The sequence below is a fragment of the Boleophthalmus pectinirostris genome, unplaced genomic scaffold, assembly GCF_026225935.1.
Source record: "Boleophthalmus pectinirostris isolate CB_2022bp ecotype Guang Dong unplaced genomic scaffold, ASM2622593v1 HiC_scaffold_1, whole genome shotgun sequence".
In the NCBI taxonomy this organism is placed as follows: domain Eukaryota; kingdom Metazoa; phylum Chordata; class Actinopteri; order Gobiiformes; family Gobiidae; genus Boleophthalmus; species Boleophthalmus pectinirostris.
Genome location: NW_026570970.1, coordinates 20,620,057 through 20,691,535, shown reverse-complemented (window position 1 = coordinate 20,691,535; position 71,479 = coordinate 20,620,057). Strand labels below are relative to the sequence as shown.

The 71,479-nt window shown below is 39.2% G+C and overlaps 4 protein-coding genes across 8 annotated transcripts; all 4 read right to left on the bottom strand.

The window, feature by feature from the left end:
• Positions 1-50,870: 50,870 nt before the first annotated feature.
• asmtl (acetylserotonin O-methyltransferase-like) lies at positions 50,871-55,500 on the bottom strand. 3 transcript variants are annotated; one of them, XM_055153211.1, is made up of 15 exons: positions 55,456-55,500; positions 54,954-55,064; positions 54,677-54,808; positions 54,563-54,610; positions 54,414-54,478; positions 54,280-54,344; positions 54,082-54,190; positions 53,633-53,879; positions 53,319-53,531; positions 53,044-53,203; positions 52,763-52,962; positions 52,532-52,664; positions 52,311-52,457; positions 52,116-52,238; positions 50,871-51,668 (listed from the first exon to the last, which is right to left on the bottom strand). In XM_055153211.1, the coding sequence occupies exons 2-15, from the start codon at positions 55,044-55,046 to the stop codon at positions 51,463-51,465; spliced, it is 1,941 nt and encodes a 646-aa protein (XP_055009186.1). In that variant the 5' UTR covers positions 55,047-55,064; positions 55,456-55,500; the 3' UTR covers positions 50,871-51,462. The 3 variants fall into 3 exon arrangements, with proteins under 3 accessions (XP_055009186.1, XP_055009198.1, XP_055009192.1); XM_055153223.1 differs by having other exon boundaries at positions 50,871-51,162; XM_055153217.1 differs by having other exon boundaries at positions 51,469-51,958.
• Positions 55,501-55,833: 333 nt separating this feature from the next.
• p2ry8 (P2Y receptor family member 8) lies at positions 55,834-58,237 on the bottom strand. 2 transcript variants are annotated; one of them, XM_020936315.2, is made up of 3 exons: positions 58,134-58,237; positions 57,334-57,630; positions 55,834-56,642 (listed from the first exon to the last, which is right to left on the bottom strand). In XM_020936315.2, exons 2-3 carry the CDS (start codon positions 57,624-57,626, stop codon positions 55,901-55,903), a joined length of 1,035 nt encoding a protein of 344 aa, XP_020791974.1. In that variant the 5' UTR covers positions 57,627-57,630; positions 58,134-58,237; the 3' UTR covers positions 55,834-55,900. The 2 variants fall into 2 exon arrangements, with proteins under 2 accessions (XP_020791974.1, XP_055005728.1); XM_055149753.1 differs by lacking the exon at positions 58,134-58,237 and adding an exon at positions 57,806-57,970.
• Positions 58,238-59,148: 911 nt separating this feature from the next.
• Positions 59,149-63,644, bottom strand: upf3a (UPF3A regulator of nonsense mediated mRNA decay). 2 transcript variants are annotated; one of them, XM_055152729.1, is made up of 10 exons: positions 63,390-63,644; positions 62,705-63,244; positions 62,309-62,415; positions 62,124-62,230; positions 61,952-62,050; positions 61,738-61,848; positions 61,450-61,664; positions 61,230-61,366; positions 60,740-61,037; positions 59,149-59,674 (listed from the first exon to the last, which is right to left on the bottom strand). In XM_055152729.1, the coding sequence occupies exons 2-10, from the start codon at positions 62,843-62,845 to the stop codon at positions 59,492-59,494; spliced, it is 1,398 nt and encodes a 465-aa protein (XP_055008704.1). In that variant the 5' UTR covers positions 62,846-63,244; positions 63,390-63,644; the 3' UTR covers positions 59,149-59,491. The 2 variants fall into 2 exon arrangements, with proteins under 2 accessions (XP_055008704.1, XP_020792000.1); XM_020936341.2 differs by having other exon boundaries at positions 60,728-61,034.
• Positions 63,645-63,795: 151 nt separating this feature from the next.
• cdc16 (cell division cycle 16 homolog (S. cerevisiae)) lies at positions 63,796-69,257 on the bottom strand. Its single transcript, XM_020936291.2, has 18 exons — positions 69,064-69,257; positions 68,869-68,923; positions 68,606-68,703; positions 68,495-68,533; positions 68,290-68,418; positions 67,697-67,856; positions 67,514-67,608; positions 67,305-67,438; positions 67,053-67,132; positions 66,936-66,985; positions 66,789-66,862; positions 66,596-66,721; positions 66,359-66,511; positions 66,199-66,262; positions 66,055-66,116; positions 64,952-65,087; positions 64,753-64,843; positions 63,796-64,681 (listed from the first exon to the last, which is right to left on the bottom strand). The coding sequence occupies exons 1-18, from the start codon at positions 69,109-69,111 to the stop codon at positions 64,419-64,421; spliced, it is 1,857 nt and encodes a 618-aa protein (XP_020791950.1). The 5' UTR covers positions 69,112-69,257; the 3' UTR covers positions 63,796-64,418.
• Between the last annotated feature and the right edge of the window lie 2,222 nt (positions 69,258-71,479).

The following is a 71,479-nucleotide window of genomic DNA, read 5'->3' as shown; positions in this document are numbered from 1 at the left end:
ACTTCCCATTGATTCGCACACACCACAAGGTCAAAATCTCTCTGGCTGCTCATCAGCGGGAGTAGGGTCAGCACTTAGCAATTAGAATATGTATCAGAGAGGGGAAGAGGAGCTATCACGCTGTCTGCTCCTAACAATGGCATTTCAAAGCAAATGAATTTGTATGGGGGTGGAACATTTTAAAATTTAAAGAGGAAAATACTTAATTGAAAATGTTCAAGTCGCAATTATAATGAGTTCTGAACAGATTATTCTATGTATACAGCCAAATAAAGTACTTTCACCCTAGGTTAAAGAAGCAAACATGCTCTTAAAATACAAGCTTTAAAAGTTTGTCTTTGAAAAGGTCTGGTTAAAAGAACAGATTTAACACAATTCTGTACCTGCAATTCAATATTCACACAGTAACAGTAAAAGTACGAGTATTATTAATATAGCCCAGTGGGGGTGGAGCCTGATCACAAACACTAGACAACAGTGGCTATCGATTAACCCTTTCCCATGATGTCAGAATGTGTAGGAGTAATGTTGTGCAAAAGTTGCATCAGCTGCGCCATTTATCTCACACCATTTACAGTGTGGATAGCCCAAGCTGGTAACACATGGGAACTCTTCAAAACAAACTATAAAACTGAAGTGGAGCAAATGTCGGGGGGCTGGCCTGTTCCTAAGCCTGTCGTACAATCTACTCACACCAATAGATCTCACTAATGCAGGCAATTTCCTGCAGCTTTTCAACTTAAAACAGCATTGACCTTTCCAGGCAATCGTGACAGTGAAGTCATCTATTCATTACAGAGTAAAGCTGTAGTAGCAGTTTAACATGTGCATTTAGTATACACTACCAGTCAAACGTTTGGACACACGCCTGTTTTTTTTTTCTTTTCTTGTTGTTTATTACTTTCTACATTTTTTATACATATAGGAGGGATCAAATATATGAAGCAAGATATGTGGAATTATGTAATAAAAAAGTTAGGTAACCTGCATTTTTTACATATTGTTAATATGTTAAATTCAAGCAAAGGGTGGCTGTTTTTTAATTCTTAAAGAAGTTTTGAGATATTTTGATATTTTGTTTGGTAAATTCAATATGTGTCCAATCATAGTTTTGATGTTGCCAGTGAAAATCTACAATGTAAATAATCATGAAAATAAAGAAGAAAAACATATGTGTCCAAACTTTTGACTGCTTGTAAAGGAGTTGTTCTAAATGCACATGAATGCAGCAGTGCAGAGCTCAGACAGATCTTCCATCACGTGTGTTGGGGCATCTGCCGTAAACACAAGAGTGTCACAGTTTGCTCTTTGATGTGCCCTGAAACACTTTTGTTTTTAGATATTTGGGTGCAGTATTTGGAGGAGAACTTTCACTTGAAAACAGTCCAAATCACAGCTGGCATGTTGCGAGTAATCTTCTCAATTATCCACATTGTTGTTCGGATGTGTGATAAGAGCCTCACAGCCCTGTAATTATTACACTCCCAAAAACTGTATGTGCCAAACTGTTGACAAAAAGCGGTAAACAAGAAGGGGGAGACCTGAGCGAATCCCCCAGAGGCCTGGAGGGGAACCACAGCCCAAACCTCTGAGCTGCAGAACAGCGCTGCTTTAAGGTGGTGCTCAGGAGAGACTGACAGCAATTACAGCGCACTCTTTCTTCCCTTCTCTGCGCTGCTGCTCGGCAAGAGCCACTGGATGGAAACCACCAGAAAGAACTGGAACAACCCCTCCTCCGCTTCCTGTCTCACTTTGAGAGAGACATTTACCTCAGCGCTTTGTGCTTGCCTGATTGTTTACTTTGAGTGATGTGCTATTATGACAGTTCAACAGATCAATGTTACACAGGTTTGCGGCAGATGCCTGGATTTTAGAGCACTCTCATGTAAATTATTAATCATTTTAGGGGAAGTTGCACCAGCAGATCTTTACCTGACAGTTGTACTGCTGTGCCAAAACGTTTGACAGCCCGCTCTACTTTAGATTTGCTAAGGAGACATTGGGACTGAGTTGGATTCAGAAGCTGATCTAAGATTATCGCCGTGCTTTTCACACATCAACACTAATGGTTGTTTGCCAGAGAGGTGGCAATAATGCACATAGAAGCTTATAGATGGTTAATGCTCAACAGCCCCACATTTCCTGGTCTATCATATTTATAGATCCTCACATCTTGTCTGTATTTTTGTTGGTTAAAGAACATTGCAAGTCTGTGAGTGCTGATCTAAGAAACCCAACACAACATTGACCCTTATGGTCATTTAAATCTGGAATCCCTCCATAGTAACTGCTGGGGTGTACTTGCTGCTATTTTCCTCCTGTGTCCCGCCCCCTGCCTCTCCTCTTGGTGGTCATCGACAGGATCACGAGGTGAAGGCGAATCACAGTGCTACACATATTACTCTCTGTCTGCTCCACAGTGGTGTGCGGGCGCCTGACAGGACCTGTCTGGCCTAACCAGGGTGGAAAGTGACTCTAATTGTCATCTCCACAGACAAGGTTCTGCAGCCATCCTCGAGACACAAAAAATATACTTAGCTACTTTATCATATAGACAGAACCCGGGCGCGGCGAGAACCCTTATTGACGCAGACTTTTATGCAAAGATAGACTTTTGAATTGGCAGGTCATAGCGGCAGACTTAGCATGCATACGTAATGAGCTAAGGCCTTTCATGTTGGGCTGAGAAACAAGCGTCTGACAGCTAAGGTTTGGGAGTTCAAGAAGAATATACATATAAATTCTGCCTCATCTCCGTATGAAGCAATTGTGTTTGCAAGAGCACATTTTTCCAATTTATGATCTTGCAAAACCAAGGGAATGGCAATACACCTGTGCTAGTTAAAGCATGTATGGGTTTAAACATACAGTATTGCTAATTTTACTAGGAGAAATTGATTGTCCTTTGAGAGTAATTTACCATTCCAACTAAACAAAAAAAAGGTTAAGTGATAATTCTTAATTTCAATTAGATAAGATGAAATGTCAACAAAAAAAACTGGAAATGGCCTAAACATACACCAATAGTTCTTAGGTTTTTACAGGCTTGGGACTATCTCAGACCTAATGGCTCTCTGTGGCTGGATTCATTTTGTTTACATTTTACACGTGACTGAGCACATGTTGCTAGTTCCCCTATCAGCAGTTCACTTCTACATCTTTGTTTCTTTGTGTTTCATGTTTGCTCCTGGCCTCAAACTTGAACCTGTGTTGCTTTTGTACGAGACTCAGACACGCTTTGAATGCCGCCTGTAAACGCCTGTGGGCCTGTGAATGTGCAGTGAGAGGAAAAGGGAAAGTTAAGCTGTCCTATTGAATTGATTGAACATTCATGAAACTAAAGCGCGGTCCTCCCCCTCCCGGCTCACATGTGGAAATGACTTCCAGACATCTGCAGCGGCCCACATGGAGCACAGCCGTGAGGATCCCTACCTTACAGTCAGGTGCTGAGCTGTTGCCCTCAAGGCACAATTCACTTGTTAAATCTCAAGTACCTGGATTCATTTTACTGCTTACAACCTTACTTATGCATGCACTTCCCTTTATTCAAATAATTGTGCAATTATTTTACAAACTATCTTATTTTGTAATCAGCATCAGCTCAAAGCTGCATAAAAAGGATTAAACAAGCACATGTGTTTAGGTGAAAACTAATAGGGCTGAGCCTTGTTTTAAAAATGTACAAATTTCCCCTGCTCCTATCTGTGTGTAATTAAATAGCCCAAAAGTAATTTTACATCTCACAAAAATGTCAAATTAAATAAAAAATAAAATAAAAAAAGATTTCTAATCTGTAAGAAACTGTTCACTGTCCGACTCAGATATGGCTTTATTGTAAAGTAATTTCAGAGGGTGTTCTGAGCAGAACTAATCATACAGAGTGTGATATGATCAATAAAGAGATAGGACTGGAATGAGCAGGCTGGGCATGTCTTGTGTCCTCATTATGTGGTTATTTGTAAGCCTATTTGTGCCATAGCAAAGTGTGCATGTTTCTGTTAAATCGCTGTATGCACCATGTCATCAGGAGCTGTGATGAGCAGTGAGCGCCGCACAGCATGTAGTCCAGCACCAAACAGCATCATGGGCCTCCATTAAGCACAGACATGTTCCTCCAAGGTTAGCACACACAGCCCTCAGACAGGCTCAGACCTAATCATTATTTGGCAGTAGTAGTGAAACCATGTCAGGGCCAGGCCCCCAGCATCCGGCTTCCTAGTCACATTTTAATCATCTGCAATTAGTTTTGTTTTAATAACACTCACAATTAAAGGTCCCCCTCTTTGCATAATTCATGACACAGCAGCGCTGATGTCAGAAATCAAATGCAACAAATTAGAAATAACAAGTTTGAGACAGTGTGATTCAATTAAGATCCAGGGAAACATTGGGCCATGCATAATTGAGGGGCCAGCAAGGCAAGCCTCATGTCAGGCCTGTCAGACCCACTGCAGCTATTGGATTTGGCCTGTCACACACACTCAAGTCAGCCCTGTAAAAATTACAGGTTACATTGATTTCTTGTTTTTATTTGTGAGTGCTTGTGCGTATGCGTGTCCTAATGTGGGGTGTGGTATACTATGGCTGTGTCTCCTCTGCATGCATAAAGCATGTGCGATTTATGCCACTACATCTACACAACCAGTCTTTAGGTGTTTGACTTTAGATGTATTATGGGACAAATCTGTCATTAAAGAATATTGGAACATTACTTGTAGCATGTAAAAAAAAAAGAAAAAACACCAAACACATGCATGGGTAAACTTTTGGATCTAAACTGTCTGCTCAGTTTCACTTTAAGCAGCTATAATGTGTGTCTCTAAGAATCGACCTCTGTCCAGGATATGACCCTGTATATATTTACAGGGAAATGCTTCATCCTTCTCAACACCTAACAGGAATACATAAGACGTACTAAACACAACTTATTTGCATGACTTTGTAGAAATCTAATATAAATTTATAGTTTTAACCAATGAAGACAGCTAATTGCATATCTGAGGCTAGCCAAACAGCCATAAAACTCCCTTAAGTAAATATTTTTCTTTTTCATTTACACACAGCTTGTAAATTGCAATTATGATGTGTTACTTTCTCGAAATTGGCAGGTTTAAAGTCTTCAGCCTTTACCGCTTTAGAACACATGGCTTATCAGAGCTTCAACAGAACAACAGCAAACCACAGCAGATGCAGTAAGGAATTACTCAGACCACATTTGTCCTTTCTGAACAAGTTTGGAAGCAGATCGGCGGCTTGAAAAATGCTCCAAGTTATGAAACACTTATAGCATTTTAATTATTGTGCACTTAAGTAGTTTGTGTAGCCATGAGGGAATGAAATAACTTCTTTATGAGTTTGAAAACACCTCCTAATGCTTATTTCATTAAACAATCGTAACCACAACTCATAAAGTGCCCAGACTTAATAAGATTTCGCAAGCAAACACAAAAGCAACATAGACTGCTGCTTCACAAAAAGGCTAACGTCAAGATATTTGACAGGTTCAAGTAGAGCACAGAACAATTTATGCTTATATATCAATTTTATGTATTATTATTGAAAATGCTTTTCATGTACGTGTGCATTTTAAGTTATCAAGTTTGACATCAAAAAATCTAAACCTTCTTTGTGACTGAATAATTACTAATGACTAAAGACCGATAGCTCCCCAAAGTATCACCTAAATCTGTCTAATTGTATCCAGACTCTGTAACCTCCGTGTGGCCTGTGTCCGGGCCCTAACCTTTGCACAGTTTCATATTTAGCGCGGCACGTCTTCACGTCTCAACTGTTTCTCCTGTGTTTTACACAGTTCACTACAGTACTTTTCCTGCTTGTTCAGTCAGAACATGGGGTATTTTTGAGCTGGGCTGCTTATTAGACATACAATGCTTTTTTTTTTCTGGTATTAGAAAAAAAAAAAAAAAAAACTATAACGTAGATCATGATTTTACATTTTATTTATACTAAACAACTGCTATTTTGACATCTTAATAAACACTGAGAAAAATAATGAACTTCAATGTAACATGCTTAAAATACTTAATGTACTCATAAAAGTAAATTTGACATAATATGTCCCTGTGATGTTATGGGATGTTGTGATGGGTGTGACATTGGATGTTGTTGGATGTACAACACATACAATTTTGTTTATGCTAGATTAAGATGATTGATTTTAAGTCAAGTTGCCAGAATCTGATTCCACTATCAGTGGCTCAGAGTTAGTTCTTTACATCTAAATCAGAAAAAGTGCTTTAATATGAATTGGTGGAAAAGGGTTATTGGACATCCAAACAGTAGGTCAGCAACATTTTGTTCATTCTCAATGAGTCCAGATCCACACATTTTTTTTCAGTACAACAAAATTTGTAATTTGTCACCCACACCACACTCTTCTAGTATTCTATATTCCTCCTTCTAACTGTGCAATGAATCAAATCCCTTTTATAAACAGCCTGATTTGCCCTTCATTACATTTCTCAAAACAATGCCATGCTCACTTAGAGCCATAGAACTCTTGCACAGTTCATTTGAAATGTAAAAAAGGGAACAAGCAGAAGAAAAAGGGGGGAAACTTTACTTCAAGAGACAATCCTGCATTAATGCAGTTGGTTTGGGTTCAACTAAAGGGGTTAGTTGGCCTGAGGACTCAGAGCAAAGCGGGAAATTAGAGCATTTAGCCATCTCCAGACACTGCAGAGAAATGAGCCTAGTGGCTTATGTGTTATCTAATCTGGTTTGCATTCCCTTTCAGCTACATGAAAGTAAAATATAATAGGCCACTGATTGTGTTTGTTTGCTGAAATTCTCATTTAGCCTGTTGTGGCTGTTTACGGTGCCTGCTTTAAGAGATATATCCTCCTTTGTGTGCTGATGAAACCTCTTAAGGGAAGGCTGTGCGGGTGAATAAGGTCAATTTTCCACAGATAAATGGGAGTTATGTGTCCTGTATACCTGAGTTATCATGAACACACTATTGCATAAATATATCATACAATTCAGAGTTGCATTGTTTAGTTCCAAACATTAACAATTTTGCTCGGTTAGTGTATTACTATGTAAAACTCATCAATTTACTATGAATGCATGTAGTTTGACATTATTACGATACAGCTTGTCTTGTTGATAGGTGTATTGCCAAGAAGTCCATCGTGATATATTCTTGTATAGACGCTGAGTACAACCCTATTAGACAGTACCCTACAATATACCACAGATTAAAAAAAATAATAATAATAAATGAAAATACAATGTTTTACAGCACAGTGCTGTTGTACCTTTATCTACACTACAGACTTCTTCCCTTTCACTGTAAACAGCTCAAGTGTGTTTTGAGTGAGTGACGAGCAGAAGAGAAAAGGCCCAATGACAAAAGCGATGGGAAATGCAGCTGGAGTGGCATTGACATGACGAGTGCCAATGCCCTCCATTGATCAGCTCGTCTCCCTCTCCTCTCCCTCTCCTCACAGCCTCCTCTGAGCAGGGCCAGGATCACGCACACTGCTCAAGGTCATGGTGCGCTGTCACTGCACTGTCCAAACACATTAGCAACAACAGCTGCACGCCTGCTCACGTGATGGACACATGACAATCAAGTGTGCTCTTTTGTTTCACTTCAACATGCTGTTTCTGGCCTCCTTTATAGTGTGCTTTATACTGCAGGATTTCAATGGATTCTCTACCTGAAGTTTAGGCATCTTTCAAAATGCTAACCTAGAATTGGGAAATCGATTTACTGTGTGGGCAACTTTGTATTGCGCATGTGTCTTTAAGTGATATTTTGGATAGGTGCACACTCATATTTATTTACAAATAAGGTACAGAACTATGACCTTTTTACTGATATGGCATACCTATATCCAACAAGCTATAATGAACTCAGTAATTAACACTTTTACCACCTACAGGTAACAACAGGTACAAAAATTATATAATTACATTTTTCAGTGGCAATGGTAATGTTCTTTTTGAAGGGTCCATATTACTCTATTTTCTGAACTATGTTGTAATGTTGTTTCCTCATCAAAACATACCTGGGGTTTAGTTTTGTTTCATTCACATGTTTAACACACAAACCCTGCATATTTAGGCTGTGTTCTACTCTCAAACAGGAACACTTTGTTCCACCTTATGATGTCATGTGGTAATACAGGAAGTACTCCACTGTGTTTTTAAACTTCATATACCTTCACACGAATAATTTGGATAATCTCAGCCCCAGAATTATCAATCTCTAAGATAAATGGCATCTGAAATGGAACAGAAGCTTGAAAACTACCCCTAAATGACATCACAAAGTAGAACAAAGCATTTTGAGCTGTAGATGTAGACAAACTAATAATAAATCAATCATGGCAGATTGAATTTGTCCTTTGCCAATAGGAAAGAGTTACTCAAACATGTGTGAATGAACCAAAATACAACTTTGGGTATGTTTTTGATGAGGAAACATAATAACATGGCTTAAAGCTCACTAGGGTCAATCTACTGCAATACAAGACTTTTCATGAGCATGTAGTATTTTTGATACAGAGACTTTGTTCTTTTGGTTCTAATGGACAGCTGACAATTACTTTTCTCATCTGAATTATATTTAAACGTGTAATTTTGGTGCAATTAAAAATTAAGCATATTTAGCATCCAAACTTTGCCTTAACTTTAAATGATTAACGACGCTGTTTGTCTTCCAGCATCACACATTTTCACTTTCTGGCCCTTTGCACCCTACTCCTGATTTATAGCTCCACTCTAGACTTGGGGAAGGTGTTTGTGCTGTTGGCCAATGGACTCTTTGTGTTGGTGATGAGGAGAGAGGATGGAGAGGTGATTTGAGTAGACAGCGGGTCTGCTTCTCTTCACCGTTAAACCTTCACTAGACAGGCCATTAACGGAGGTGGCAGAGAAAAAGGAGCGGCAATGGCTTTGATTCTTGATTTACGCCTGTGCTGAAAAAACCCCAAACAAATTAGAGGAACAAAATAATACACAAGGAGAAATAAATCAGGCTTTGAAAGACAGTCAGAAGTTGAAAAAGCACGTGGTGATGGGGTTAGCTGGAGGAGATGAAGATGAGATAATGCTGTCTTCAGAAAAAGGCTACGTAACAAGCGCCAGTGCTTTGTTCTCGCTCGGCGCACTAACTAATATGTTGTTATTCAAGTCAACAGCCACTAGAAGCTTGTTATAGGCCAGCACTGCTCCTCATTAGCAGACAAATGACTCCGATTCATTGATGAGAATGTACTAGTGCATTAGGCTGGTACAAACTACAATAAGAGAGAGAGGGGCCATTGTGATCAGAGACAATGCTGCATAAACCACAAAGAGCATTAAAGGGTCTCTATTATGGTATTTTCTGATACAAGTTATAATGTTTCCTCACTGTGAACATACCTGGACTTGTGTTTTTTTCACTCATGGTTAACACACAAATTCTGCATATTAAGACGAGAGTTGATTGCTCAATCAAAAAACACTGTCCACTCCATACGCCACATTTTAGACCTGGAATTGCCCATCTCTTCTGAACTAAAGGTGAAAGATAACTATTGAAATCTATAGCTTCATGATATCACAAGGTGGAACACAGCATTTTGAGCTTTGGCAATAGACAAATTAATAATAAGGGAATACTCAAACATGTGTGAATAAAACAAATCAACTCCAGGTAAAATTTTTTTAGGAGGTAACAATGTTATAACATGGCTAAAAGTTCACAAGAATCCATTTTGTGTAACCAAGGACCTTTAATATATTTGAAGTTTGTTTTGGAGTTCAGGCTAGTAAATGTTTTTACCAGTTGGACAAAACTATAACATGGCCCAGTATTGGTGGTTTTCAGATTCTAGATTGTGGTGATGTTATTGTCCAAGGGGGAAGAGGGTGTTTTCCCCATTAATTGCATTGCACTTTCATAACTAATACCCAGGTAAATTTACAAATGCTGAACCTGATCATTTCTGTTGGTGATTAAACACTAAAAGTAATAATATTACAACAAATATGTGCATTTTAACAGTGTTATTTTAAGTAGACCCATTCTGATTTAAAGGTGCATTGTGCAACTTTTCTGGTAAAGGGTCCATCAAACACTTTTCTCCATGGAGATGCTATTGCTTTCTCTGGAATCTTTCACAATATGGCATCAAACCTTAAACCTATCTTCATGGAAACCACACCAGACCATGTTACAGTTCATATCTGCGGAGCAGCAACCCCACTCACAGTCAGAATGTCTTTTACTAGGTATTTTTGAGCTATAAAACCACCCATAATTGAATAAACGTAAAGTAAAGCTGCTTAATGTCAAACTGTGATTATTCCAGGCAGAGCAATGCAATGCAAGAACAAGCAGGTGACAAGCCCCCACCCAAAAAGTTACATACTGCACCTTTAAATATTACTGCACTAGTATGCTGGAATTCCATCCAGCAATTTGATAGAACTTGACCAAATTCTTTATAGACTATACGATTTCAGAGTTCAGATTAAAGTACGCAGCTGATGTTTGTGAAATCCCCCAGTTGTCCAGGTAGAATCCATAGCAAAGGAGAAATTATGCGGTTGAATTTGCAGTTGAATTTGAAACTCTCTCGACAAAAGACCTGGCATATGTCTCAGAGAAGAGTAGGAATATTTTTTTTATTAAATACTAATATATTATGTGGACAGATGGACTAATTGACAGTCCTGTCAGCTGCACTCCAGCTGACTCTCCTGTGACGCAATCATCCCTTTATGATCCAAACATGAACTGCACTTCCCATTTACACTCACGAGGTTTGGATCTCCGACATACAACATGCAAAAGTTATTACATTTCCACTACACAGCTCCTGCTGAAGTCATTACATAATTCTGTGTGATTAGGAGAAATCCAGCCTGAATACTTTCCTACGATCTCATCTGACATTGAATCAAGAAGGTAGATTATAGTTGTCTCCACTGGTGGTTTTCTGCATGAGCGCATTGACTTATGGTTATTTGAAAGATGGCTGAAGTCCGGGTTCTTTGTCAATCCACACTTGGACAACTGTGTTAACAGAATTGACCACAACGCCATAGCACAACAACTCAATATCTCCAACCACTAATTAGGTTCTAAAATGGGCCACATAAATCACTGTTTGGTGCTAGCGTTTGGTGTCATGTTTCAAAAACAAATGAGCTGACGGGCTGTAATGTTGTGAGTGTTAAAAAAATATTTGGCTGATCGCACGGCTTAACTTTCTAAACAATGAGGAAAGAACAACATTAATAAAGCATTTTCCTCTAGTTAGTATCGTTGTCTGCCAAAGTGTGGCTAATATCATGTCTCGTTTATTACACCTTTAGAAATGTGTCAGACAAACTGCTCTATTAACCTTCTCCTTTATTATAGTGAGTTCAATTATTTGGAAATAAAATAGTGTTTTCATTTATTGAGTACTTGTTATTTTTAATCCTAAAGGTAATTTGTAATAGAATCTACTATTTAAAGGGCCCAGATTACGTTCTTTCCTGATCTGTTATAATGTTGTTTCCTCATCAGAAACATTCCTGAGGATATGTTTTGTTTCATTCACACATGTTTTACACACGCACTCTGCACATTTAGGCTGAGTTCTTCTCTTAAACGGAAACCCTGTTCCACTTTGTGATGTCATGGCATACAGGAAGTGCTCCACTGTGATTTTAAACTCCATACCCCTTCACAAGAATCATTTGGATAATTTCAGCCCTGGAATTGCCCATTTCTACTGAACTAAATATAAAAGGTAGCTGTTAACGTGAAAACTTTCACTTCATGATATCACAAGGTGCAAGAGAGCATTTTGAGCTTTGGAGATGTAGACAGACTAATAATAAGGAATACTCGAACGTGTTAATGAAGCAACACACAACCAAAACACATATCTAGGTATGTTTTTGACAAAGTAAAAACATTACAATATGGCTTAAAGCTCAAAAAAAATTGATTTTGTGTAATACAGGACCTTTAACTACCTAGCCGGTGTGGTTTCTTTTGTCCACTTTTGCCCCTTATCAAATCTGTCAAACTAGTTAAGCGTTGCATTCCCCCTTTCAAACTTGATGACCTTTATTTATTTTTACTTAGCAGAGATTTACAGGATAAACAAATAACACAGAGGGGCATTTATGGTATTTGTATAATCCTTGGAGTGAAAATTACACACTATTTAGATGAAAGGCAATTAGACAATTACACCAAATGAGGCCAATCCTTTTCTTCTGCCCTAAAGAGTGGACTGACTAATTATCAAATTAAAGAATGCGTCTTTTCTCTGAGTGACCCCGGCTTGCTGTACAGAAGGGGAGGAGGGAGCGTGGGGAAAAGGCAAACATTGGTGAGCTCTGTGGAGGCCGAAGCAGGAGCACAGGCAGGCAGCATTTAGAAAGTGATGGGTGTATTAATCACTGCTTAAGTTAAGACAGCTTAATGGTCCACAGCACAGCCACACTCACACACACTCACACAAACTCACACACACTTACACACACTCACTTGGATATACTGCTGTGTCCACCATACATCACCCGCACTGTACCAGAGGGGCCACCAGTCAGACAGGAAATGTGGTGAAAGAAACAGGAAGTAGAACCTGCTCAGATGACTAGGGGACTCACTAAAATGTCCTGTTTCAAAGATGTCAAAGATCAAACCAAAAGCCACCTGACTCAAGAGAGAAACACATCACATTTGTATCATTAATTTGCTAATTTGGATCAACTTGTTATTAAAGAAACTACACTTGTACTCTGGTTTTCCATATCACCTCAAAGCCAGCCCCAAATTGGATTCCTGGGCTGGTCGGGAGTTTTCTGTTTGGAGTTTGCATGTTCTCCTGTGTCTGGGTGTTTTCCAGGTACTTTGTTTCCCTCATCAACCCAAAAGATTTGAACCAACACAAAATTAAACTAAATCAAATAGTTTTTAATTTGTGTATGCATGTAGTGCATAGTACAATTATTTGACAACTTGTTGTATGGTAGAGAATCTACATGGAAATGTTGTGAAATGTACCATCATCCAGTTTAAGTAAGTAAACTCCCACGGTCCATCAAATATGAGATCTTTTTTTTAATTGGTTGCTGGCTTGTACTACAGCTGCATACTGACAACAGAGAGACACATTAAGTTACAGCACGGACACTGAATGACAGCTATAGTGATTCAACAATAAACAGCTTGAAATTAAATGAAATGCTTAATAAAACAGCACTTGTTTGAGTCAGACGGTTGTCACACAGCTATCACATTTCTACCACCACAACTAACAAGCCACCACTTTCCGTTCAATTGCCTCCTTGCTGCGTCTCTCTTCAAAATGTAAAGCCATATTTTCTCTGCCACCCATTTTACACTTTGAAACGTTGCAGGGTTCAAAGGTCAAGAGAAGTCTTTTTCACACTCCCACGCCCCCAATCTGGTTTCACACGCCAATACACTTACAGGTGTTTCTGAAACGACCCAACAGCCTCCTGTCTCAACAGAACGAGAAAAAAATACACTGGCTAATTGTTTCCTGCTTAGTGCCAACGAGCGGTCCAAAACAGTCCTTGTTATTGCAGTATTTTGGCAGTCCATCCAGGTTGACACAGGGGTTGGAGCGAGTTCACAGTCCCCCCTTTATGACAGTAACTTCTCCTGTCACCTGCTTTCATAGGGCCGTGCAGAGGGTGCTCTGGGAGAGGCTGCAGCTGACACCCCAGACATGCACAGCCCTAATGCGGGCTGATGGGAGCTTGTCAGTGAAGTCACACATTAAGTAGCTTTGTCATAGATCAGTCATAGATCAGTTTTATGCATAAGCAGCGCTCACATTTTTTCACTCTGTGATGACCTTCCAAAGTTCATGGGAAGTCTAGCAGAAACTAACTGAGGTCGAGTGTAATTTTTCAACTTTGGATGCAGAGACTGTTGAGTGGAAGCACACAGCAGGATGCACGATGCATGCAAAGTGACAAACACACACTTGTTCACACTGTCTTCGATGGACTCTCCACAAAAGTTCAACTTCAGGATAAAGCATGTGATTTTGGTATTCATTTAAAGTTTAGAAAGCCAAAGCTGCTTTGCATATACACTCTAGTGAATAGAAATTCATGCACATTCAGATCGCATGGTGAATTTTTAAGGTAAAGAGCAAAGTGATTTGTTTTCTTGAGTGCGGCTTTTGGTGGAGCCTTGAGAGAAAACACAAGGATGGAAAAAAGATTGTTTTTTTGTATGGAAATTTAGCAAGTTATTACAAGAGAGCAACAAAACAGTGTTTCAACAGCTGATTCTGGCCATAGAACTGCAGTAGCTGAACGTATTTAGTCCTAACATGCATCTAAGATAAATCAAGGATCAGAATGAATAAATTGGATAATAAGAATAATATTAAATTGTAAGTATTTCAAATCAATTGCACAAGGCTATGCTACAGAAATGCTTTATAAAGAAATAAATAATGGTAAAACTCCAAAAACTAGGCCAAATACATTGAATTTATGTCAGGTGACTTATATATTTTGGGAATATTACAACAAGCATATCTGTCAATATGAATTGATTATGCTTAAAAAATAAAAAGACAAAGCAAGGACTCTGCTAATGCGTCAGATAATAAACCCACTTATTCACTTATAGCAAGAGCATATTTATTGCATAATTGTATTGATTCATTAAGTGCAGATGTTAGCATTACACTGACCTCCTGAGTTTCGAGAAGTCCCATAACGTCATAATTCTTAAAAATCACTCCACTTAAAGTTGAAATGCAAGAGCAGAGTGCTATAACTCTGCAAACTAGTCGTATACTATCCCTGTCATGGCTAACTCAGACTTATTTGCTCATTTGTCTGAATTGTTGGAATAATTTGTGTGAATGTGCTTTTATACATCCCCTGTGGTCCATAAATCACAAATAACTCTTTGAGGCCCACCAGCACAAGTTGTTTCCTTTTGTTGATGCCTCTTCCGTCAGTCCGTTGATTCATAGACAGACAAATCGCACTTGCAGAATTTGTCATGTAGTCAGACCGAGCAGTAAATTATAGCTAAGCTCATTACTCAAAACTACTGGGTTGTTTGGGGTTGTAATGGGATGCCATGATGACTGAAGCCAGTTTTTAGTTCTATTGCTCTTCTAGCAGAATTGAGAGAATGAAAGTCAAAGTAATGCTATATGTTGTTATCTTATGATAAATGTATTTAGTTTTATTTTATTTCATTCAGGTAATCCTTTAAATTCAATCTACAAAGGCTGTGTTCCACAAGCCGATGTCATGAGGTGGTGCTTACGCTCTGATTTCTCAAAGTTGTGAAATGTGCATATAAATTACTGTGAATAATTATGATGCTACGAATGAAGGAAAATGAGGACTAAGTCTGGACTGCTGCTTTTTCATGTTTTTAAAACATTAAAAACTGCACCATTAAGTTAATGTATAGCCCAAATATTACGTAATATAAGAGTAGAATAACTAAAAGGTGTTATGGACACATGACACATTGTCACATTCACTGTGAAAATTAAGTCCCATAATCTTTGTCACAACAAATATGTGTTTTCACTGCATTAATGTGGGGAGAACACTATTCCATTTTAGTGAGTAGAGTGGGAAAACAATTGTTCCTGACTGATTTCCCCCTAACCCCATAATGAAGCCCATGTGTACGGCTGGCCTTTCAACAAGCTGCAAATCTGCTGCAGCGGCCCACTCTCCACTTGATTAAAGCCACAGCCACTCACCTGCCTCTCATTAGCCCCGGACCAAGTGCCGACCCCGCCATATAAGTTAACACCTGTATGTTCCCATTCTGCATGCCTTCTACATGTATGTAATATTTGTGTGTAAGAGGATGACAGCTTTATAAATGATTGGGAAGGATTTGGTGGTGATGCTGCTCCTACTACTGCTGCTGCAGCTGCTGTGGAAGAGTTTAAAGAGATGAGAAAGAGCCATGTTTTGGGAGATAGACGAGGGACTGGGTTGAAAACACTCATTAGCCATAATCAGGGTCCCTAAAGCAGAGCAGATGGTGGCAGAGTGACAGAAAATAAGAAATGTTTTACTGTATTAATCAATGTATAGAGAAAAAAAGTTTTGTGCATAAAGTTTTACTTTATAAATGTTTCTTGCTAACTTTCTGATGAATATGCATTGTAAAATTCTTATGAAAACGTTTTATATATATATATATGTTTTTTTTTTTCATTATGTTTATCTCATGATTGTAGTAGTATTGTTGATCATAGAAGCAGTAACAGTGGTTAGTTATTGTTGTACCAGAATTAGCAAGAAGTACTTCGTAGTAGTAGCAATAAGTACTTAGCAGCTGTGAGTAATTGCAGTAGAAGGGCAATTGCAGCAGCAACAGTACAGTAAAATCCGAATAAAAAAACACTATAGCAAAAGTTATGATTTAAATTAATTATTGTTTCCATTAGTTATATTTTTGCAATTTTCTACTATTACCTGCACTTACTTAAAATTTAACTCCATAATCTATCTATCCATTTTGCAGTTTTATCTCCACAAACCAAAGAACCAGTTTCCAGTGTGTTTGGAGGTGCATTGGTAAACAAAGCACATTATTTATCTTATGTGGATGTATGTAATTCCAAATGCTATGAGACAGTGTGGTCATTACAGCACATCCCTAAAGGGCAGTGTGTGGGTTGTGTTGTTTTCTGTCTGCAGACCGGTGACTCCCCCTGACCTCTGCCGTGCTCTGAATAGAACCATATTAACACTCCAGGCTCTCTGCAACATTTAACCAATTTGCTCAATTATCTGCAAGGCCAATTTTATATGGGCTTTCTTATTATTCAGAAGGAGGGGAAGTTAAGAGGGGTTTTTGAGGAGGACTCTGGTGCCATTTCCATACATTAGCTGTGGCTTTTTTTCCCAGCGCCCGATCACGGAAGCACCTGTTAGCCTCTCTGCGCCACCCCAGACCCCTCTCCTACACTGTTCTTTCATCCTTCTATTGCTCCACAGCTTCTCTGTCGAACAAGCCTCCGAGCAGGTGTTCTCTGTCAAACATTTCCAGTGTTGCCAGATTTGAAACCCGAAAGCCAGCGTACAGAAGGCCAAGCTTAGGCCAAAGCATCTAAAGTAAAGAAAGACTTAAAAGCTATACCCCCCAGCGGGACTTTGCCTCGGCCAGGTGTTTGATAGTATCACTTCTTATTTACCACATGTGGATATACAGTTATTCTGCTGGCCTCGACTCAAAACAAATTGCCTTGGTGGAGGGTTTGTAAAAGAGATGTCTGTTCTGTCGGCGTTGGGGTTGGACTTAATTTGATCGGGCATGTGTACTCTGGGCCAGCAGAGGGGAACATCTGCATTCAGTGGCATGGCCCCATTTGTTGCAATTTTGGGTCTCATTTCCATTTGCAAGAGAGATAACTGCTTACATATGGAAGCAATAGATAGAAGAGGTCAATGCAATTTACTTCACTGGGGGGATGAGACAGCCAGAGAGAACCTTATGCAGCATGCAGTAATCTGGGTTGGCATAGGAAGAAACAAAAGTCTTTGGCCTTTTTAGGGGTGTGGAATTTCATGATTTCTTTACCAGCCAATAGCAAACCAATACGCAGGCTCCTTCTTGTTATCTCCGAATGGATCTGAAGACATGACTCAATATTTCCAAGATGTATGTCTATCTAACTATCTAAAGAAAAAGTGAACAGCATAAATTAAAAAAGTGCAAAAATCATTTTCACAAGTTAAATAATTCTAATCTTACATGTACCAATCTATTTTTATTTCACTTTAATTTAAAGATTGAAACTTGTTTCAGCCAGATTCCATTGTGGTTGCAGCAAAATGCACAGGGATAAAATTTGGTGCCACAATCAGACATGACAAGAACTACTGCTATTTTTGGCTAAATCAATAGAATTATATATTTTCCAACATCACAGGGATTAAAAGATTGAGCAGCCTGACAAACGCGCTGGAATCGAAAGATAGAACATGTTCAGTGTCATTCACCCCAAATACCCCCTGTAAATCAGGGAAAACTCTGGGCGCAAACTCCAGACATCATTATGTTACAGACGATAATTTCACAACATGTCCCAAAATAATCAAAACAATGTTCCCTTCTAATCTTCATGTACCCGCCACGGTTCTAATCTTCTCTTTCATATGTCGCAACACGCTCAATCCATACCGCTCTGAAAATCCCCTAATAAGGCAAGTTAAACCCCAAGCTTACAAGTGGTCTGAAGTCACCAGAGAGCAATTATGCTTTAGCTGGATAGTTAGCAAAAGGACCGGAGTCTTGCCCCTCTCCCATAAAGCCAAGACATCGGAGACTAATCTAATTGAGTGTCTTTTTTCCAAGTGATTATTTATGATTAGAAAGTGTTAGCGGAATATCTAGAGGAGATATCTCCAAATGGAAAAAATGTTTGATGCGGATCAGTGTCGTGCAGTTTCTCCCTGATTAATTATGTCCGGACGCGGCTAATGGCTTCTACTTACTTTGGAAAGAAGGGGAAAGACAAAAGCCTTGATTTTTTAAGAGGTCTTTGAACTCGAATGGTTCTGGAGAATGGAATAATTCCTCAGTGTAAATTTTCCAGCTTTATGTTGGCTTCAGACAAAATGATTTATGTCAAAGAATGAAAACATTGAAAGGAAAGAAAAAGACACATTTCTTGGCAGTTTTGGATGGCCGGTTGTCCAACAGGCTCACATCTGCTTCGGGTGTGCGGCGGTCTGGGACTGGGCCGTGCGACTGCCCCCTGAAGCTCTCATTTCCTGTGGGGCTGCAGGAATGGGATAAAGGACACAGCTAGGGGCCTCTTGGGGCCTGGATTAGGGCCCAGTGGAGCACAAAAAATGTAGTCTGGACACATCTCTGTCTGAAATACAAGTGACTCCTGGATTTATTCAGTCCCAGGGGCGAAGATAATCACTGTGCAAACAGCAGCTTTTACTGTCAGTACATGATTTGACCTGTTTTTATGTTGTGCACAAGAACACTAAAACTGCACATCTGCTGGAAAATAATAAAAAATAATAAAAAATGTACAAGCTGACAATGACGCAAGATTCCTACGCATCAGATCAAGGGGGGAAGTATGTAAGTTTTTCAATACTGTACTACTGTGGGAAAATTATATTAATTATATTATCCTTTGAGTGGAGGTTAGATTCCAGTTGTTATCGATACAAATATATGTAATGTATTAAATTATAAAAAGTGAGTTCATTGAGAGTCACAATAAAATAATACAGTCTATTGTCTATGTCTGTCTGACACATAGCCTGTGTGTTATCATTGTCAGTTAAATGTTTGGGATCAGATCAATATAATAGGAGAGGTGTTTGGGATGATTCATGGCTCACTCAGCTCTAATTCTCTTACACACACAAACCTTCATTAATGAGTTGTTATTGGAACAAGGCGAGCCTCTGGTGTCTGTTAAACACACACGGAGCTTCTTAATGAGCCCAACACAGTCGCCTCTCTGTCAGGGTTTAGGCACTCACACACAACCCTTCGCCTGCCCCGTCTACTTTGACAAGTTTGAGTGGGGCAGTTTTTGTCTTTTAGTAAACATCAAATATTCTCTTACGCAGCTATCAGAGCAGTAAATCTGATTCTTTTGGAATATAACAGCGATGGTAGCACTACAGGCTTATCAATGCATTTTTGAAGGAAAAACTAGGATTTCTACAATTTGGTTAGTATAATCAAAATATCAGAATAAATGTACTGTGAAATGAATATCGTACTATGAGATTTGATTATTATTACATTCCTAGTTCCAGCCCCAAGTTGGGATAAATAATTACATCAATGGAAATGTAATATGCAGATCACTTTTACTTACCCCCATTTCATGTTGGTGGAGATGGATGGTGGCAGACAGTTTGCTGAGGTATTGTCTGAAGATGTGAACAACTGTAAGAAAAGACATATAATGTAATCAATCTCTCTATAAAGAAACATCAGTTACAACCTGATTTGGCCTCATTTGGATAGGTTTTCTCACTACAAGAAAAAGTTGTGTTTTTCATATTTAGTTTATGCTTGTGACTAGCACAAGTGAACTGACTAAACCGTAGTCCCATGCATGACAGGTATTACTCACTTCACCAGTGAGGGGCCACCAGATTAAACTGATATTGACTTTTGTTTTCACAGCTTTGTTTCTAGTAAGATATTGTCCACTGATACTAATCCAGTAACAGATGATTTGTGTTTTCAGATGGATTTGTCCAGCCCATCTAAGCTAGAATCTAAAACAGGAACACAACAAATGGATGTTGATTAGCGCTGTGATTTATGGCTTGTTTTCAGGTTAAACTTGTTACGTGTCCAATGACAACAGCCTTGTTTATTGCAAAATACCTGCCTGCTTACAATAAAGAAGTGTTCCATTTTCCTCACTTCAAAGAGCGTGGTCTGTAGCGGAGAAGCAAATGCAATTACAGAACAATAATACTGTTCAAAATGTAGAAGAAGCAGGAGAAACATGGCGTATGAGGCAAGTGGGGAGTGGGGAGGGGCTTAATAGGCACTTAGCTTGGTATCCTGTCTGTATGATTTACATTTAGTGGCCAGTCGATTCCTGATCTTTCAAAGTCATTGTAGTTCCCGTGTCTTAAAGGTTCATTGTGTTTTTATGAAGTTCTTTACAGAGTTTTGGACAAAAGGAGAAACTGGTTTAATGGCTTGCTAAGTCAAGGCTCAGCACATAAAATTCTTCCACTTCTCCAAATGGGAAACATGTGGGCTTTGATGGCATAAATTCTTTTTATTATTAGTTTGTTTTGAATTAAGTTTGTGATTGCAGTATTCAGGGAGGCTTTCACTTTGTATTAAAATATTAATTTGACAAAGCAACTCTGCTTACTTGTGTTTATTGGCACCCGAAGCAGTTTAAATTAAAATGATTCTAATAACATGAACAAAAGATCCATTTTCCATTTTCCAGATGCAAATTTATATTGTCAGTGAAAGAGAGTTTTGGGGAGGTCTGCTCTGCAATGTGTGTGTAATAAATGGTAGGGCACGTATCCGATTTTGAACCTTGAGTTAAGAACATTTTTAGATAGTCCTGCCCACTTAGCCTCATCTCTCACTCTGATGTTGAAACATGACAGAGACAGCTGTGGTTTCCTTATGGGTCTCAGCTAACATAATGCCTTTTAAAATGTATAGCATACATCTTTTTTTTTTCACTTGAATAAAAACTGCTTTACAAAATAAGGCATTGGTTGTTCTCCTGTAGCCTGATTCATCAGCCGGTTTCACTTTGTAGAAACTGTCTGACCTCGCAGCATTAGAATTTGTTCGCTCAACGGTAGGCGGATACTTTTTTCATTTAACCAATAGCTGCCATTTGGTCGTGACGTATGTAATGCGCCGCTAACGGCTCTAACTGGCAATAACGTCTTTCACCTTGATAAAATTCACCAAACATTCTCTTTGTTCCGGTTTTAAATCTTCAATCTCGGGAATCGTTGCTGACACAGAATATATGGCTCTTCGCTGATTGGCTGGTGTCCGAACTCGCACTTCTGGGGTTTTTGCGAACCGTCTAGTGTATTCTGATTTCTGACCTAGTCGCTGGAGAGAACTGAAATTGAGTGAAGGCACTAGCTGGTGCCAGCCTGGCTCGTTTTCATGATGGTCCAAAGAGATAGCATTTACCCTGGAACTAACAATTTCTGGTTCAAGATGTAAACTTAAACAATAATTGGTCATTTAAATACCACGTGTATGCAATCTATCCATTAACTAACTAATTTCAAGCACAGATACTTAATGTAATTACATAAAAGTCTTATTCAACAGCCAGTAACTATTCAACATGGCATAACCATCACAATCAATATACCATTTGTGATTGGACCTCCTCAAGTTGGATTTATTTTAATACACTAATCCTGTAATGGTGAAGCTCTTGGTCTGGGTGGCTCAGACTGACAGGAGCAAAACCAGCCCCTCTTTCAACCAGGACCCTCCCAGAGTCACTAAGTGCTGTTTAACTTTCTAAGCTCAGGCACGACCAAGGTTATAGGAGCTAGTGTGGAGAGAGGAAGGATGCCCTGTGAGACTATTGGTCACACCAGAAACCTAACAGACCAAACATTCACACAAAAGTCCATTGCTCGCACTAATGGGGAAATTATTTATGAACTATTTGCAGTGCACCTGAAAATATCTCCAGCGAAATTATGTTTGGCAACCTGAACTGCTTTGAAGTCAATGGAGTGGCAATAAAAATTAGGGCTTCATTAGAGAGCTGGGCCTTTCAAACTGAATTGGCCCAGTCTCGGCGGGTCAGGGGCATTTCAGCTACGCTCTCTCTCTCACTCACACATGGAAGCAATTTGCCTGATTCGCGGCTGTTTTTATGATTTTCTCCCTTTAATTTTTTTTCACTCACACCACACTGTGCTTCTTTTATGTTGTATTTAGGAAATTAACACTAACCGACAAATTACTCTGTAAATAAGAAAAAGGTACAGGTTTAGTATGTTGAAACCAAGACTAGCCCAAGGGCCAGTTGAACGCCGAAACAAAGAAATCCTTGATGGCTATTTAGATATGTCAACCAGCAGACTGATGTTATTTTATCAAGTGTGCACCATTTTTCAATTGGGCTAAAAGTACGGCATTCATCTATGTTGTGTGTTTTACTTGTTCAACAGCCATTTCAAAAAAGGTCATTTACAAAACCACTTTATGCTTTCGTAAACTTCTCATTCACAAGAAAATAAAGGCAGGCGACCAAAGCCAAAGCGTGTAATCTTGACAAACCCAGATGCAACAAAGTCTGGGAGATGGTAATCTTCAGAGATGTTGGCTAATTACTTAATCACTTACATTTGTAAATCGTATTATTGTAAAAGCAATTGTGGCCGTGATTAAATTACTGATATTTATCTCCTAATGGCACTGATTAGGAGCTGATGCTAATTTGTCATTCTGAAAGGCCAATATTAACGGCATCAATCTAGAAAAACAATAAACACTTAATATGAAAGAGATGTTTTGTGCACTCGGGACCAGATGGCCTGCTTTAGCCAGGAATGTGCGATATTCAGGGCTGCACTGCTGCACTGCTAATGATGGGAACTGCAAACTGTTGACTTATTTAATTGAGTTGTTTTGCCCCATTAACCTGTTGTCTGACATGTGAGTTGGAACGCTGGTATTTGCTTTACAAGGAAAACTTTTTTGTACCAGTGTAATAGTTGTAAACATAAGGCAGGGTTAATCTATATTTATGTACAATATTACTTCATGTAACACTTTTGTTGCAGTGACCGAGGCAATGCAAACACTGCTTATGCTTGCCCTGAATTTAACATCATATTTTGTGCCCCAATTGAATTTCTCTTTGAAAAATCCCAAACTATGAAAATATGTGATGCTATTCTCCAGTGCTAGCTCTGGCGCTTTAGAAGTAGCCATAAATTATGCATCAGGAGTGTGTATATTGACTTTAATAAGAGCTTTTTCCTACACTGCAGCTTTTGTACCTGCAGAAGAATCACTGGGGTGCTTCCTAAAACAAAACATACACGGCCGGCTAGCACACTTTCGTTGACTTTCAGATGGGAAAATTCAACTAAAAGAGCATAATTAAAATTATAATGGAGTCTACTTTTGTTCAGGGGATTTTTGTTGTGTTACATTTGCAAACAGCAGAGGATTCGGTGAATGTTTGCAGCTGTCAAGGAGAGTAAATAAGTAAACACCACACCGGTATTTCATTTAGTCAGACCTGACAGGACTTCTCTGACGTGACTGTTTCTCGCTGAATACTTGATGACAACAAAGCAAAACAAGTCATTTACCAGGGAAAACAAGCTCTGTAGTGGTGCTGCATATTAAATCTTATTACTGGTTGGTGAAAGGGGCACTATGTAACTTCTAAAGGTGGAGGGCTGACTACTTGCTTGTCTCCATGGAGATGTTATCTCAGCATGGAATGTTCCACAGTATGGCATGAAACTTCTGCCTTGCATGTGCATGCTTGCTTCTCCATAGATCTGACCAGTAACTTGTCTCTATTGTGACAACCAAGTTTATTTCCATACTAGGGAAGTAATGATATCCAAATCTCAAGGTACGATATTGTCACAATATGCACCTCATGGTACAATATTTATTGCGATATGCTGAAGAGGCTTATATAATTGTAGATAGGACACTTTCTTGCTTTTAAAATGCCTTGACAAGATTATGGTGTGAATTATTTCCATCATAATCTCAAGAATTCAAGTAAAAAACATATTTCTTCATGTTGTCTGCACTGAAATGAATCATGGGATATGTAGTTCCTGATGTTTATAAGCTGTTGCTACTATAAAACCATGCTTTTAAGCAAAGAAACTTGATTTGATTTATTGTGACAGCCAGCAATATTACTGAGAGTTTTGATGATACAATATCACAATGTTTTTGGTTATTGTTACATCCCTATTCCATACTGTATAACATTCAAAGCAAAGCAATTATATCTCCATGGAGACAAGCAGGTGGCACACCTTCAGCATGGGCTTAACAAAATAACGACAAAATTATAAATCACATCTGATCCCTATGGTTAAATACTATTTTTGGGATGTTATACCAAACGCAGACATTTTTCCTTAAAATCTCCCCCTACTGTTTGGTCTCCATCATGCTCGGAGTGAGTGGCAACTGAGTTTAACCAGTCACAATGAAGTGTGGACTGTCAGACACAGCAAATGGGATGGCTTCAGATACCTCTTAAATATAGCATATTTACGGTCGATATGAGCTTTACTTCTAACATTGCAGGATAAGAGAGTACTAATTGCGTACATTGAGTGTAAGTATCTTGCACAGTTCCACTATGCTTCTACCCTGACCCTAAATCCGGTTCACTGCTCTCTACGTGTCATTTGTCCATTTCTACTTCCCGTTTGCAGCTAGTTGGCCCTTTGCGAGCTTTGTGTTCATGAATGCCAAAATGTCTTACCTTGCCCTGGGCGAGGAAAGCAAAAGAGAGTATACCTGCTGTTTGGCCATTCTGTTTCTGTATTCTCTCTGGAAACCTCAAAACGTTCATAGCCTTGCAAATACAAAGCACAAACTCTAACAGGTAGGCCTCTGCAGTCTGGCTGAGATTACCTGTCAAAAATAAACACAAGCTTGTTCTTTTAGTACGAGCAGTGGACATGTGGTGCCCTTCTCATGGAGCAGGCATGAGCTATTATGCCATTAACTAAAAACTGACAAGAGCAAAAGCACACCAATATGTAAGCAACATATTATCTATAATAAATCACTTTGAAGTTATGCAGAATTAAAATAATAAACGTGTGCTGAATAAAATAGGAAAACTATTAAAAAGCAAAGTATTATTTTACAGTGCAACCCAGATAATCAGGAATGTTTAAAGGTGCACTGTGTAATTTTTCTGGTGGAGGATCTGTCACCAGCTTCTCTCCATGGAGATGTTGCCTGAAATGTTCCACTGTATGGCATTACACTCATTTATCTCTAAGGAAACAGTAGTTAATGCCACAGGGCCAAGTTACATGCCAGATCTGTGGAGAGGCAAGCCCACTCACAGAAAGGATGCAAGTATTTACATAAGTCAATAAAAGCCCATGTCATTGAGTAAATGCAAGATGGATACGTTTAATGCCATACTGGGACATTCTAGACTAAGCAATAACATCTCCAATGGCGGACCTTTCACCAGTTAGTCAGTGCACCTTTAAGCTCATCTCTGAGTTGCAAAAATATATTCTGATTATCATCCAAATTAAGTCGATATTCATTTTGGTAACTATCGCCCACATCCACTACTAATACAATACATTATAATAGGTGGGATGCCTAAAGATTCCCACCAATATAAGTCAGGCATTTGAAGCGGCTGTCACGGCTTCAATGTGGACAGTGTAATCAACATTCCTTGTAACAGTGAAAGTAGAAAGAACTGAGAGAGAGGTCAATCAGTGTTCTGAGCTGTAAGAGCACAAAGAAGATGTCATCAAACAAAAATGCTTAGGTGCATACGCTGAAAGATGGATGCTAAACAGAGGGGCAGAGCACTATTAAGACCACATCAGGGACGACCTCTCAGCAGCTGCGTGGGAGTGCCGCCTGTTACATGGGACGGAAATACAAGGGAACACTGATAGACTAAGAGCAACAAGGGGAGCGGATCATCACCAGTCTAAGCATGTGCTGATTGAGGCCGGCCCTTTTTAAACAGAAGGGCTTCGGAGACCCAGTACTTGGCAGCGGGGTCACAAGAGTACCCACAGTAACACTTCAAAAAGGCTTTATGTAGCAACTGCGCGTTATGTGGAATGTGACGCAGTGAGACTCACTTAGCAGGGCGAGAGCTGGGACCTGCTGTGATTGAGCTAACAGCTGGGATATGACATCAGCCGTCGCGCTATTGGCCATGTTTTCACTCACTGCTGCTAGCTAGCTCTTAAAAGGTTCCATCAGTACCACTCGGGCGAGCTGAGGAGAGCCGCTTTTCATCTCTTTGGCCACGCAGCGCACCAGCTGGTCTGAGCGGGGCTGAGGGGCAGGGAGAGGGATAGAGATGCCAGTGCAGACACCACTCCCGAGCCTCATTGTCTGTGCGCTGGTCACATGGATAGGCTGCAACACACAATTTCTGTAAACTGGTTTCAAATATTATTAATTAAAACAAACTTCCAAAGAGTTTAAATAGAGTTTTGAATAAAATATGAAATTATTATGTTTAGTATATTTCTGAATATCTTAAAATGTAAATATAGACTAGGGGGGAATGCTATTTCTTTTGAACCACAAAGTATACCAGAATATCAAATATATAGGCATTGTACATTGATCGTCATGGCCTTTTCCACAATACTTTATGTCTACTCTTTAAACATAACTGAACCCAAATGACACCTTTTCCCAGTGCCTTAGTGACCAAAATGGCTTTCATGTGTGGGAGATGTTCTGGCAGCATTTCCCAAACTTTGGTTTGACCTATGCACAGGTACTTAGGGATGAATTTTCATGAGTAGCGCTGAGCTGTAGTCTTCAGAATCAGCCTCCAGTCATAGTTTCCAACTGGGGCCTCTTAAAAATACTAAACTAACCTCCTCTGAGTATGCATTGTGATTTACCACTCCAATCCCTCAAACAAAAGGTCCCTTTTCACCCTGTCTTCTGTCCAACTATCTTTCCACTGTGTCACCGTGGGACCAATTGAGACCGAAATCTATTTGCACTCCTCTGTGTCTACTGTGAACAAAGGCACACACTGCCCGGAGTGAGTAAATCACCAGGGTGGAGAGAAAAGAATGGTGAAAATATAGAAACCAGGCAAAACAGAGCTACAACACAGCTTATCACATTTAGCATGTGCTTATTAGGCCCTGTGCCTCTGTGGGCGCTCTTTGAGAGATTGAGAGCAGCTATTTGAACTGGTTCAGACTGATTTGGAGTCTAGGGTATTCTGATGAAATGCAGCGACATAGTCAAACTCAGGAGACAGGCCGGTATTTAGGCTGCACTGTAAAAAAAAATACCTTGTGGTAAATCAGGGTTTATTACAGTTTAAAAATTCCAAAGGACTGATAAAAAAAAGAAATAACAAGGGAATGTGACAATTCATAAAAAGTAAAACTGAAAAATTTTACTTCATAGTCACTATGTCATTGTAACGTCCTAAGATAAATTAAAAGAAAAAAAAATTATATGCTTTTTACTTTTAACTTTTTTTTTTTTTTTTTTCAGTGTGGTCCTTAGTCTGGTATGGTATGCTTTTTATTTGTAGAGGGGCAGTGCACAACAATACAATAAACAAGACAGAAGTCACAGGAAAGATGATGATGCCAGATTATAGCACGAATGCTAATTTACACCTGTAGTTCCTGAGCAGGCTGGTAGAAATACTAAAGTACAGATTCAGTGTATATAGACAAAAATAAAATAAAACAGATATTACTTAGGAACTTAGTGTTCAAATACTATTTTAAAAACAACATACACCAAACACATAAGCACGTGCGATCTTAGCCCCTTCCACCATCTATCAAGGCCCAACATAAGCACACACACACGCACACACGAACACAGACACACATTCTACGTTCTACTGATCATTCAAGTCACACTCATCCCTAATGTGTACACACTTGTTTAGAAATCAGCCACTTCTTTGTCTTCGTCAGACATTTGAAAACCTGTGAAATAACTCAAATTCAGAATGAATTAAATACTTAAGACAACTCTATAAAGCTCTTGATAGTGATGCTACTGAAAAAATGTGACTTCAGTCTGTGGATTGGTCTTTCTGTGTGCTGGAGATTATCATAGGTAGTGAGCTGTACCTCTAAGACTAACTCATTACTAATGCTGCCCCATTAGCTTTGAGATACAGTGACACGTTCTCACAACACACTCTGGACTCTCCAGGCCTGAGGAGAACCAGCAGCACTGTGACTGTAGCGGCTAGCTTAAGCTCTCCTTTGTTTCTTTGCCAAAATGAGCGCTCATAAGTAGCGGCATGTTACCTCCGGCCCATTCTCACGTCACCATCCTGTCACCAAGAATGAACAACTTTGGGAAGAATTGCTCTGTAAAATTCTATAAGTAGTAGGAGAATACAGAAGGAAACGAACAAAAGAACCAAACTGCTATTTACATCAGGTTGTCCCCAACAATCAGCAAACGATTATGGTACAGTTAGGTTCCGTAAAATAAGATTTTAGTTTCTCAAACCAACCTCACTGAGCCGATACTACACATCGATTGTTTATGTATGTAAACACAGTTCTATGAATGAAAGTGAACCTGTAACCATGTGACTACAACCCTCGGGTCAGGAGCATTATGCCAAATTAAACACACCTGTGGGTGCGTGCTACACCTATATGAATGATACCAGCCAGCCAACCACCGACATGTGACCAGGACGGTTACAGGTTCACTTTCATTCATAGAACCGTGTTTACATACGTAAACAATCGTTCTATTTAATTTCAGTGAACCTGTAACCATGTGACAACAGTATGCCAAATCAGTCACAGGGAAGGTGAGGTGGAACCCACAAGGACACACCATCTGATAAATAAGTAAGCACATCAACCACAAGTGCAAGTGCATGAGCAGCTTTATTGCAAACATAGCGCAATCTCATAATAACAAACACAAAGTGTCACCCATCCATCACAGCCCCTAAAACAGCAGAGGGGATGGTGGAAGCAGGCAAATTCAGCCTGTAAAACTTGGCAAAGGTAGAGGAGGATGCCCAACCAGCAGCATTACACACCTCCTCCAAAGGCACACCTCTGAACAGTGCCCAAGATGCAGCCATTCCCCGTGTAGAGTGAGCAACCACTCCATGCCGGGGAGGCTTCCCTGCGTGATTATAAGCCATCGCAATGAGATCGACTACCCAGTGGGCCAGCCGCTGTTTTGTAACAGGCCTGCCCAATGTGGATGTGCCATAACTCACAAAAAGGTTGTCCACTGAGCGAAGCAAGCTGGTACGAGCCACATAAACCTTTAGGGCCCTTACGGGGCACAGCGCATGCAGCCTCTCAGCATCCTCAGAAGAGTGTGGTGGAGGATAGAAGGACTCCAAGACCAAAGGCTTAGCCACATAATTCCTAGGCAACACCTTGGGTAGGAAGGCGGGGTTCGGCAGGAGATGAACCACCTCATTCTCGTCCCCAAAACGCAAGCACCCTGTCCCAACGGAAAGAGCAGCAAGTTCCCCCACTCGCTTAGCGGATGATATGGCAAGTAGAAAGAGCGTTTTTAAACTCAGGACCCGCAGGTCCAGGTCAGACAAAGGCTCAAAAGGAGGCAGGCAAAGTGCCCCGAGGACTACCTGCAGATCCCAAGATGGGAGCAAACGACATCTGGAAGGGTAACGCCTCCTAACACCTTTCAAAAACTGTGTTGCATGGGGATGCGACCCAGGTGTGAGCCCATCACACCGCTCATGAGCCGTAGAAATGGCAGCAAGATATCCACGTAAAGTGGATTCTGAGCACCGCTGATCCAAAAGGTGCTGAAGGAAGAAGGAACACCATAGTCCTGTCACAGGACACAGGGTCTACACAAGTCCTGTGGCACCACCCAGCAAACACGCTCCACCTACACCCGTAGAGGCGTTGGGTGGACTGTGCCCGTGCGGCCTGTAAGGTGTCAACAACAGCCCTGCTCAGCCCAAGAGCATGCCAGCGCTGCCGTTCAAGGGCCATACATGAAGATTCAGGACTTTGGGCCGAGGGTGCCAGATCTTGCCCTGTCCCTGGGACAGCAAGTCCTTTCTGGTTGGGAGGCGCAACGGTTCCCCGTCCAGCATCTCGTACACCTCGGACATCCAGGGTCTCTGCGGCCAGTTCGGTGCCACTAAGAGAACTCGTGCCTGGAACAACCTCACCCTGCCAAGCAGAGCTGTAAGGAGAGGCAGTGGAGGAAAGGCATAAAGCACCCCTGGAGGCCAGTTCTGGCTCAGGGCATCTAACCCCAGTTGTCCTGGTAGGCTGTTCATCGAAAACCACAGGGGACAATGAGTGTTGTCCTCTGTCGCAAATAGATCCACTGAGACCTGACCAAAGCGGCACCATATCTGATCCACCACCTGGGGGTGTAAGCGCCACTCGCCGGGATGAGGAACGCCTCTGGACAGCAGATCTGCTGCAACACTGAGGAGGTCGGGAAGGTAGAAGGCTCTCAGAGACATGTCCTCTGACTGGGCCCACAGAAGGAGCTGGCATGCTCTGGCATGCAAAGACGGAGACTTCAGACCGCCCTGATGACTGATGTAAGACACCACTGCAGTGTTGTCCGTTCGAACCATCACCTGCTTGCCCCTCACCACTGGGAGGAAGTGCTGCAGTGCCAAACGAACAGCCTCCATCTCGAGGAGATTGATGTGCTAACTCCGTCGTACAGAGTCCCAAGTCCCTCGGGCAGTCCTGCCTTCGCACACAGCTCCCCAACCCATCTGGGATGCATCGGCAGTTATAGTGACTCGGGCTGCGCCAATGAAAGCTCGAGGAGACAGTGACAGGCCAAACGGGAGCACATTGTACTCGTACTCAGGACCTTGGCCTGAGCACTTGCTCCCTGAATCACCGTATCCATGATGTTAGTCATTTCAGGCATGAGCTCAGATGGACTCTTAGAATCCAGATCTCAGATCCAAGCTTCTCTTGGCCGAGCCCACGACTCTTGGAGACGGGAAACAAAATCCAAATAGACGGGCAAAAGGGCATAGCCCTGGCGGCCCGGACCCCGATCTAATGCAGAAGCCTTGGGTGGAGATGGAGGAGCAGGAAGACCTGCAGCAGCAGCCGCTCGTGTAAGCAGGGCTTTAATAGAGAAGTCACCCATCTCAGATGACGTTCCTTCTCCAGCAACATCATCCAACATAACCTGCTCCTCCTCGTAACTGTCCAACAAAGCAGAGGAGCCGCAGCCTGATCTGCCGGTCTTACCCAAGTTACCCGAAGCAGCCAGTGAAACGACATCAGGATGAGAAAACCCACGCAGAGGGGCTTGATTCTCCAGCAGCCGCTGTTGTGTAGCAGCCATGGTTTCCATGGTCTTAGGCATAGCCTCCAGTTGTTTCTGGAGATGATCCACCCTGGGGTCATAAACGTGGTCATGTGCCCGTTTACCACCAGACTTCTGCGCCGCTTTATGGGGGGGAGGGGAGTCCACCTCCTGACCAGGTGGCAGCGTCTCCATAACAGTAACACAGTCCATGTGGTCACTATCCACCCCCGAAGCCATTTCAACACAGGAGATTCACACAAGAGGAGAATGAAAAATGTCCCCGAAAATAGAATGAAGTCCCCTGCAGCACAAACAAATGAAAAAGAAGTTTATGTGCACATATATTATATCATAATATAATAATATAGAAAAATACAAGCACTAAGGAGAGCAGACCTCAGCAGAAAGCTGCAATACCTCTCCAAGCCAGGAGGCGGCACTACAAACAGAGCTAAGTTAGCATAACAAATGCACAAGCCGGCTAGATAGCAAAGTTTGCAACCGGCAAACGGGAGCGATACACTCACCAAACTGCTACAAAATTGATACGGAACGCCAGAGGGGTACTACAACAAGGAGCAGCCCAAATCAGTGATGATCCGTAAACAAAACGGCGAAAATCTCAAGCCGCGCGGCATAAGCTCTCAACGACCAGGAGGATAGAAAGAGGGTGAGTGTGTGCACGCGCGTCATTCATATAGGTGTAGCGCGCACCCACAGGTGTGTTTAATCTGGCATAATGCTCCTGACCCGAGGGTTGTAGTCACATGGTTACAGGTTCACTGAAATGAAAGAGAAACTGTATGTTCATTGTGCAGTTTTAACATTTTGGCCGAGGACAACAACAACAACATGTGATTCAAAGGTGCACTCTGTAACTTTTGCAACAATATGGTATTAGACATGGCTATTTTCATATAAACAAGCATGTCACACCGCCAAACTACAGGCCAGATCTATGGAGAGTGACTCCACTCACAGCAACAATGCATGTATTTCAAGGTATTTTTGAGCAATAAAATCAACTTTAATTGAATGAATGCAAGCAAGATGGATAGGTTTAATAGCGTACTGTGGAATATTCCAGACAAAGCAATAACAACCTTTCAGAGACAAGCAGGTGGTGGACTAACCCCCTGGAAAGTTACACAGTGCATCTTTAATTTTTGAGATGTACCTGTCCAACCACAGTTGCCCCAGCTGTAGCCTGAAACATTAAACATATTTCAATACTTTGAGCTTCTTAACTTCACAATTTCACAGATTTTCCAGCATGCTTTAACTTGAGACTTAGGAAGAGAAATAGCTGAAATCAAGTGAACAGAGAGTTTGACTGTGTCCAGAAATGGGACATAGAAAAAGCAATTAAAAATCAAAGGTTAACAACACCATATCAGAGAGCAGTAATCAGGACATGACATTAGGAAAACGTCACAGAGCGGTAAAAAAGAAAGGCTTGTAGACTGATGAATTGGTCCAAATTACAGAGAAAAACAATCAAATATTAAAAGAGGGCACACTACTTTTTTGCTCTGACTTCAAGAGTGCAGGGAGGCTAATCACAGCATTCAATAGTTCATCATTGCATCCATTTAGTGTAATGTTAAATAAAAGACATGTCATCTGGGCTGGACCTCATTACCCATGGGGCCCACAGACTCTAGGGCATAATAAGGACAAGCTTTAGGCAAATCAGGACGTTATGATAATGTGCCCGCTTCTAATCAGGCACATTGACTCTGTTTATTTTCTTATTTTGGGCCATGGTTGGCTTGTATTGGCTTAGGACGGAAATCTGATTGGTCTTTTAATTTATTTTGTTCACACAGTTTGGTTGGTCCCTTGAGCTTTGAGTTTATTGAAGTTGGTTCAAGATGGGCATGGGAATTTTTAATCAAGATCTTCTTTGCAGCATATTTTACCAGATCAACTGTTTTTATTAGTTAGGAGACCCTGAATTGTTGGAAGGAGAGTAGTAGCAGGATATATGTCTACTGGAGAAAGGAGACAAAAACATAAATCACTTCTTTTTTTTTAAATTATCAGCCATTTTCATTTCAATATGATTTTGTCTTATTAAAAAGATATGGAATGAATTTTACATAAACAGAAAATAATAAAATTTCATCCTCCAGTATAAATGACTGAATCTTGATCTTGACAGCTACAGAGCTTTAGTTAAATACTACAACCACTGAACCTCGAAACCCATGGGCAGAACAGAGCTCAAACTTTATAACAGTTATGGAGTCTGGTATTTTACAGTGTAGTTAATCAAAAATCAAATAAGTTTTGTCTACAGCATTCAACACTAAAAAACTGTATTTCCTACTGTGGTTAATAAATCATATCCAGCACATTACTTATTTTAGCAGACTGACAACCCAGGCAAACCACACCAATGAAATAAACATATGAACATCATATTTTGAGACAATGACTAATCTCACTTTAAAATGCTTGGAAAAACCCTAATTTTAATGATTCCAAAGTTATGGCACAGACTTTATTTAGGAGAGTTTACAAGACAGACTTAATTTAAGAGATTTAATGTAGTGGATAAATGACAGAGTTTGGTTCATTGCTGAGGCGTTTTCCTCTCATGCGGCATCCTGAGTCACAGTCATCTCTAATTGCGCAGTGGACATGAGCACATTGGGGAATTTCACCCTTGATCGGGGACAGTTAGCAGTCACGCTCTGCTTTGTTGCTGCTTTATTTGCATGATAATTAGTTTGTGGCACTGTGAATTATTTATTTATTATTTGACATATAAAGGAGGCAGAGGGAAAGAATTAGCCAGAGACAAGCCAAAGAAAATAGAACAATGTGCATTAATTAAAGTGATTAAAGGATTCACTGAACTTTGCATTTGGTATGTTTATTCAATTAATAAGCAAAGTGGCAGATGACTGTTTGTCTGGACTACTATAAAGATTGACTGTACACTTGTTGTTCATTCGAGTTCAGTTTATTTAAGTGTGTTTATTGTATATAACATGCATACAAAGTTAAGAACATACAGGTCCTTTGGCTCCTACAGCTCTGCTCATACACTGAGAAATACTTGACTACATTCATGCCCAGTGTTGGGAGTAACGCATTATAAAAGTAATGTATTACAGTAATGCGTTGATTTTTGCTGTAACGCAGTAATGTAAGGCATTACAGGGGGAAAAAAATTAATATTTTACTCGGTACAAATGTGAATAACGCGCGTTACAAAGCTTTTTTAACCTGGATTGAAGTGGTGGGTTTTTCTTCATAGAAATTCGCTAAAATCACCATGAAATCAGCAGCGGTGAAATGCCAGAGACGCGGCCGGATAGACCTTCAGTTAACCGCGGGCGAAAGGACCAACCCGCTGTTTAGACCTGGTTTAGACCTGAGTCACTTCTGGTTTAGACCTGGTTTACAGTCGTCCCTCGCTCTAACGCGGTTCACTTTTCGCGGTCTCGCTGTTTCGCTGTTTGTTTGTTTTTTGTTTTGTTTTGTGCAATTTTGCTTGCCTTTTGTTTTTAGTGTATGAACACGTATTGCGTTCCTCCCGCTGTGTCCTGATCGGCTGAGGGACTCCTGTCTACTGTACAGTACAGTACAGAATGTGTTCAGCTGCCAAATTTAAATAAATGTTCAATCTGTAGCAGTGTGATTCTGAAGTGCTGTATGTCTGCAAGTTTTCTCTCCGACAAAATCCACAACGTCGACGAAACGTTCTGCACCGACAAAGGCTCCTGCGCTCACACCCAAAAGACAGAGGATGATGCAAACCATCACACAAAAAGTTGGACTTCTGGACACGTTGAAGGAAGGTAGAAGTTACGCGCTGTAGCAGAATCTTGCACCGGGTCTTGTACCCGCAAATAGTTGCTGAAATCAGGACCGTGAGCCCACGCAGCAGGGTCCATAAAGCGCGATTGGGCGACAGCCGCTCTTACCTCCATGAGGTGCGGAGCAGAGCCGATCCTTTCTCCTGCGGTCACCTTCGAGCCCATCCTGACAGTGACTCCTGATTTAGTCCAAGTTCAGTTCTGGTTTAGTCCTCCTCTTCAGTCCTGGAATCAGTCTGAGGTTAGTCCTGTTATAGTCCTGGTTTAGTCCTGGTTCAGCTCTGGTTTAGTCCTGGTTTAGACCTTGTTTAGTCCTGGTTCAGTCCATATACGGCTCAAAAGTTCAGCTTTTTCGCAGTTATTTTGGTGAGAGTAACTTAAAGTAATGCAATAGTAATATAATGCCTTACATTTTAAATGCAGTAATATTGTAATGTAACGAATTACTTTGAAATGACAGTAATAAGTAATAAATAACACATTACAGTTTTAAAGTAACTTGCCCAACAGTGTTCATGCCATACTCCACACAACTGTACTACAACTCACCCTTATAACCTGTTATGTCAATCACTGTTTCATCTTTGCATTTTCTCCTTATGACTTGTATATAGCTGAGAAATATGTTTGTATTACTACATGTATGTATTTATTTTTACTTGTACATCCACATTTTTATATAATTATGTCTGACTTGGCACCAGTCTCTTGTTTTAAAAGTATTAATACCGTTCATATTTTTACCCTTTGTTATTACATATGGCATATATTGTGATGTATGAGCTACTGTGTTCAAACTATGTCTTTTGTGGATAAATAAATTTAGTTTATCTTAAGTCTAAGACCAAAACGATTTTGGTATTGGGTGGAAAAGCAATAAACTAATGTGTCTTAATATATTCTCTTCTTCTCTCTTCTCTTGTGGCTTGGTGAACCCAAAACTACAAGAGCATTTTGTTGTTCATGAAATCAGTTCAGGTACGGCTACTAAATCCAGGTACAATAAAAGGTACAAAGCCTAGATGAGAACACTCTTTAAATACTTATAACTGAAAAGGGCACCCGAGATAAGATGATGATGAAATCAAAAGATCAGTGCAAATACAATTTTTTGGATCTAATTCTTTTGACTGTACCTGCTCCTCTGCAACACGGCATTTGAAGAAATCGAAGTGGTTTGAGGTGAGCACTTGGTGAAATGTCTCCACTTTCTTCCCTGTGCATTGTCCAGGGGAACAAAGGGAGTCATCTAGTTCTCTGATAGACGCCAATGGCTGCAAAGAGGTTTGATTTGAGTGTTGAGGATGCTATTTGCCTAGAGAAAGCCTGAGGATGCAGGCTGATCGCACTGGCAATAGAATTGGGCTGTCAGCTGGCATCTAGCGATAATTGCTTCCCATGGCAGGACCCCGTCGGCCGCAAAGAGAGCAGCGCAGCGTGGAGAGTCGGCACGGGAATCCATTTTCACCACAACCTTCGTCATAATTGTTTCGCTAGCATGAGAGCACTCCAGAGTACTTGTTGCCAATCTGCGTGAGGGCCAGGCTTTGACTGACACCCATTGACCAAAGAGACCGGGGGAAAAGGGGAAGTGGTGAACAGGTCTGGAAGGCCTTGAATATGACCAGCACTGTCACTCACACGGGTGGATGTATGTGAGAGGGAGGTTTTCATGATGGGGAAAAATCACTATTGTAATGTGTAAAATGATCTTGTTTTTCTTACTGATTGTTTCCTCTTTCATTAAGAATCAAATAAAAATCCAAGCAACTCCCTTGTGGATGATCATTTACACAAGTCAATAAAGCAGTAACCCTGAAAACAGGCAGCACAGGCAAAGTTAATGATTTTCTCACCGCTCCACTCTACAGGGGCAAATGTATATTTTATTTGCTTTAAGCTGCAGGAGAACTATTGATTAGTAATTGATAAGATCATGCTTTTAAATAGACACAGATGCCTGTCTACTTTATCAAAGGCAACACTGATTGTGATTACCATATGAGTCTATACGGATCAATTTGCTCTTGGAAGTACAGCTTAATATAAAAACTCAAGACAGTTCAGAAGCGTTCGGTGAAAGCAGTCAGGGAACTTATCACTCAACTGTCCAAAGCTAATTCTGCCTGGTGTCAAGCATGGAATTGGATTTAAAGGATGGAAAGGTCCTCACACTGTCAGCGGCCCAGTGTCCATCTCATGTGTCACTTCAGCACTAGAAGAACATGCTAAATTCCAAAGGGCTAAAATGCTATCACGGCCCAATCAAAGCCAAGGGCAAATCTCTGATGACACCGTCTATTCCCTATACAGTGTTCCAGTTTGGACCAGAATTCCCAAGTATCTCTGAGTCTGAGTCTGTTGTAATAGAAACAGGAGGTCAGGGAATACTCCATCCCTGTGACAGTTATGTGCTAGTATCTGCCAGTAGAATAGCCCTCTACAGTGATAGCAACATGTTACTATAAAAACAAACTGGTGACCCCTATCAGCAAGCAGAAGACTATACTAAATTAGGCTGCATGTTTTACCATTCACAAATCCATGTTTACATTTGCCAAATAAGACATGTTGGTAATTGCCGTGGTAACAGCGCTGTTGGGAGATGGTGCAGGGTCAAGGGTGAGGCATTACCCTGAATATGATTTTATTTTCTGGAGCAGAAACGCTGGCCTCAGTTGTCAAGCGATGGTCTGCTCACTGCTTAGCCTTGAGGCATTCAAATTGACAGGTCTCATTACGTGTGAACTCCCCAATATTCCCCTTTGGATTGCACGGCCTGTCAGTCTCCCCGTGCCTGTCCATCTCAGTGCTGCATCACAACAGCAGCCATATCCACCACTCTGTGAAGGTGTGTGTACGCTTTACAACCAGGGCCTGACAATGAGTGTCCGGTCTCACAGAGGCCTTCCTGTAAACAAACTCAAAACTATACCGACTATGTTTGTGCACACACCCCAATCCATCAAAAGACAGCAAAGTAGGGCAGTAGTTGATTAAAGAAATTCTTGGTTGACTAAAGACAAGCACTGTGCATCGTTTAATTGATTAAAATGGCTGTGGGGCTGGCAAAAGCTCTCAGAATATTAAGGATCTCACACAAAAACAACTATGTATACAGATAAATTTGGCCCGACACCATCAATGATTAATCAACTAAACAACTAAAATACTACAATGGTAATGCTTGCAGGATCCAAGTTCAAAACGACAAAAAAATAAAATAAATTCTTCGTCAATTTTAGAGAGCACACACAATATTTCCCAATATTATTGAGTTACAAATTCTCAAGCCCAACATGGTTTACTATGTTTGAGTCTAAGTGAAAGCAAATAACTGTACATGCTTATATGGATGATAAGCAAGCAAGTCATTTTCGTTGAGGTTCAATTAAGTCTGTCTGTCAATATATTCACCAATATAGATGTAAATTATGCTAAGATTACTAAGTTAAATATTTAATATTTAGTTAATGGTTGATAAAAAATACGTAGAATAAAAATTTAATTGTAACAATTGTTACATGCATTTGGATTTAATATGTAGGGTACCACAGGGTAGAATTTCACTATTCCACCCTGTGGATTTTTGGCCCATCTCAGTTTATTGCATTTAATGGGGTCTGGGTTTTTGAGGGACTGGTGGGTCATGGTCCTCATTTTGTTGTCCATTTTTGCAGGGCCAGTTTCATAAATTTAAATATGACAGTCATATGTAAATCTGTGAATGTGCATATAAATACCGTGTACAGGCAGGTGCTTGCACATAGCAGCATGATGATACCTTAGCAGAATCTTAAGTACCTTATGCAAACTGTATATTTGTTGGGGAAGCACAAGCAGAGGCACTGATGAGTGGCTCATTATGGCAACACCAGCACTACACACTGGGTATCGCATAATCAAAGCCTGGGGGTACGTATTAATTATCCTTTTGAATAGTGATGAAATTTTAAAAAGCTTCTCCTTAAGGCTCACATCACGGATAGATGAAACAAAGCACAGCACAGCTTGTGCGCCCAGGCTCACATGTGTTTTTACATCTGTTCAGGATATTTCAATTTGATGCTCAACAAGCTGAGACCCAGATTAAAGGATAATAATGTGTCATCTTCCACACGCGCATCTCTTTCTACAGTGCGTAATAGCACATCAGCAGGCAGGCAGGGGGAGCTAGCTAACAGCCATCACAGTAAAGTCTATGTGTGTGTCTCCTGCTTGTCTCCAGTCAAGGTTGCTGAGAAGTGCCTCTTTTTCCCCTGCACACGTAACAGGCAAATGAGAAGGGGTGGGAGGTTATACTATGTTGAGATTTGCTTGATAGAAATATTTATGAGCAGACTTTTTTTCAGGAAGAGTTGTCTTTAATGAACATGTATAAAGATTGTTGCAACATGTATAATTTATATGATGGTGCTTTGTCAGGAAACAGAGGCTAGTCTCATTTTGTGCATGTGAACATCTGCTTAACGGTGTGCCTATTTGACACCAGCTGGTGACATGGATAATCTATGGAGAACCAACTTCACCAGAACCCATAATTGTCCAAAAAACCCAAGATTGCTAAACCAAGGTTGCCAATCTCTCCGCTTTATGACTGACTGACTGACACTTACTGTCTTCAGGGTATTTGGAAGGCCTTGGTTTTGTCAACAATGCCACTCAAGAAAACATTTTGATTGATATGTCAATAGAAAAGGCTACTCACTGATGACAAAACAAGCACCTCACAACATCCGTTTCACTGGACTTTGGTGATAGGTCGACACTTAACGATGACGCAGAAGATTACAAAGGTCCTGTGGATCCACATCCCACGAAGAAATCCAGACTGACACTTGACACTGCCCTTAGAAATGATAAGGAGAAAGAAAGATTTGTAAGACCCGCAATCTATGACTGTCACTCAAACAAAGATACGGCAGGAAGGTATACAGATATTTATCCTAAACTATATGGAAAAATTGGTAACAATTGACTTGTCAAAAAGGCAGATATATAGTTTTTAATTTAAATGTCTTTAATGCAGGCAAACTTATTGATCATGTGTTATTGTATCTGCCTTACTGTGTCTTGCCAGCATAATATTTGTAATTATAAAGCATTAATAACATCTTGCAATCTGCATGCACTTAATTAACTCAGTGGTTTGCATTTTCCTGTCACAACACAAGGTTCCTGGTTCCACTACCAAGTTTGCATGTATCTCCTCTGTCTGAGTGGGCACTGCTCCTGACAGGTTGCCCCAGCAGTGTTGAAGGATGGGTCAAATGCAGAGGGCAAACAATGTGAATCTTAACCTTTTTTCACACATCTGTTTAATGTATATAGTACAAATGTTTAGTGTAATACTGAAGAAAAAAAAAGGGGAACTGCAGCACAGTATTATTTGGATTGTGACATACACTCATGACATGAATGTATTGTTATAGCCCTGTGTGCTCCTCTATAAGCCAAGTTTATATTTGGGGCTTGTGTCTAGACCACATTACGAATCTACATTGTAAATAATGTCTATGAGTAAGCGTCATACATGCTGTATAAGGCTGCACAAGGTAGAATTCAGCTTGCACTCTAAACACTAAACAAAAGCATTAGAGGTCAACTGATGTTTTTTTTTTCAAGGCCGATGTTGATACTGATTTTTTAGAATCCTGAGGAACTGATGGCCGATGAACTCTGATGATATTTTTGGGCTAGTATGTAAGGCAGAGTTTTATTATTTTCCCCAAATGATGTAATTTAAATTCACTCCAAACCATAGACTGTATAAAATTAGCGGACTAAGCAAGTGTGATGTCCTCCATAGCGTTCAATGCCACTCAAATGAGGCTCACGATACTAACAGTTACAGGAGCAAATCTGGAGTCAGGTTCTATGTTATGAATAGGATTTTTTTGACAGACAAAACAGTGAAAAAAAAATTCAGGATCATGTACGGGTTAATACAAACATTTTAAGACCAAAATGACGAGGCTCACTGCAGCAGGTATAGAGAGAGGGGCAACAAGAACAGGAGCCAGGGTGAGAAGGAACCGGAAAAGCCTCCTGGCGCACTTCCTATTTGGCACGCGGAGGCTGGTGTGTTACCTATGTCCACTCATATATATGGTCTATGCTCCAAACTCATCCAGAGCCCTTTTTTACCACAAACCTTTAAGAGAGAGGTTTAGCAGTTGTGCAGTTATCTTTTGCACTGAAGTGTTCAAATTAAGCTTTATGTGTATTCCTTAGGCAGCAGGTTGGCCCAAACAAAGTATCAGCCTGAGCAGGATATTGAAAGCTGACAGCCCAAAGCACTAAAAGAAAGCAAATATCAGGAATGGCCAACCTATTTCTCTCTCACTTATCAGTGAAAAAAAGCTACTCAGGAGTAGAGCTGTTGCACTATTTTAGCACAAGGCAGTCTTAGGTTTAAGTTCCTGACTCTTTGTTTGTTTTATCTAGCAACCTACTGTAGATACTCAATATCCTTTACTGCTGTACCCGTGTTTCCCATGTGTCTGCATAGGATGTTCTGGGTGCTCTGAATTCTTCTTAATCATGTGGGTCAGGTTGGCTCAAAGACATCGCAGCAACGGCTCAAGACCAACCGCCCATCTGGTCTATTTTCATTGGAAAATTATAGCCTATACAAAGACTGTTTTAATAGTGCCCTTCATCTTAAATGGCCTTTAGTGTAGTTGAATGTAGCTCCAGTCTTTTCCTATGGACAGTTTCAAGAAACATTCCAGTGCAGTATCTGAAATGCTTTTACCCTATGAAGATTATCAAAAGTCTCCAGCATAGCCCTTGATGGCAATTTGCATCAGACCTAGCTTGTCTGGGTGTCTCCTTCCATGACCAGAGGAGGATCTAATCGCTCTCTGTTGCTGTGGTAGATAAAGTCTCGTGATGACAAGTGAGCAGGTGAGGTCACAGCCAATTGTCACTAATAAACACAAGATCAGGCACAACACAGGGAGCTGCACGGAAACTCTAACCTTATTTATTTACAAAGCTACACCTCCAGCCTTATCAGTCTCAAATGCTGGTGTCTACACAGGGATTATCAAAAACGAACACTATATACTGTAGCTGTCAGGATTTCTGCATTTGCCTTTTATGAATTCCTGCCTATACACAAGCACAACTCCTACGCAAAGTTACACATCGGAGCCACAAGATTCTCCAAAACACACACTACTGGCACACAGGTAGCAATTTAAACAGTCAAGTCGGAAAAGCTGTCAGACACTCACAAAGAAGAGCAAGTATATTTATTTATTTGAGTTCTGAGTAATTACAGGTATTACGGCGGTGCTTGGCGTTGACATTTCTTTATAAAAATCAGATGTCAGAGTGCGCCGAGTAATAGACAACCCGGGGAGTTATCTTGACTTTGTCTACCTCTTATCTCTAATCAAATTAAATAGGTGAGCACTTTTAAAGCGCTCTCCCTCCTGTCAGCTAGAAGATTTGCCTCAATGTTACAGCCATATATCAAACCCAATCTGCTGTTTGTGCTTTTTAAAATGTCTCGAAATAGAGTTGGAGACAACAAGAAAAGAGGGTCAATCTTTACATGGAAAATCTGTTCAAGTACTAGCTATAATGTTTTTGTTAATTAAACTCACAGTGTATTATTTATGTATTGTATATGTACTTTTTCATTATTTTATTGATGTGATTATTTAATTAATATAATATTGATTTTTCCCTTTGTCATAGGGAGGTCATCCTGAGTTTTTCTCTGATATGGCCCTTTGCAAAATAAACTCACATAGACATGGTTTTGAACATACATAAGAAAAAGTTTGCAAAATTAAAATAGAGGAAACCTTATTTTTATCCTAAGGCAGAATTGTTTATTATAGGGTACATCATTGTCAAAATGCTGAATAAACTGTAATCAGCCTTACTATGTCATGTAATAAATGTTATGCTAACCTACCCTGTTGCTTCTCCATGCGCTCCCGCCATCGTCCTGTAGTGCGTCTTTATTAAGGAGAAAACGAAAACTCAACGTTAATAGTTCCTACCTGTTTTTTTGTTTTGTGTGTGTGTGTGTGTGTGTGTGTGTGTGTGTGATATGAGTACAGTACAGAAGCTTAAGGATTATGCTAGTACCCATATCCAATTGAAGTATTTGTTTCCATTTCCGGCTATTTGGTGAAGACTCTCCTAGATAAATATGTAATTCATTCCTTCTGCAGTGGCTTTTGAGAAAAGGTTTTTCTATGACTCTAAATTATTGAAGAGAGAGGAAGGCCTCAGCAGGGTTCATATTGAGTTTTGTGCTTTACCCACTTTCTGAACATCTGTTCTTACTGTATCTTTCTTTATGTACATCCACTAAATCCTTTTTACCCTCACAGATCAGATGACAGCGTCTGAAACTCCGGTGCTTTGAGCTTTTGTGACAAAGACACCGCACAGGTAGGATACGGCCAGGCTCCAGTGGGTTTGTGCATGCTTACACTCCTCCTTCATTTGCCTCTTGGTTTCTCTCCTACACCAGCTATAGGCGCCCCAGGGCCCTGACAGAGAAGATATGACATATTAAAAAAATAGTGCGGGGAACGAAAACAACTTCCCCCCATGAAGACAAAAACGCGTTTGTGTTTTACATCTGCTTTTACAACGACAGCTTCAGGGACAGTTTATGGTGCAGCAGACAAAGATACTTTGACACTGTCAGCCTCTGTCACTGAAGTTACCAATGGCGACGAGTGTAGCTGAAGCTTGTGTTGATCTGCAAAACACTGTACGCCGGCTGGGTCTTTTGTGCACGTGTCTAGAGGCCTTTATGATAATGAACACTGGGTCTCCCCCCACTCAAATATATCAATAAATAAAACATTGGAACCGCAGCCATTGTGGTAGGTTTGCATGGGTCGCTGCCACTTTAAGAGAGCTTGCAAATATCATAAACACTTAAGATGTACAATCCACCTGAGACCAAGGAAGCAGTGCTTTATCTGCAGAGAAGAGGAAGGAGTATACATAATTAAGAAAGGAAAGTGTAAAGATGTAATTGCAATGTTGTTGATAATCCTTATCACCATTATTAAGTCGTTTTTAAAGATACATGACTCTGAGCCATACTTAGAGGAGCTAACTTATTCATCAGGCAGATGTTTGCTGAAGCTCTACAGAGGAATGAACAGAACAGAAGGTACACTGTTAAATCTATGAAGCCTATGAGGGAAACCAGAGTGTCAGGCAAAAGTTGAGATGTTTTAATAAAAAAAGATAAATGATATTTACAATGAACAATTGAGCTGCAGAGAAATATTAAAATAAATAGCAAATATAATTCAGAAATATCTCATAACATATGATAGGCATACAGTGCCATATAAGTTCCTCTTTGTGTCTCAAGGCTTTGTTTGCACTTGAGAACATGGAGTGGAGGTAGGGCCCCAGGTTTAAGGTATAAGCACAATCACATCAAGTGTGCATGAAGAAGTACTGTATAGAGTGAATAAATCTAAACCTATTTAGTGAAAGTTTGTGATATGTGTATAATTAAAATCTGTTAATCAAAAATGTTGAGTTTAAACTAATTTGTAATATTTTATGTTTTATAACTATGTCAAATTTTGTTACACTTATCGGAATAGGGACTTCCAATTACGATTAAATTATCATGTAATTTTGATACATTTTACCTGGATACACTTTGAATTTGTACCACATAAATAAATAATGTATTACTAGATGTCAAACTGTACAACATTGTGTTATAATACTGTCCACATAAAATAAGTTTGTTTATTTTAAACAATATGTATTACAGTGAACCTATACGTGAAAATGGTTAATGAACCAGTCATTGCTTCAGTTTATGGGGACCCACAGAGTGAGCTCACCGTATAGTCACTGAAGCCTGTTATTAAGAATCTACTGCCCCCTCATGGTTGAAAAACAAATTGCGTGATGTTATGGTTTCTTTAGAAGTTGGGTTTTTGAGAAATGCATGCATGGCCTTAAAGAGCACTTTGGAAACTGTGTATTTTATTGCAATTTTTAAAATTTATTTTAATGCATTACGTTCTGGCTATTTGCCACCAAATGTACCAAGTAAACATGTGAGTTCTTTCTCTAAAAAAGATTAGGATAAGGACCATACCCATAATGGAATAAGCCTGAAATGGGATCAAGAGAGGGAAAGACATTCAGCAAATTGAACTGTCATATTGAGAACTCTCGCAACTATTGAAAAATAAATTTGTATTTTCCAGTTCAAATTATTATTAAGATACACAACAAAATCACAGGCAAGAAAAACAAGAAAGTGTTTTTGCAAATGTTTGTGTAATCCCCTCAGTCATCCAGTTAGATTCCATAGCAAAAGAAAACTCAATTCTGTCAACTGGACAAATCACTTTGCAAATGATTTAAAATGATGAGTCAAGCAAATGAGAGCTTAAAATGGTAATAAATTAGACACATTACATGACCTTTTATTAAAATATGTGTTGTGAAGAGAGGCAGAGATGAGTGAGTCAGTAGTTGGACATGGACTTTCCCTGTCCAGCCTGGTTGCAGTTCTAGATCTGAGTGGAATAATGAGTGGTCTGGGCATGTGCATCTGGGAGGGGCAGCTCATGTTTAGGATATCGCTCTGATTGAGTCCAGATGCTCTGTAGAAAATAAACACTTTTCATTTTTCATTATAGCCTCATTTGGTTTTACAATTTTAAATACCATCTTGTCTTACATAAAAAAAGACAGGCTTCACTGTGGTTCATGCATTTTTGTGGTTGCCTATTTGGCTTGATTCCTACTCTGTTCCATAATAATTACTTATATTTTATTTTACTTGTAGACTACCAATACCAATCTGAATATTTGTGTCCACTTTTATTGACCTTGCTACTATAATTAATTATAGTTATATTACTATTATTTGCTGTTTTTCATTAAGAGCTGTTCTTATTGTATAATTTGTGAAGTAGTTTGCCCAAGTAATTTACCTCGTGTGGATCAATAAAGTTTGTCTATGTCTAAGTTTAAGTCTCACTTTAGTAAGTCGTATATTTTATTGTAGTAGGCAACTCCTTAAATCTTACAGTTGTAAATATATATTTCAACCAAATATATATTCATTGTATTTTATTATTGACATATTCAGAGTGGCAAGGATGAATAAACTAAATGATAAAGCTTAGCAGACAAATTTCTATTTAGACCAAAGCCTGACCCTAGCTCTGCCCCTGGAGGGAAAGCTCGAACCACAGTGAAGCAGCTCTTGTGTGGAGTCAACAGGCTGACCGTTCACAGAGCCAGCATCTATGGCCCAGGCCTCAATTAAAAAGACCAAGTATCCCTGCCCTAATACAGCCGCAGCTCCCCAGGGCAGGACGCTGGTTTGGCCGCACCACACACAAGGCCTGGGTCATCAGCCTCCATATAACATGTAGTATAACCCACAGTTGAATACAGTGGAATTCCTCCTCTCCTCCTCCATCTCCACTGCAGCTCCTTTGGGAGGCGTCAGGAGCCTGTGGAGAGAGCGAGGTAAGACGCGGCCTGTCAGGAACAAAGCTCCAAATTCACATGATATGTTTAGCTAAAAGGGCGAAAGAGAAAATGAATCAAAGCTCGGCGAGGATCAAAGAAAGGCAACAGTAAAGTGGAACTGGTTGCCATGGGACCAGCAGGAGATGCATATCATTTATAAGTTGTTGTGCAGCTTCTTGTCAGATGTGCATTGATTGTTATTGTTAGGTGGGATGAGCTGGGTTAAGAGCAAGGGTCGTGTTTTAAAGTGTAGATCTGTGATTGGTGTCTCAGGTCAGAGTCAGTGTGTGATAGAACAGACTGCATGACAGATAGGAGCAACTTTGTCAACCTCATAAATACCTCACCGGCACCAGACACCGGCAGGCTAAATATTTGTTTTGAAATCTTACATTGTCAGAGGTGGTGATCTGTTTGAATGGGAAATCAAATAGACTTAAGCTGTGTGCCAAAGACTTTTTGTTTTGATTCATGTGGTGTAAAAGTAGCATGTTAAAGCACGTAGGAGCAGCTGTCTTTTTGTAGTTGGTTTATATAGCATGATAGAAATGCAATCTTACAAACACATACATTAACTCGCTACTACTGAGTGGTGTGTATAGGCAATAATAAACATAACACTGTGCAAAAAACATAAAATAAATATCATATGCAATATTAACAGAAATGTGAGGCTAATAATTTGTTTTCTTGCCCAAGAATTAAATGTATTTAATTCTGTTGCTGTTGAAGGGGCTATATCTGAAGAAAAAATCTGTAGGAGTTTAATAATAATGGAGACAATTTTGAAAAGTTATAATACATAAATTTAAGTTTGAATGAATTACACTGAATGAATTACATATTATTCATTTTTCTCAACCCAAATAAACTATGCAAATCTCATAAATACATGTAATTGTTAGAAAGTGCAATACCCACACTTTCTCGAGATATCACATAAACCCAGTAACACCAAAATTATGCAGCTTACAAATATTCAACATCAAAACGTGTATTTCCTGTAGTGCTCCTCTAATGGTCTAGCCTCCAGACAGTTTGATTGACATGACAGCAACATGCCACTATTATGATTATTTTCCTCTATATAAAGGTGTGCGTTAGTATGTATTTGGTGTGTGTTGCAGCACAGATGAGCTCCAGTCTGTCTGCTGCTCTCTCAGACTGCACCCAAGGGACATCCCAAAATAACAACAAAGGCCCTGGGTGGGTCGGATGAAAGCCCTGTCACCAGCCATTTCAGGTCCCTGTCTCCTCCCCTACTGTACTGTACATGTGTGTGTGTGTGTGTGTGTTCGTGCGTGTATGGTACTTCACACTCTGCGCACTGATACATCGCAACAAACCACTGAACCTTACCACCATGACCGAGGGAGATGCAAACAGGCCACAGTTTTAGAAAATCTGATCAATATGATTCTCTGTGTGTTTTGATTCTGGAGACACAACTCTAGTATGTCATGCTGTCTCTCCTCCTATATTATACTGCTTTTTATTTTTAGTAAATAATTATAAATACAATATCTAGTATATAGATAAGCATTATATTTTCTTCTATGAATGATATTGATATTCAAACATATTATTAAGGATGTACTATGTATTATAAAGACCCTAAATAAGAATTAGTTCTCAAACATTTTACCTGGTTAAGTAAAGGTTAAATAAATAAAATAAAGTGAAATGAAGAAAGAAAGAACATTTAAACAGTTCACCTAGATAAATCAGAAGCACTTGCAGTAACAGCAGGGGTGTTAAACCACAACTGTTACATATAATAGGTCAAAGAATGATAAGAGCAGAGGGTAGTGATAATACATACACAAGCAGTAAAGACTTACAGTTTTAGATTCACAGTATAAAGAAATAGTAGCAAGTAGCCTAGTTCTAGTGAATTGAAATAGGCCTATAAGTAGAACTAGAAGACCAAACTATAATAGGCTGAATAGTAGTCATATTAATAGGCATGCGTTTGTACTCAGTAAAAAAAGCCTAAGTGGTATGCCAGTATCTTCAAATATATTTAAAACACATTGGTAATAGCCTACTCAGTAGCCTAGCCTGTTATCATAATATTGTGTCACTGCAAAATGAATCAAGGCTACATGGCTACATATCCAGCCAACTGGGTTCACCCAAAGCCCTTGCAGTAGTTAGTACAAATCCGTCCTCCGCTGATGTCAAGCCTAAAAACTACAAAAAGCAGAGGACTCCATTGTTATGTCTATCCAGTAGAAGCCCCGAGGTTATTTTTTCTCTGCCTTGAAACAAATCAATGAAGCGAGCTTCACTTTGAACAATTGCGCTTTTGCTGAAATCAGATGTGTTGAGCAGTCAGCCATCACTCCATTTATTCTGTTTGTTGACAGAAGAGGACTTTGATAAACAATACGAGGCTTTGAAACAGGTGCCTACGACTTCACTTTGGAAAACTCAACTAAACACTGACTGTTTACAGGCTATTGGCTATTCTGTGCGCAAACCAAGTGGACACTGCGTAACCTTCACAAAGTCGTTCAGTTCATTTTTAAGAAGTAGGCCTATAATTGTTGACACGGTTATAACACAGTGAGAACTAGTTAGGTCAGCTTAGATGGAGATTTTGCTTTAGCTTGTAGTGCCCTCGTGTGGTTACTTTGAATAATTACATTGAATCATAATCACAGATTTCACAGTCTCACGCTTGATCACTTTATTTGTTAGTTTAGAGTTTAGTCAGTGCTCTTGTGTTAGTTCCAAGCCTGCATGAATGAAATGAGTTGCAACAGGAAGGGCATCTGGTGTAAAGACACAACTGATTACGCAAATACTGCACAAGAGGAAGCAGACGGACTGAAGCAATTCATTCTGTGTTTCTTAAATCAAAACGAGGAACCAAATGATATTTTCCCAGACTTTTTTGAAACAGTAAACACAACATACTGTATACTTATCTGGCCACAATCAGCATCTGGAAGTGTTTCTCAATCTCTATCTACTAGCACCAAATGGTCTTAAATTAGTCATTGTAATATCAAAGCACTTGACACTAGAATGATGATTATTTGCAGGTGCAGATCCGTGCCTCTTGTCAAGTCTGCATCTGAACAAAATGACTGAGCCTTTATCCGACACGTACAGTGCAGCCAGTGTTCAATAGGCAAGATCACATTACACAAGATTACTTTGGAGTTTGAGTAATTTTCCAAAATTACGTTGGCCTTTGGTCTCTGCTAAACTTGATTGACTTGAATGGTTTTCATTAGAAAGATTGACTAGACTTGATGCTTGTACACAAAAGTTGGGGCATTATTCAGGATTTGAGGGTGAGTGAGTGCAGCTGGTACATGAGAAGTGAACGGATATGCAAATGATATGGGCTAAGTGCTTCATCATGTTTACAAAATTACAAACTTGGTTCAATCTGAAAGCTTGATTGTTTGCTTGTATTTATTAAGTCTACGCTGTGAATTATTAAAGTCATTTTTTTTTTCAGTTTTTCACCTACCTATTGCTTTTTAGGGCTATACACAGGCAACCTATAAAGGTACATTGTGCAACTTTTCTGGTGGAGGATCAGTCAAATGATTTTCTTCATGATGTTATTGTTGTCTGGAATGTTTCACAGTATGGCATTAAACCTTTCTATCTTCATGGAGACTAAATCCAAGACCAAGTTAGGTCAGATCTGTAGAGGCAACTCTGCTCACAGTCACATTGCCAGTTATTTTTGAGCAGTAAAACCACCTGTAATTTATTGCAATAATGTAGAGCTCTTTAATGTCATACTGTGGAAGATTCCAAGCAGAGTAATGACATATCCATAGAAACAAGGTGATGGACCCCCAACCAAAAAGTTACAAAGTGCACCTTTAACAACCATACCTCCCAAGTCTCATAAGTTTACTTGGATTTTTTATAATTGTTTATCAAAAATTAAACCCCTCTGCCATAGTATACTCATTGCAGTAAAAGGCGACATATTTGACAGTTAACAAGTGAATTCAAGATAAATCAAACAGTGGTTGACCTTTGCTATACCCCATTCTGTCTTTATTGATCAAACAAGCATAAAGTGAGTAATGTATCAGATATCACCAAGAGCTTGGATCTGGACTGACAAGAAAATCATCATAAATAACATGACCACCCCCATTACCCTTCAAGGAAAATACTGGGAGAGCGGTCCAAAACAAGGAGTAATCTAGATACACTTTGAGCGTCACAGACAATAGGATCTGTTGTTCTGACTGGAGACATTGGCACATTTTAGACAGATACTTGGCTGCTGGAACTGAGGGCTCATGAAATACAAAACTGTGGAAAGATATTACATTCATTAGAGCATATTTTATAGAGAAAGGCAGGAATGTACTATGAGATTTAAAACATTAAGGCTACATCAAAATAAAATTGATGAAATAAAAGAGTTGTTGCCTTTTGTGTCAAGAAAAGAGTGGGCTTCTGTTAATAATTGTAATGTGCAACTGGCTGCTACTACTACATTAGTTTGGTCTATTACCTTATTTGTTTCAGGTAAAATAACAGGAAAAGAACTACAGTAACACCATGTAGCACAATCAAAAGCTTTTTCAATGGAGCACAAATATTTCATTTTTATTTTTTAATAGTTAAAAGGGCATCGAGAAAATTCATAGTGTGAACCACTCGTGTATGTCTAAATCCATGTTTCTTCAATAGTTTTGTGAACTGTCTCTGTGTCCGCTCTGTCCCCTCTGTCTGGACCAGCATGTTGAGAGACTGGAGTGCAGAATGAGGGGTGGGCCCATCCAACATGGTCTCAGCTATGAGCAACGCACAGCCTACAGTCCAACACATTGTGGAAATAAAATTACAGAAAGTCTGACAGTAGAACTGTAAAAAGTATAGAGGCTCTGACACATTTGTCAGACTTTGACACAGAGCATAGCGTCCAGAAGGTTGTCTGTATATTTGATGTCTTTAACAGTAAACCCATGTCTTTCCAACAGAGAGCTGTACTCCTGTGCACTCCTCTGCCTCCCTGGACTCATGCTGAGGGCCTGGAGCAGCCCTCGACTCGGACCGGTCCTGTCCTCATTCAAGAAGATCTCACTGAGCAGGACTCCACAGCCTAACAGCAGCGTGTAAGTGTATTAATGCACACACTTGTTTGAGCTTCTAGTCTTAATTGTTTATGTGACAATAGCAAAATGGTATGAAACACTAGTTGATCACTGCATTAGCCATGTTTTTTTTAAACAAGTTTAAAAATAAGTTTAGTAGTTTACCTGGCGTACACCTCTCTGCAATTTTCTTCAGCAGGAAATGCACTTTCTCATCAGACCAGTCATGAAGGATTCTTGCCAGGATATATAGGTCTGCTTCTGGCAAGTCATCTTTAAAGAAGTCTCCTAAAAATACATTTTATTGTTAACAAATATAAAGTCTAAAAGTATGTTGGTACATTGGGATAAATACCTTACCTGCTATGAAAGACACCCTGTTGTCTGTGTCCATGTGCTGAGGCTGAAATCTTTCTCTAATTTCAACAACTGCAGGTAAGTCAAACACTATGACAGACATCTGAGGATTTGCTTTTGTTAATTCATGAGCAATAGCTCCAGTGCAACCTGAAACACACTAATACAAATATATATTCTGCTCTTCAAAACATTCTGCTTTCAGCATTCTCTGTTTGCATTACCTCCGAGGTCACAGGCCAATTTATATGTGGACAGATCAAACGCTGTGGCTACAGCTTTCCCCGTAACTTTAGCAATGCTGTGCATGGCATTCATAAACCTCAGTTTTAAAGCTTGGCTGTCGTAGTAAGTATCCTAAAGACATGGTAGAAAAACATGGTAAAGTTTTTCACTGGCTTGTAATTTAAATCTTTATGACAACTTTAAAAATTGTCTATGGTTAAAATGAACACCTGAAACAGATCTTGTGCTTCTTTGCTAAATGCCTGTTCATGCTGATTTGTTCCCTCACGTACAGCATTTTCAAGATGAGAGAAAAGAGGCCACACCATATTATCTGTGTGCAAAATATAACTGTGCAAAGAGAAAGGAGAATCTGAGCCTAGAAACTGCGCTGCCAGAGTGCTGTTCTTGTACAATGGTTTCTGATGAGCTGCAAAACAAGACAAATTCATTGTCATTACTACTTTAATATTAATCACCTACTCTTAAAAATCACTGCAAACTTACTGACATTTCTCACTGGTTAACAGTCCCAGAGACACACAGGCCTCCAGCAAACTCCGTGTTCCTTTGAGTGAAGCTTTGATTTCAGCTGCTACCTGCACAGCATCTAGACCGGGACTCTTTTGCAGCAGGTCAAACACCCCCATTTTTGAAGCTGTAAATAATGCCTAAAATATGAAAACATAAGTGAGCAATGTATTGTTTTTTATTACATTGAGAACTCAAATAAAATTATATATAAATATTATTTGACACATACATATTCAATGTGAGTGCAAATACCTTTGAGGCCTTGAATCCATCCATTAGTGTAATAATCCTCTGCAAATCTCCCTTATTAGGTACAGTGTTTTCTCCAACAGATACACTTCGCCCTCTGCTGGCGATGTTTTGTAATGACAGGCGCTCCTGGCTGTCACCACTATGTTTGGATAGGCTGTTAGTTACTTGATTCGAACTTTCACTTACATCCATCTGACCACCATTTCTTTTAACCTAGAGGAAATGTAATTTAATAGATACAATAGAGATTAAACAGCAATAGAACAATAATCCATATTTAGATTATACAGAGGAAATAACATTCAATAACTTACCTTGCTTGCAAAAGGGCTGGCAGATGGGCTACTAGATAAATCTTGAGGTATAACTGTGTTGGTGTCTTGGTTGTAAGAACCTAGATTGGCACTATTTCGATCAGAGGAAGGAAGGCCATTGTAAATAAGGCCCAACTGCTTGCAGAAGTGGTTGAGAGGAAACCCAACAACATTTAGGAAGTCTCCATGAACATACTCCACCAGCATGCCACCAAGAGCTTGAATACCATAGCCCCCAGCCTTGTCCCTGGCACACAGGAGATTCAATATTTTGTAATTATTTTTTTTACAAAAAAGTATTGCTTAACTATAATAAAAACTCAAGCCAAAGTCCAAAAAGACAATCAAGTTCAACATTAACCAAGTGCCCCACAAACCTCAAGCGCACAGCAGTTACATCAGTAAAATCAATAGGTATTACCTCAGTTACTCTCACAGGTCCTACTCACATGGGTTCACCGCTGTTAATGTATTCCCAGAGCAAATCTTCCGACAGATTAGCAAATTTAACCTTTGTTTCTTCATAGAAATCTATTAATTGGTAGTCTATCCCATCATCTGAAAAATGTATGACACGTTTTGACATGACATGCCTATTAATTATGACTGGGAATATTGCATTAGAGTGAAACAAAAGTTTGACATGCCTTCTTTTTCATGGCAAAGGACAATGGCGACCCCAGTAAAAACACTATGTTCTTTACCACTCAACCTACAATGAAGACAGCACAAAATGATAACACTACAGCTATAATGATCACTTTTAATATATCAGCATTACCGTGACAGCATTCTGTATGCATCATCCTTATCTGTTGGCTTCTCCAGTATAAGGCCATCTATAGTCTATGAAGAAAAAGATACAAGTTATGCAATTGTCCAGAGATAGAATAGCTTGATATGATTTTATGATGCGTAATTTTATCTTACCACAATAGTATCTGCTCCAATGACCATGTCTGGAGTTTTCCGGTGTTTCTAAAAGAAAATACTGGTGATATTTAGAATACATATATGGATGACATTAGCATAACAAAAACTTACAAAAGGCATCCTCCTGGCCACCTCCAGTGCCTTCTGCTTGGCAGTCTCAACTGCATATTCATGCGGTGCCTTGAAAAGTCCCTTGTCAAGAGTTTCTTTGAACCAGGATGGCACCACTTCAAATCTTAAGCCCTGATAAATATAGAATAAAGGAGGCATTGCTATACTGGTCTATATGTGTCTGGTTTGTATGTTTGTATGTGTGTGTTGTGTGTGTCTATATTGTTGTGAAATATGAGATTAATTAGAAAGGCCAGTTTTGGAAAACAATACATACTGCATTTCGAAGAATATCTTGTCTTCTGGGAGAAGCACTTGCCAGTACAACCAATTTACCCGCAAGCTTTGAAATGACAGGGTTCAGTACCATGGTGATGAATGATTGAGCCTGCAATAACATGAAATGAACAATGACATAAAAAACACTGACAGTCACAAATTAGTCAGATAAGCATGGGCTCTGGTGATGAACCTTATGACCTAGTTAGACATGGTTAATATAATCCAATAACTAATAATCATAATGCACACGTTAGACATAACCCCAAATGTTAGCTTTCAACAATGCTGTAATAAATCATAATAATAATAGTAAGACAGATCTGATTGCCATTGCTAGGCTATATACCCTTTACGAGTATTATTACGTGTTTTCTCATTGTAGCAAGTAGCAAGTTACAGACTGCCAACACTGTGACAGCTGAAATGATTGAAAACAAGTTATTAAATATGGGCATAGTTGCAGTAATACAACTTCAAAAGCTACATAACAATCTTACCTCTCTGACATAAGTCTGCTCGTATGGCAGCTGAGACTACGACTACCTACGTCATGACGCATGCGTGATGGCGTCACATGACACCATCTTTCTTGTTCACGCCATTCACGCAGGGAAAAAGAAAAAAAAAAGAAATATTTGACTTTTTCTTTGACCATGGATTGCAGACCTGGTCAGTGTACTTATGGGTATAAAGATAAAAAAGGAGACAAAACCACGTAGTTAAGTTAAATAATTAAAATAATTAAAAACAATAAGTGCAATATTTTTTTTTTCTTTTTTAATTCACTATGCACATGCATGTGTCGTATAAAAAGACACATAAAACCATTTACAAATGTAAATAAAGAAGAACATTCTGATAAAAATAACAAGATATTGTACAACATAGAGAAAGTTTATTGTGCTTTCACTTCCTTCCTTTCTCCGTTTTTCAGTTGCATTATTACATCAAAGATACCCGCTGCTTACTTTGTTGACCTTCAGAACCACATTGCATTGAATACAAAATTTCCCTGTGCTCCTGCTTTGACTCCATACTGCTGACACTGTGCCAGTTCATGATCTGCCTCAGCTTTTGCCTGAAGTCCTTAGAGGCAAAATAGTAAATGAATGGGTCGATGCAACTATTGAGACAGCTGAAACATAAAGTCAGTTTGTAGGCCATGTAGAGGGATTTTTTGAAAAACAGCTTCATAACCGTGTGGGCTAGTAAGAGAAAGTTGTTCGGGGCAAAGCAAAAGGTGAAGACCAGCAAAACAATAACAGCCAAACGTATTGCTCTATCTTTTTGGGCTGTTTTCGAGTCTTTTGCCAGCTGTTTGATAACTTTGACATAGCAAAATGTTGTAATGCAGAAAGGGAAGATAAAGAGTACAAAAATCATGCCGAAGAGGAAGGCAGCCCACGCGGCTTGAGACGGAAGCATGTTTTTCTTCAGGACATCGAAACATGTGGTTATTCCAAGTTCAGGAATATCAAAGGTCAGGTCCGTGGTCATCAGTGGGTATAAAACAATCAAGACTAAACCCCACATTAAGAGACAGCTGATGATAGCCATAGACTTCTTCCGTCTGGTCTCTCTAAAGGACATAGGCTTCACGATGCCCAGGTAGCGGTCAATGCCAATGGCCATCATGGTAAGAATGGAGCAGTACATGTTGGTGAAGAACATCATAGTTAGAAACCTGTGGAGAGAGAAATAGCAACATTAGATTCATGTAACTTAGTGTATGGGTGATATGGCAAAATAATCTGTTTTTAAATTTGTAAACATATTTGAGTGTAGTTTATTGGCATGTAACTGTACCACATCTAGGGCTTCCTGTGACTTTATACTGAATTTCTTGCAATCTAAAATTAGTAGCTCTCTGACATTCATCTGACATGTTTTGTAACAATATCTCACCGAAAGAAATAGTTAGAGGCCCCTGCTCTATACTATACAATATTTTAAAATACCTTCTTATAGCAAATTTAAGTGGGCACTATGTCACATCTCTATTGGGGGATCTGCCATCTGCTTGTTTCTATGGAGATATTAATGCTGTGATTGGAATGTTACACAGTATGGCAATAAACATTTATATCTTCGAGGAAACAAGCTACAGGTCAGATTTGCAGAGAGGTGTAAGAAAGCACGTTTGTGTAGGAGCTATAACAAACACCGTAACCGAATAAATGTAAGAGAGATAAGTTTAATGCCATACTGTAAACTTCACAGGCAACTTACATCTTTATGGAGACAAGGAGGTTGACTACCAAAAAAAATACTCATAATGCACCTTTGATGACACATCCAAGTACTCTGTCAACTACTGATGGTAACATGGTATTTTCCCTTTTAACATGATATTTTCACTTTTAAAACTGTAGTACCTGCACATGTTGGGTCCCAGACTCCAGTTGTACCCCTGCAGCTGGTAGGTGATCTGAAACGGCAGAGCTGCACCTAGAGCCAGGTCAGTGAGGGTCAGGTTTATCATGAAGATTATAGACGGAGTTTTGGGAGAGGTCCGAAAGAGCAGCAGCCACATGGACAGGCCATTACCCACCAGGTTAATAACAGTAACCACCATGTAGATGACTGAGATGGCAATGCTGGTGTTAACATTCTTGATGAAGGACAAAGTAGCATTGTCCAACTTGTTGCTACTGCTGCTTGAATTCATGACTCTATAAGAAGGTATGAAAAATATTATTCAATAGCATCACTTTAAAAATTTCAGTTTATGGTTTTGACTCACAATGCATATTATTACGATAAACTATGCAACAATAAATCCATGTGAACAGGACATTGCGTAATTAAACTAGAAATTGTTGTGAAACAATTAAAATAATACATTACTTGCTGTCTTCCAAACTTGTGGTTCTCAAATCAAAATAATAACATGTGACTCAAGCTTATTCCGGTCATGTTAGCATGTTACTTTCAAGGACATCAACGACGTTTCAGCACTACACTTTTATCTTGCTTTTTTTTAAATTTTTTTTTTTTTATAGCTGATGCGAAAAAAAAAAAAAAAAAAAAAAAAAAACGACAACAGCTAGCTCTGTCCTACTTTGTCCTACTTTTCAAATTTTTAATTTTTTAAAAATATGTTATTTTAAGACTGTATATGAATTAATAAATAAAACCTGTCCTGAAGATAATATTGCTATTACATTGTACTCACCTCCTTGAGCGGTGGAGTGTGCGTTTGACAGTTGGTGATTAAGGTGGAGATAGAGGCTGCTGAGGAAATGGGGTTGTACAGTTACACACAATAACAGAGGAAATGGGCCATGTGACAGTTTTTAGTGCACCAGAAAATACACAAGAGATTATGATAACAAATACTTTTTTTGTGGTAGAGACTCTGAGAAACAAATTCATATTGAGCTAATAATTACAAATCAGTACACATCAGTATAGTGTAAAAAAAATCAGTTCAACTAATAAAACACTTATTTTAGAAGATTGTGGAGAAAAAAGTACTTCCTTTAATGGTAAGAACCTGGCTAGCCTGGCAAAGGTTTGGACAAATCAGTTGTGGTGTATCCTAGTAGCATACTACCGGTCATAGTTTTATTCTGCACACAACATGCACCATACCAGATGGGTTGCAAAAATGTGTTCAGATTTGTCAAATAAAATAATATTGCTTTGTGGTTATCACACATGTACATGTAGTCCTCAAATAACAAGATTTGAACAAGAATTTTGTTTCTTTTCAGTTCCTGGGAATAGCACCTGCAATTTTTGCTTGCCTGCACACTTCCTGTTGACATGGTTGAAAGTGTGAACTATTTCTGCCTGCTTTGATTTGTTTTAGGGCGGTGTGATTGGAACCTGTACCCAACAGCCCTGAGTAGTAACATGCACTGAATAATTACAGCTGATCTACGCCCAGGCAAGTGCCACTGTGCAATGTGCATTTCTTCATGCAGCTGACTCAAACATTAAAATGGGTAGGTCTACTGTTGGCCAAATGACAACGCCTTGCCATAACGGGAAACCCACACTGGAAGTGCTTTATTTCATCACATTTTAGGGAAAGACATTATACAAGAGGTTAGTCTGACAAAGGTATGTGCACAAAGAAAATGAGGCTTTTTAGTAAAAACTTAAAACAGGCCTTGACAGGCCTTTAGCCTGTTTTTTTTTAATTTTTTTTTTTACAAAAGTTAATTGGTGTTCTTTGTGACCAAAACATTAGGTGTACATCTATATAATCATTATAATGCATCTCAATTCAGCACATAAAATACACCTTATATTTCTTATTTACAAAATATTTTGTCTTGTTGAACAGAGGGGGGTACAAGTCAAGACTCAACTCAAGACTCTGAGGCTGAAAATTGTTTTTACAAACATTTCTAGCTGCCTAAATGGGAAAACCTCCTATAACTCTGTATGTAAGTAGCACTGTTGTTGATGTAATAGTCAATGTATTTCCAAAAAATATGTCAAACCAAACAATGCATGATAATTTAAATTATATGAGCAAGAACTCAGAGATACATTTACAAAAATTGCTTCTAATTTTTGTATTTATTGTTCATCTTTGCCCTTTTCAAAACCTTTGTCCAAGCTCATGTTGGCCATCTCATAGGCGTAGTCAGCTGCAGGTTCAGGTGAGTGACCCACTGGGATGCACTCGTAGCTTTTACCCGATGAGCTCATGCGTTTTCGATTTCGTGCACCAGGCTGATATAGCTGCATTGCTGGACGATCCTATAGGAAAGAGAATTAATGTATATGAACATTACCATGTCATTAGAATTAGTGAGATCCAAAATACAAGGCCAGTGGTGCTCATATTATTCACACCAAGTATTACTTCATAAAATATATGTCTTTTCCCATACAAGGACCAGGCATTGACTATACTCTGGTCTAAACCAGATGTACCCTAGTTTAGACTATGGTACAAAATTCGCCAACTGGCGCGGTTTAAAGACAAGATCTAACTATAGGCCTAATGTGAGATATAGGTCGTTTTTCCTTACGACCTCTTGTTTATAGCTGAGATATATTTGTATTACTATATTTCTATATTTTTATTTTTACTCATATGTATACATCTATATAATTATGATTTATTTGACACCAGTTTCTTTTTATTTTTGCTACTTATTTAGAATTATTATTACCTTTTATATTTTTGCTCTTTGTTATTATAATGTATTGTGATACGTGAGCTACTGTCTCCAAATAATGTCCCTTATGGATCAATAAGTTTATCTAAGTTTAAGCCTAAAGGTGTAATTAAAATAAAAATTCAATAAAAAAGGATTCATGTGTGCCAAAGGCTGTCGGCTTGTTAAATAAGCACTCGTGAAATGTACTAGTATGTGTATATCCAGCACATTTAAATGTAGTGGACATTGTAACCTATTTATTGACTCTTAAGCTGTTATGATTGTTCATGTGATGGTGAATCAAAGACAAATTTCCACTCTGGTGGACAATAAAGGTTAACTTAAGGTAAAACTGGGCAAAAGAAGGGTTTGAGTACCACCAGAGGGAGCTCACTAATGAAAGGAAGCCACACATACCAGAGTCTGAAAAGTCCTTAACCAAGAAATAAAACAGCTTGTTCTAATGAGTAACTTTTGACACCACTTTAATATTCCAAAATTCAGTTTCTAGAGGGTCTTTTCAGTCTATAAGACAATTGTAGAGTTTTGTACAATCAATCCTGTAAATCTAATTTGTATTGATGAACCACGTGTTTAAACATATCTTAAACTCTTAAAGAATCTATAGAATCCCCCTCATGCTCACCTTCTCGCTCACCTTGTTTCGAAGGCGCTCCTTTCTGTTACTCAACTCATCGCGGTCCTCTTTGCCCAGTTTTTCTCCATTGTCAGGACAGTAGTTATAGCTGTGATGGTGCCCCTCTTTCTTCCTCCTCTCCTCTCTGTCCTGGCAGTAGCCTTTTCCCCATTTGGTCTCCTCTTTACGGCGCATAAACTTGTCAAACTCATAATGGTGTCTTTGGCGTTTTCTCTCCTCATCTTTCACCCTGTGGTCCTTCTCTCTCTGCCTGCGACTGTGCTGCTGCTGCTCTTTGTCACTTTCTGCCTGACCCCTACTGGACATAACAGAGAATAACACCAATAAAGATGAATAATGAGTTCTAAAAAAAAAACGATAAAATATATTAATTGCCTGGTGGTTTATACATCTCATATTTTTCTCCACAAACAAAAACTAACATTTATAACCACAGATCACAAGTTCAAATAACAATTCCATTTACAACAAATCAATCTTAAAATCTTACTTTTCTTTAAATTCCTTTGACTTCATTTGATTCCCACTCTTTTCCCACTTGTTTGGTCGGTCCGTCTCTCCCACATCACTTTTGTCCTTCATTCGATCTGAATCCACATCATCATCTCTATCGCTCTTCTTTAAAAGCTTATATAAAACCAACACAAGAAACACAAGTAGTATATTTTATAAATACCCCTATATATTGTAATTGTTGTTAGACCCTGTACCTTAATTTTGATGTCCTTCTCAGACAGTTTCTTTTGCTTTTCTGCCTCTTTGCGTTTGCGTCTTTCTTCCTCTCGCCTCTTCCTTTTCTCTTCCTCTCTTTGGCGTTTTTTCTCCATTTCACGTCTCCGTCTTTCCTCTCTCTTTTCCTCTCTTATTCTTTGTTTCTCAATTTTCTTATTTTTGATGTACTCTAAGAGGGGTGTAGTCCGTTTGGCTGCAACAACAACACATAAAAAAGATTATTACAACACAATGTTAAACAGTATTTTAATGTTTTATAGCCTTACCAATGAGCTCCTTAGTTTTGGCTTCAATTTCCCCCAACAGAGTCTCAGGATTGGCCATTGATTTCTCCTCATCACAGGAGTAATTCTCTAAAAATCGCTTATACTCTGGATCTATTTGCAAATACAGCTCATAATTATTTGCAGACAGAAGACAGATCACAAATACAGTATAGGCCTAAGCATTAGACAACTGGATCTTCTGATTTATGATTACCTTCTTCAATGCTTCCAGCTTTAGCATCCTTTTTCTTTAGTTTCTTCTTCGAAATTTTTTGGAAGGGAGCAAATTCCACCACTGCTGGGTACTCAAGGCCTGAAATAAGAACAATACAATAATGCAATTTCAATTGCTAACATTTTCTATTTCTACAATACGTGTTACGTACCCTTGTTATCAATGAAGACATATCCATCAAATCTGTCTCTGAAGTGCAGAATATCTTCAGGGTTTTTAAAATTAATATATGCCCGAGAAAACAGATGTGGGTACAAGCTAAACAGATATCATATGGGCAGGTCACATATAGGCAACAAACATTTTAATAGTATAAATATAGATCGATGTTTTTACCTTTGATCAGCTGGAAAAAATTCAAAATAATCAAATGAGGGTAGTGGACTGAGCTGTTCTTCAAGTTGATCCTTGGAGATGCTCGGAGGAAGCCTGCGAATCACCACCTGAAAACCACCACCACGTATTACGATCATCATACGATTGTGATTCCCTTAGGTTGTTATTGTTGACGTTTTTCCCTAGTCTGTACATATGGCCTACATAGTAACCGTGTAGCTAGCCGTCTTTGTATGCTCTCTTATCTTACAACCCTACAATATGTTGTTGAATTCTGTTTTGAACATTTCGTGTATGTTTGGTTCTGTCGCTGTCCGCGGTGCTGAACAGCTCCTACCTCCCCCATGACGGTCCATACGAACCGCGAAAACAATGCGACACACGTCTAATACGAACCTTGGTGAAAACCTCTTTCTTCTCTTCTTTCTGCTTGGCGTTTCCACTGGTATTGTCCTGCTCACTCGGGATGTCTCTAAATTGGATCTCCACAGTGCTCTTCTCCTTGGCCACGGTCATTTGGTCTTTTTCAGACCTCATTTCTTTCTATCTCCCTCTTCACTGCGTTAACATACGCGTTCTCGCGAGAGTTTAGCTGTAAAGCAAGTTGGCATCAGCGCGAAAGTGATTTCCCTTTCCCGTTTAATTTTAGTATCGACAACTCAAGTAACTGATATAGGCAACATTATTCGTATTGACTCGTTTTTACACCACATAGTTTTTATTTTCTATTTCTTGAGTCGCAGTTTTCCAGACATGAGATCTAAGCAGTCCCATATTCTTCGGTGTCACTTGGCGTGAGAGGACTGGGGCTGCGGGGCCGATCCACACTGAGTAATGCTGGGCTGCTTGGCCCCGCGCTGCTGGTGCTGGCTGAGCTCCACGGCTCTGGACAGGATGACTGGCTCAGGGGCCGCCCATGGACATCTCTCGTAGGAACTAGGAAAAAAGGGGAATCCACATACATATATATAAATATATATATTCAGTCCTACCTGTGTAATAAAATATGTTTGTCTGAAATCACAAATTAAACAAGCCAAATAGTAAGGCTTTTAAAAGCCCAATTCAGTTTCAGACTTACCGCTGAGGAAAGTTTGTTTACCACCGCTTGTCTCCGCGAACAGCCGAGGAGAGGGTCTCTCTGGCGTGGATGCGGAGCTCACTAGGCTGGGTACGAACGTGGAACAAGTGTCCTGATCTCGCAGCACGCGGTCCTGCCCGTATACCACAACCGACTTAGACGGAGTGCAGCCCATCGCTCATCAAAGTGCTCCAATAGATCTCCATTTGAATTAAAGCCAAGGCAAATAAAAGGCCACAGAAGCAGTTTTCCTTAAGACCATGAAGATGTTTTTGATCTCACACAGCCGCCAGCCCTCCCCTTTAACCTGATGACATTAGAGAAGGCTGTCAGCTCCCACCTCCAACATATAACAGGAATTAGGTGGCCAAATGTGACATTTTACACGGAACACAACACATCTCAATTGCAATTTATGGTAAAAGTATACCATTTTAATTTTAATAAAAGTTATTAAAAACACATGACTGGCAATAAGTTCAAATATCAGAGTATACACAAATGCATTTATGAAGTGGTTTGGCATTAAATTGTTATCAACACAATTAGTAAGTCATGATTTATTTGAAAACTTGATAGCAATTTGCAACAAGGCGGCTCAAAATGGCTCTTTATTTATAAATCCACAGAGAAAAACAGAATTCTGCCATGGGCAGTATTTATTAGTCTTTGAGATTTTATAAGGTGTTGGCTCTAGTAAGTTCAGTGTCAGAAGAACTGAACTTTTGCCTTCAGGTCTAACCCAGTGTTTGATGGAAAGCAGTTATCAACCCTTTAACCAAGGCACATTAGTTAATTCCCCTTTCTAAAGTGCATTTTGCAAGTTTGACTTAATAAGCTAATAGTGTGATGAAACCACACTGCCAGTGGCATTTCATTTGCACTCTAAAAATCACATTTGATGCACAAGAGGGGAATAAAGAATCCTTTGGCAGGAGTGGTGCCAGAGTTTTGGTTTGAAAGTAGTCCTTGAGCCCAGGTGTGTTTGTGACAAATTGCGGCTACAACAGTCCACCTCTGATGACGTCATCACGTGCTGGTGTCTGACAAGGTGTCTAACATCATGTCACTTTCATACATGTCACACTCCAAGGTCAGGGACAGCCGCAGAGGCGTCTCCAGCATCACTTTGTCCTGATTGGACACTGGTGTTTCCAAAGACATGGTGCTTGTGTCTTCTGCCTCTTCCAACCTTGGTGTAGTTGCAAGCTCTCCGAGTTCAGAGGTGGACAGCATCTTCATCAGGGCAGGAGTGTTTAGGCTGCCTTTTACTTTGTCATCAATGTCTGTGGCTACACATAAGAGACATTATTATTATTATTGATGAAGAGGACTGGTGTGAAAATGAATCTTTATCACATACCAACATAAGCATCTGTGTCCCCAATGTACATCTCAATACAATGGGCAAGCATTGTTACAGAAAATGTGTCATCCCTTTTTAGTCCAAGTGCCTATAAAATAAAAGTCAATAACTGTCATATGACCATAGAAGTTTAATTTAGCATTTTAATAATTGTTGTCTTAATTCTACTTTCTGTATATTTAATCAAAAGGAATACCGTATGAAAATAGTCAATAGCACTCTCAAAGTCCCCCATCAGGCTGTGTACATATCCGATGGCTGCATATGTGGAAGCATGCTGGGGTATTAAAACAAGCGCCTGTCGGTGGTACTCCAGAGCACGGTCATACTTCCTTCAGACAAAAAATAAAATGTACCTAATTTAAATATAAAATACATAGCATTTTATGATATCTGATATCGGACTGGTGATTGCAAATGATCCCAGACAATACACTTCCATTCAAGCATCAGATTGCCATGTTAATACAAGTCTATTGTAGTCTATTGTATTTGTGCCAAACAAGTAAACAATCAATACTGTAGAAGCTAAACCTAGTTTTGTAATAATCATTTATGGATTATGTATTTGGTTTTGTAATGTTTACTTTTATTTCCATTACTTTGAGGTCCATAGTTCCCTAATTTAAAACTGGTTCAGATGCACCATGTGGAGTTCAACAGTTCTTTGACGTTCTTTCTGCCTTTTTATATGTTGTCATGTCCTTAAACATGTGAGAAATCAGTAAAGAGCTCTTCATTACACCCAGATTGCTCTCAGTGAATTTATTTATGTTTGTAAATTCTCAAGAGGTGAAAGTATAATACGTGTAAAGTGTCACACTGGCTTCACAAATGTGTGAAACCTAAAAATACGGTTTCCAAACTGTATAACTAGAAGGCCAAATGTTGTACTGGATTAAAATAAATCAGTATCAGCTATTAGCTGTCAATGAAGTGTTCAGATGGACCAGTGGACAAGCATCTATTGTGTCTCTGGTCATTCATTAGATATGCATTACTCATGAAACACAGAATGTATTCCTTACTTGCGTAACAGCCACTTAACACTATTTTTATGATCCTTATGTCATTTGAGTGGTGGATAATCAGGGTATGCATAATTTAATAATTTGTTTTTGCATATTTTTTCAGTAAACCTTTGAAAGCATATACATATAACGTGGTACAATATACAAATATACCATACTACAAAAGCAAAGCGAGCACCTGTCATTTCTTTTGACAGTTTCCAACAGTTTAGCAACAAAAACCTTTTTAAAAATCAACATTTCTTTAAATTTAGTAAACAGTACTTACTTGAGTTTTCGGCAGACGTGACCCAAATTGTTGAGCAAAGGTTCCCATTTATCAACAGTTACCTGAAAAATGCACAATTATTACACTCATACAAAAAAATACAAGCAAAAAATAGATAACATTATATATACACATTTCACTCACTTCATTGCCAATGGCTTTGATTTTTTCCATTGCATCAAGAAATAACCTTTCTGCTGTTTTCCAGCTGAAACAAGGCATGACTCAACACAGTTAATATACAAAATACATATTTAAAATGTGTGTATGCTTGTATGTATGTATGTATATTGCCACGACTTACTCTCCATTCTGAAAGGCAACCACAGCCACCTCATGAATGACGAATGGATCCTCTGGAGCAATACCGAGAGCCTGACTAAAGAAGCGCTCAGCAAGTTTAGAGTTGTTTGTCAGACCATACTCCAAGCCTATATACAGCATGGGCAGGTGACACCTGTATTATAATAAACATATATTATACAGCTTTGCCACCTGCATTTACAGAAAACCTATACACTATCAAAAGACATGTGCCAACCCTTTCATTAGTTGGGCAGCAGTGAAGTAAGCTGCCATGGCTTGATCATGCTCGCTTTCCACTGCAAATGAATGACCATAAGCGATCCAGGCAGGACCATAGGTCCGTTCAAGTGTGGTAGCTTTGCTAGAAAAACAGTACATGGTTTACATAAATGATCTAAACTCAACTAAACCGGCAGTTCTGCACATACCTAAGATAGCGCCGAGCATGTTCATTTTTGTGGCCAACCATAAGATAATAGCAGCCAACCGCAAACCATGAAACCTGCAGTGATGAAAGATTTTAATGCAGTAAATATTTGAAATCCATTCAGAAATCCCACTGCTTAATAACTCACGGGGTTATTTGGATACAGGTCCACAAGTTTATGAGAAAGATAAAACAACTCTGAAAAAAGAAAACAAGTTTAGCAAGGTTAACTGTTACATTTATATCGGATGACTAAAGATGCTACCATTCGATTTTCCAAGCTCAACTAAGGTTCCAATGTGAACAGGTAAGCAGTTGGCATGAAATGGATCCTTAACCATTACCCTGAAATGGAGAAAAGAAACATTTGTAAGTACTATAGGCAAACATATAGATAATATTATATTTCATCAAAATAGGAAATATTATGTCAAATTTACTTCTTCCATGATAAATACCACAAAAATGGTATCTCTTCTTTAATGATAATTATTCAATACAACTTCAAACGGCTTACATTGATGTGAGCTTGAAGCATGTCTTAAAATCACAGTTGTAATAATGTCTCTCAGCAAGAGACACAACAACATCTAAATTGTCCTGAAGACCAGTGACCATTTCTGGAACAACCAACTCACTGGGTTTATTATACTGCAAAGAAAGACAACAAAATGGCATTAAGAATTTCAACTGTACCGCAGTAACAGCAACTAATATAATGTGTACCTTTTTTAATTTATGTTCAAAAAGAAAATGTAACAGCTCCTCCTCTTCCTCGGTACACTGCTCATTCAAAGGGAGCGAATCCAGGAAATCTTTTTCTACAGGAAGAGCCCTTAGAATTATTACACACCAAGATCTGTCTTGTTAAAAGTTAAATACCACTGCATCTTTCTCAGATTAGGTTACCTTCCTGTGCAGTCAGCATGTGGTGCGCAGTGAGAAGGTCAAAGGCTTCAAAGCAGTATACATCCAGTTTCAAGGCCTCTTTGTAACTGGAGGTGGCCAGTGGACGGTTGTCCATGGCGTCATATATTTTACCCCGCAGGAGGCAAATGGAGCTATTAATCTGACCAAAATTACAGGTGAAAATTAGATAGTGTTTATAAAAACATGCTTGTGCATTTTTTTTTTTTTTTCTGTAAGTACTACTACTTACTACCTATTAACCAACAAGGTGTGTACATTACATCTTATATATTCTTTTCATAATCACAATCAAAACATTTTAATAAGTTATAGACTTGTTAGGAGAGACTGCGGTTTAATTTCAAATGTATTTGCTCTCTATAGATTTTTCAGATGCTGATGTATATTTTCTCTTTGATTAACTGTGATGATTTACCATATTTAAGAATTTAAGAACCACTGTAATTAAAGCGTAGAAGAAACAAAAAAGCAATACATTTTTATATGATTTCTATAGGGTCAGGATCATCAATACTATAGCTGTACCAGAGCAATAAAAAAACAGAACACTAGATTTAAATATATGTACTTACAGCAGCAGGAGTCATGCCCCAGTCTGGTGTCACAGTTTCCTCCTTCCCTCCCTTTTCAAGCAGTTTCTTGCTGACTGGCTCCTCAACGTCCAAAATATCTAAAGCCTGCTGAAACTCTTTTGCAGCATACTGACAAAAGCAAAGGCAATAAGTTATAAAAGTATTTGAATACCCAAAACGCTAGTCTAATTTGGTGATCACTTACATGGCATCTAGCAGCAAGATACTGACATGCTCCAAACATCTGTACAATTACAATTCAGTTGTTGAAAAACAGAAGTCACAAAATATGTCTTAAATGTCTTATTGGTATTACCTTGTCAAGTTTACGAGATCGTATGGCATGGGAGGCTCTATGGTACTGAGAGGTCAAATAAAGACACTGCGCAAGCCAGTAGATGTCTTGAGGGTCCTCTGCCAAATAGCAAAGAAAATAATGGTCAAGAATAAAGGCTTGCCCCATATACACTTACAAATACAGGTTGTGATGAAATCTAATATTAAATACGTCGTGAATAACAATGATCCAAGATCGCCAGTGAAGCTATTTGACAAAAGTTGGCTCCAGTAACGACTTACCATGGGATAAGGATGCAATCTTGTCAGCCCAGAACAGTGCGCTCTGATACTGTTGCTGTAAACCGGTAGGAAAAATCGTATTAATGTAACATAAAACAATTGTCAGTTCCACTGCATGAGCGAAAACTACATTTTGTATTGCTGATTTAACACTGTAGTTTTGCTAACTGGCTATTCAGAAAAATCGGGTGGTACCTGATCAATGTATTGCCGTACTCGCTTCCGAAGTCTGTCGAGGTTCATTTTGTCTGTTTGGGAAAAACCCTCAATTTCAATAAAAGGATATCATCCTTATACATTAACAAAAAAATGTCAAACTACTCTACAACAGGAGCTAGCTTGCTAGCAGCGTTCAAATACGCGGCTTCTTTCTGCAGCAAGTGTGTCGATTAATAGTGTCATGGGGAAACAAAAGATTGTAGAAGTAGTTCCGCTTTTTTATGGTTTATTTTAGGAAGGTAAGTCCCTATCTGTGTCTATGTAGAACATGTCTATTCTACAAGGAAAAAAAAAGATAGATCTATAGATATATTTATATATATTTATATATTTATATATCTCAGTCCAGAAAAGTGCAGTACTGGGAACAGCAAAGATACTGCGCAGAACTCAAGCTCCCAGGAGGAGCCGAGCTGAGTAGAGAAACCAACCATCGTGGAAGGTTAGGAGCACATTTTTATATAAATGAAATAGCACATTCCCCGGAACAACATTAACCATTTTATTATTGTTTTTATTAAGTTTATTAAGTTGTGTTATTTTGTAGGCCTAAATACATTTGACAGTCAAACAATTACCCTTTTTTGTGCATCCTTTCACATGCTTTAACAAGAGGATGGATGTATTGCTAGGTTTCAGAAGACATCATTCTATAAGTCAATATTATTTAATCCAGATGCGTGCCAATGAATATTGTTAAAATGCCAATTTTTAATACAGAGAGCGCTTGAGTCTAGTCAGTAAGAGAAATTACCAGTTTCAACATTTGCTACTTTACCTTTGAGATATTTCATGATAAAGTACAATGTAATAAATAGGGAAAATGGCTTTTGCCCCCCATCTGAATCTGAATCTGAAAACCACCAAATTATTTCTGTCTAAATCTTGTCTTGTCATCTTCTAATGGACTCGCTGTGGTATCTTGTATTGTCAAAACATGGAATCATTGAGAAAGAAATATATTTCATTTTAAATGAAACCTAGTGCATAACATGATCTCTATTCATTCTTCTTGTTCAGATGGGCTTTCAAGCTCTGTAACATTTTGTGCAGGATTCTCTTCTTTTGTACCTTTATTTGCATTGATTTCATTCTGATTTTCCTCATCCTCCAACTCTTTTTTATTTTTGCTGTCACTTGATTTGTCAACTTCTCTCTGTATTTTAACTTTGCCCAGATCTCTATGGTGTTTTTCCTGACCCTGAAAAAGAAAATATATTATGAAAAAAATGTATTAGAAAGAAAGTGTACTATTTGAACTATATGCCATACATTTATGCAGTGGGGAACACAAAAATGACAACAGGAAACCTTTAAAGTATTTGTTCTTCTTCTTGGGTACAGTGCAATGCTGTCCATCAGGCTCATGGTTTTGATCCAGTCTTGGTGCCAGCTCTTTACACTGTAATGGGACTTGCACTGATATAGACGCTGCAGTATCAGCTGATTCTCATGGGAAATGCGCAGTAACTCTTTCTGCCGCTGCTGCATATTAAGGCTAAGAGGACACCACACAAAGACATTCAAGCCATAGACTGTCAAATTTGAAAAATGTTTTGTTTTAAATCTCAACTGACCTTTTCTTTTCATAGTAATTTATGTTGTCCACTACTCCAGTTGTGTGGATGATGTGTTCAATTTTTTCTAAAAGTAATTCGTTTTCACGCTGAATTTTTATATTCCTGTCTTGGTCAGTCTAAATGAAAAATTACAAACAACAGTCACTTTGACATTTTTGTAGAATGTATTGGCCTGAAAAATCAACTAGAAATAAACATTTTCAGAATTTCACTCCCACCTTTACTTTCTTCAATTTTAAAGCTAGGTGACCGTAGGTTTCTGGTGTAGTTATGCTAATTGTTGGTTTGGCTGTTTTAACCTTTGAAAAAACACACCAAATGTCACATTGTTGTCAAAAGTATAGGTTGCTGGTTTTAATTAGATATTATTTCACTAACATTGTGTCTGTGTAAATCATAGGAGGCTCTGTCCCATTTTTGTTGCAGATATTTGTTTCCAGCAGGAAGCAGAGGCTGATATGATTGATGTGTCATGGTCTAAAAGAAGAGAGGTTAATTATTTGTCCTTTCATGAAAACCACTAAAAGCTATTCAAAGGACTGTGGTCATAAAAGTGCTGTTATGTAATAATGTAAACTAAAAAATAATACAATAGCGCATAAATTACACACAAATCCCAAAATGTTTATCATAAGAAGTAAACTCCATAAACCTACCAGTGCAATAGTCCCAAGTGGTTTATGGTACCATCTAAGTGCTGCTGCCAGGAGACCGTCTCTACAACTGCCCCACACCGTAGCCATGCCCTATTCAGGTCACCAGTCTGTTTGCCCCACTCATACTCTGTCGCCATGGCAGCAGCTGCAGATGAA

Excerpts from the sequence above, each read along its gene's own strand:
- upf3a (XM_020936341.2), bottom strand. The coding sequence starts at position 62,845 with ATGAGGTCTGAAAAAGACCAAATGACCGTGGCCAAGGAGAAGAGCACT. Across the intron at positions 62,231-62,308 it reads TTTTTTCCAGCTGATCAAAG|CTTGTACCCACATCTGTTTT; the intron begins GTAAAAACATCG and ends ATATCTGTTTAG. Across the intron at positions 61,665-61,737 it reads CAAAACTAAGGAGCTCATTG|CCAAACGGACTACACCCCTC; the intron begins GTAAGGCTATAA and ends TTGTTGTTGCAG.
- asmtl (XM_055153211.1), bottom strand. The coding sequence starts at position 55,046 with ATGGTACTGAACCCTGTCATTTCAAAGCTTGCGGGTAAATTGGTTGTA. Across the intron at positions 53,204-53,318 it reads ATGGATTCAAGGCCTCAAAG|GCATTATTTACAGCTTCAAA; the intron begins GTATTTGCACTC and ends TTCATATTTTAG. Across the intron at positions 52,458-52,531 it reads ATTGGCCTGTGACCTCGGAG|GTTGCACTGGAGCTATTGCT; the intron begins GTAATGCAAACA and ends AGTGTGTTTCAG.
- p2ry8 (XM_020936315.2), bottom strand. The coding sequence starts at position 57,626 with ATGAATTCAAGCAGCAGTAGCAACAAGTTGGACAATGCTACTTTGTCC. Across the intron at positions 56,643-57,333 it reads CTGGGACCCAACATGTGCAG|GTTTCTAACTATGATGTTCT; the intron begins GTACTACAGTTT and ends CTCTCTCCACAG.
- cdc16 (XM_020936291.2), bottom strand. The coding sequence starts at position 69,111 with ATGAACCTCGACAGACTTCGGAAGCGAGTACGGCAATACATTGATCAG. Across the intron at positions 67,133-67,304 it reads TGCTTCAAGCTCACATCAAT|GGTAATGGTTAAGGATCCAT; the intron begins GTAAGCCGTTTG and ends TCTCCATTTCAG. Across the intron at positions 66,263-66,358 it reads GTTGCCTTTCAGAATGGAGA|CTGGAAAACAGCAGAAAGGT; the intron begins GTAAGTCGTGGC and ends GCCTTGTTTCAG.